Below are 72,089 nucleotides of genomic sequence, written 5' to 3'. Positions count from 1 at the left end.
AGGCATTTGGAGTCCGATTTGCGAGGCAAGGGCATAGCAAAGTAAAGAATTTCACGTTTTGAGGTAAGTAACATTTGTAAATCTGGTCCTGAGGGTATGAAATCCCAGATTTTTGTATCATGTGATTACTTTGGAGGTGACGCACATGCTAGGTGACAGGCGTGTGGGCGTGCACCGAGGGGATTGTGACTTGGTTCGTCCCGTGAAACTGTAAAGTTGAATAACTTATTGTTAGCTATATGCTCTTTATGTGTTGTGGAAATTTGACTGTAAAGCATGTTAGAAACTATGTTTAGGCTATATGTTGGCACTGCTGGGACCCACAGAGGTCGTGTACATGTTGAATTATATGCTAAATTGTTGTTTGGTACTCAGTCACAGTTTACTTGTTTTCGGACATAGCGAGTGTTGATTCTTTCGCACGGTTGACTTTTCGGAGATTCAGAGGTAGCTGCCGTATTTCGCAGACCTTGCCTCTCCTTCCCTATCTCCTTATTTACTGCATTTTGTCTTAGACTATTATGGACCGTATTTTCCAGACTTGTATTCATATTAGATGCTTATGTACTCAGTGACACCGGGTTTTAGGAGTGTTTATATATGTATTTGTGATTTTTCTTTCGCTAAATTTAGATATTATGTTTTCAAACTCAAAGGATATGGGAGTTTATTGAGAGTGTCGACTTGCCTAGTTCTAAGATGGGTGCCATCACGACGGGTGAGATTTTGGGTCGTGACAAGTTGGTATCAGAGCCTAGGTTACATAGGTCTCACGAGTCATGAGCAGGTCTAGTAGAGTCTTGCTGATCGGTATGGAGACGTCTATACTTAACTTCGAGAGGTTGTAGAACCCTTAGGAAAATTTCACTTTCTTGTATTCTGTTGTGCGAAATTGTTGATTCCGAAAACTAAATTTCTGTTATTCTATTCTCTCATAGATGGTGAGGACATGTACTACCGGATCGGACGGTCAGCCACCAGTTAGGGCCACGAGAGGTCGGGGCCGTGGTAGAGGTCGGGGCCAAGGTAAAGGTCGAGGTATAACTCGTACCACAGTTAGGCCAGCACCTGTAATACCACCAGTTGCTCCAGCTCAGGAGCTGATTCCAGATATAGCTAAGCCGACAGGACCAGCTCAGGCACCAGCTGTGCCTATTGAGATTCCAGGCCTTCAGGAAACTTTGGCCCAAATATTGGCATCTTGCACTGGTCTTGCTCAGGTGGTTTCGGCTCAGGCCGCACCTGCCACTTCTCAGGCCGGGGGAGGTACTCATACCCCTGTTGCCCGTACTCCAGATCAGGTAGTACTGTGACTTCATATACCGGGGGCACTACCAGCCCAGCCGACTGTAGCTGCTCAGGCCCCGGTAGTTCTTGTTATGGCAGATGATGAGCAGAGGAGACTTGAGAGATTTGAGAGGATTTGACCTCCACCATTTAGCGGTACTAAGTCAGAGGATGCTCAAGGTTTTCTAGATAGGTGTCAGCGGTTGCTTCAGACAACGGGTATTCTGGAGACCAGTGGGGTCTCGTTCACTACTTTTCAGTTTTCTGAGGCTGCCTTCAGATGGTGGGAGGGTTATGAGAGGCGCATGCCAGTTGGTGCAGTACCACTTACATGGCAGGAATTCTTCGTTCTCTTTTTGAGCAATTACGTCAGGATGGCATGTCTGTAACGCAGTATGAGATGAGATATTCTGAGTTGGCTCGTCACGCAATATGTTTGGTTCCCACTGATAGAGAGGGGATTGGGAGGTTCATTGATGGCCTCACATATCAGGTGAAATTACTTATGACTAGGGAGATGGTGTCTTGTGCTACTTTTGATGAAATAGTTGACATTGCTCGGCAGATAGAGATGGTTCGTAGCCAGGAACGTGGAGAGAGGGAGGCTAAGAGGCCTCGTGGTCCAGGTGATTACAACGATGTTCCTTCAGGGGGTCAGTTTTACCGCGGTAGGGGTCGTTTTTACAGGCACGCTCAGACGGGTCATCTAGCTCATCATGGTGCATCAGCTAGACACAATTCTTACAGTGCTCACTCAGGCCAGTCTTCATTCAGTGCACTACCAGCACAGAGTTCTCATCATGCCTCGTCCGCTCAGGCTTCTACAGGTAATTCCTCGGGTTATCAAGAGCAGCAATTCCGTCAGAGGAGGGTTGTTTCGAGTGCGAAGAATTTGGTCATTTCAAGAGAGAATGTCCTAGGCTGTTGAGTGGGGCTCCACAACAGAGTCCTCGACTGACTGTACCAGCACTAGCACCAGCAGTCACACCACCCGCCAAGCCAGCTCGGTGTGGGGGTCAGGCAGCTAGAGGTCGCCCAAGAGGGGGAGGCCGATCAGGTGGCGGTCATGCCCGATTCTATGCTTTTCCTGCTAGGCCAGATGCTGTTGCTTCAGATGCAGTGATCACATGTATTGTTTCAGTGTGCCACATGGAGGCTTCTATATTATTTGACCCTGGTTCCACTTATTCATATGTATCATCGTATTTTGCTCATTATCTGGATATGCCCTATAAGTCCTTAGTTTCACTTGAATGTGTATCTACATCGGTGGGCGATTTATTACTGTGGACCGTGTGTATCGGTCGTGTGTGGTATCTATTGGGGAACTAGAGACTAGGGTTGATCTTTTATTACTCGATATGGTTGATTTCGATGTAATCCTGGGTATGGATTGGTTGTCTCTATGTCATGCTATTCTGGACTGTCACGCAAAAACTGTGACGTTGACGATGCCGGGGTTGCCGAAGGTTGAATGGAGGGGTTCTCTAGAGTTTGTTCCTAGCAGGGTAATTTCATATTTGAAGGCCCAGCGTATGGCTGGAAAGGGATGTTTGTCATATTTGGCCTTTGTGAGAGATGTTGATGCAGATACTCCTATTATTGATTCAGTACCGGTCGTGCGAGACTATCCGGATGTATTTCCTGCAGACCTTCCGGGTATGCCACCCGGCTAGGATATTGATTTCGGTATTGACTTGGTGCAGTGCACTCATCCCATTTCTATTCCTCCGTATCGTATGGCACCAGCTGAGTTAAAAGAATTGAAATAGCAACTTCAGGAACTCCTTGAAAAGGGGTTTATTAGGCCTAGTGTGTCACCTTGGGGTGCACCGGTTCTGTTTGTGAAGAAGAAAGATGGTACTATGCGGATGTGCATTGATTATAGGCAGTTGAACAAGGTTACAATCAAGAATAAATATCCTTTGCCGCGTATTGATGACTTATTTGACCAGCTTCAGGGAGCGAGGGTGTTCTCCAAAATTGATTTGAGATCGGGGTATCACCAGTTGAAAATTCGGGATTCGGATATTCTAAGAACGATATTCAGAACTCGTTATGGACACTATGAATTTCTTGTGATGCCATTTGGGCTAACCAATGCCCGCATCAACGTTTATGCATTTGATGAATAGTGTATTCCAACCATATCTTTATTTATTTGTCGTAGTATTTATTGATGATATTCTGGTGTACTCATGTAGCCAGGAGGAGCATGCACAACACTTGGGTATTGTATTACAGAGGCTGAGATAGGAGAGACTTTATGCCAAATTCTCTAAGTGTGAGTTTTGGCTTAATTCAGTGGCATTCTTGGGACATATAGTGTCCAATAAAGGAATTAAGGTGGATCCGAAGAAAATAGAGGAAGTTCAGAGTTGGCCCAGATCATCTTCAGTTACTGAGATTCAGAGTTTTCTCGGCTTGGCCGGTTATTATCTTCGCTTCGTGGAGGGTTTCTCGTCTATTGCATCGCCTATGACTAAATTGACCCAGAAAGGTGCCTCGTTCAGGTGGTCAGATGAGTGTGAGGAGAGCTTTCAGAAGCTCAAGACAACTTTGACTACAACTCCAGTATTGGTGTTGCCTACAGGTTTAGAGTCTTATACTATGTATTGTGACGCATCGTGTATTGGTCTTGGCACAGTACTTATGCAAGACGGAAGGGTGATGTCCTATGCATCTAGACAATTAAAGGCACATGAGAAGAATTATCCGGTTTACGATCTTGAGTTAGCAGCTATTATTCATGCCTTGAAAATTTGGCGGCATTACTTGTACGGTGTCCAGTGTGAGGTATATACCGATCATCGGAGTCTACAACATTTGTTTAAACAAAATGATCTTAATTTGCGGCAACGTAGGTGGTTAGAGTTGCTTGAGGATTATGATATAACCATTCTTTATCATCCCGGAAAGCCCAATGTAATGGCCGATGCCTTGAGTTGTAAGGCGGAGAGTTTGGGTAGCTTAGCATACTTACTGGTAGTAGAGAGGCCTTTAGCATTGGATGTTCAGGCCTTCGCCAACCAGTTTGTTAGATTGGATGTTTCCGAGCCGAATCGAATTTTTGATTGTGTGGTTTATTAGTTTTCTTTATATGATCGCATTAGAGAGCGCCATTATGATGATCCACATCTGCTTGTTATTAAGGACACAGTTCAGCACAGTGATACCAAAGAAGTCACTATTGGAGATGATGGTGTATTACAGATGCATGGTAGGCTATGTGCGCCTAATGTAGATTGTTTGCGTGAGTTGATTCTCCAAGAAGCTCACAGTTTGCGGTACTCCATTCATCCAGGTGCCGCGAAGATGTATCAGGATTTGAGGCAGCACTATTGGTGGAGGCGAATGAAGAAAGATATAATTAGGTTTGTAGCTCGGTATCTAAATTGTCAACAAGTAAAGTACGAGCATCAGAGACCGGGAGAATTACTACAGAGACTTGAAATTCCGGAGTGGAAGTGGGAGCGTATTACCATGGACTTCGTAGTTGGGCTCCCACGGACTTTGAGAAAGTTTGATGATGTTTGGGTGATAGTAGATCGGTTGACCAAATTTGCGCATTTTATTCCAGTTGGTACTAATTATTCTTCGGAGCGGTTGGTTGGGATTTATATTCGCGAGATTGTTCGCCTACATGGTGTGATAGTGTCCATCATTTCAGATAGGGGCACGCAGTTTACACCGCAGTTTTGGAGAGCAGTGCAGCGAGAATTGGGCACACAGGTTCAGTTGAGTACAATATTTCACCCTCAGACGGACGGACAGTCCGAGCGCGCTATTCAGATATTAGAGGATATTCTACGCGATTGTTTCATTGATTTTTGGGGGGTTTGGGATCAATTTCTGCCACTCGTGGAGTTTGCTTACAATAACAGCTATCAGTCGAGTATTCAGATGGCTCCGTATGAGGCTTTGTATGGGAGACGGTGCCGGACTCCGGTGGGTTGGTTTGAGCCGGGTGAGACTAGGCTATTGGGTACTGACTTGGTTCAGGATGCTTTAGAGAAGGTCAAAGTGATTCAGGAAGCTTCGCACGACATAGTCTAGATAGAAGAGTAATGCCGATAGGAAGACTCGTAATGTTGTTCACATGGTTGGGGAGAAGGTTCTGCTCAAGATTTCACCTATGAAGGGTGTGTTGAGGTTTGGGAAGAAAGGCAAGTTGAGCCCTCGATATATTGGGCCTTTTCAAATACTTAATAAGATTGGAGTTATGAACTTGCTTTGCCACCTAGTCTATCAGGTGTTCATTCAGTGTTCCACGTATCCATGCTCCGAAAATATGTCGGTGATCCGTATCATATTATGGATTTCAGTACAGTGTAGCTGGAAGGTAATTTGACTTATGATGTGGAGTCGGTGACTATTTGAGACCGGCAGGTTCGAAAATTGAGGTCCAAGAACATAGCATCAACGAAAGTGCAGTGGAGAGGCCAGCAAGTCGGAGAAGCTACTTGGGAGATTGAACAGGAGATGCAGAGTAAATACCCACACTTATTTGAGACTCTAAGTATTATTCTAAACCCGTTCGAGGATGAACGTTTGTTTAAGAGGGGGAGAATGTAACGACCCGGCCGGTCGTTTTGAGTATTATAACCCCATTCCCCCATTTACTGCTCAATTTATGCTTTACAGTTATTTTATGACTTCCCGGGTTAGTTGGTTCGGGTCCGCAAGGAATTCGGAGTGAAATGAGACACTTAGTCTCATAATTGAAAATTTTAAGTTAGAAAAGTGACAGGATATGGACCTATGTGTAAACGACCTCGGATCTGAATTTTAATAATTCCAATAGCTTCGTATGGTGATTTTGGACTTAGGAGCGTGTCCGGAAATATTTTTGGAGGTCCGTAGAGGAATTAGGCTTGAAATGCCGAAAGTTGAATTTTTGGGAAGTTTGACCGGGGGGTTGACTTTTTGATATCGGGGTCGAAATCCGATTCTGAAAATTTTAATAGGTTTTTTATGTCATTTATGACTTGTATGCAAAATATGAGGTCAATCGGACATGATTTGATAGGTTTCAGCATTGTTTGTAGAAATGGAAAGTTTCAAAGTTCATTAGGCTTGAATCTATGTGTGATTCGTGTTTTTAGTGTTGTTGGATGTGATTTGAAGACTCGACTAAGTTCGTATGATGTTTGAGGACTTGTTGGTGTATTTGGTTGAAGTCCCGAGGGCCTTGGGTGAGTTTCGGATGGTTAACAGATGAAAAATTGAACTACAACAGCTGCTGCAATTTCCTTATGCTGGAAATTCCTTCGGCCAGAAATCGAGCCCAGATTCGAGCCGATAATCGAGCCCAGAATCAAGCCACGATCGAGCCCAGGTCAAGGTCCATGATCGAAGGCAGGGTCGAGGACCAGGATCAAGGGCCATGATCGAAGGCAGGGTCGAGGACCAGGATCGAAGCCATGATCGAAGGCCAGTGTCGAGGGCCATGATCGAGGGTCAGAATCGAGGCTCAGGATCGAGGACCAGGATCGATCGAGGACCACGATCGAAGGCCAAGATCGAGGCAGGATCGAGGCTATTTGGGCAGAATTATAAAGTAGGGTACTTAGTCTCATTCGCCATTTTTGGCAAATTGGAGCTTGAGGAGAGACGATTTTGATAGATTTTCCAGGAAAACTTGAGGTAAGTCCCTTGTGATCATTTCTACTCCATAATATTGAATTATCATTGAATAATCCAACTAGATTACATGATTTTGAGGTGTAAATAGGAGATTTGAAATTAGAAATTTGGAAATAAGATTTGTAGATTTGAGGATCAAGTTGAGGTTGGATTTTGGTAAAATTGATATGGGTAGACTCATGGTTGAATGGGCTTTCGAATTTTGTAATTTTTGTCGAGTTTTGAGATGTGGTCCCCACGGGCGATTTTTGAGCTAAATTTCGGATTTTATGAAAAATTAGTATTTTCTTATGGAAGTAATTCCAATAAATTCTATTGACTGAAATGAATTATTTGTGACTAGATTCGAGGCATCCAGAGGCCTATTTGCGAGGCAAAGGCATAGCAGAGTAAAGAATTTCACGTTTTGAGATAAGTAACAGTTATAAATCTGGTCCTGCGGGTATGAAACCCCGAATTTTTGTATCATGTGATTACTTTAGAGGTGACGCACATGCTAGGTGACAGGCGTGAAGGCGTGCACCGAGGGGATTGTGACTTGGTCCTCCCCGTGAAACTGTAAAGTTGAATAATTTATTTTTAGCTATATGCTCTCTATGTGTTGTGGACTCTAGGGGATTGTGACTTGGTCCGCACATGCTAATTATTCTCTCTAGGCGTAACAGTCTCTATTGTTCATTATTGATGCATCATATCGTTGTTGTTTGGGCTGATTTCATGATTATTGAGAGCCCGAGAGACTAGAGAGATTTATGACTGAGTGAGGCCGAGGGCCTGATTGTGAGATATTGATACTATAGCACGTGAGTTGTCCGTGCAGCACGTACGGATCCAAATATTGAGTGTCCCGGACCCGTATCTCCTTAACTTTTCTCGGCTATAACCTAAACACATCAGTCATCGTCTCGCCATGTTTGTTCCTCATTTTTTGGCATTTTAGCCAACACCATCCGCATGGGTCCGGGTGACTTGCAAAAATTGCCTAAAATTTTGCTGGCCCATCAAAAACGACTTAAGGAACATTAGTCATCACCTCGCTATGACCGTTCCTCAGTTTTTGGCATTTTAGGGCCATAAAACTAGAATTATGCCTCATTCCTAGATTTGTGTGTACTATAACCCACTCCATTTGCATGGGTCCGGGCGTTCAGACTTGAATTGCCTAAAATTTTGTTGGCCCATCAATAACGATCTAAAAAACATTAGTCATCGCCTCGCCACGATCGTTCCTCATTTTTTGGCATTTTAGGGCCATAAAACTGGAATTCCGACAGATTTTCAAATATTTGTGTGCTATAGCCCACGCCATCTCCATCTGTCTGGGCGAGCGAACGCGAATCACGTAAAACTTTGTTGGTCCTTCAAAAATGACCTAAGGAACATTAGTCATCGCCTCGCCATAACCTTTCCTCATTTTTTGATGTCTTGGGGTCATAAAACTAGAATTCCGCTAGGTTAACAGATTTTCGTGTGCTATAGCCCATGCCATCTACATGGGTCCAGGCGTTCGGATTGTCACGACCCAAACCGATGGGCCGCGATGGGCATCCGGTGCCTTACTCAACCGAGTACCAATATTACATATCATTCTTATCGTACTGTCATTGGTAAATGGGCCAAACGGGTCGTCATGGGCTAACTAGAATATACTCAATATAAGACAATCGAATCTGATATAAAAATTTATACATTTGACATACTGGCCTATAAGACCAAAACGATCACTCGTACACTGAACATAGGCCGACAAGGCCATACAATCTTGCATATATATGACATCTGTCTACAAGCCTCTAAGAATACATAATTATCATAAAGGTCGGGAAAGAGCCCCGCCATACCAAACAATGCACATCTAAATCATACAGACCAAACAAGCAACTCCGAAGCAAATGGAGTGCATCGACATCTTCCGTTGAGCTGATCGCCTACTTGGAGGACTCTCGACCTGTCTATCGAGACCTGCGGGCATGAAACGCAGCGTTCCCAGGCAAAAGGGACGTTAGTACAAATAATGTACCGAGTATGTAAGGAATGAAAACCAATAAATAATAGACATGAGAGAAACATGGAGCAAACGACTTGACATGTACGTCTGCATAGCTCTGTGAATTATTTCATTTTTATAATGTCATGCATATGCGTATAAATACCATACCATGCATAGGTATATGCATTCATAACATAATCAAGCCTCTGAGGGCATCCCATCATATCATTTCGGCCACTGTGGGCAAATCATCAACGTATACCAGCTGATCAGGTGGTGGTGCGTATATAATGCTGTAACCTTTTTCCATATCCCATATACATATAATATACGCGTGTATAATGCCATCTGGTCATAGGTCAATGTACATGTATAAATGCATGAAATGCATAAGAATTACGTTAATAAGATTTCTCGGAATATCATAAAATCAATATGCCTTTCGGATAAACTTTATCAAATACGTATTTTTCTGAGGCTCATGAACATATGATAGAATAATAAGACACATGGGGAATCAAGAATATAGACACCCCTAGTATTTCTATGAATAGAGTCATTTATGAAAGTTGCATATTTTGCTCGTTTCATTTGTATCATTTGGATCACGCCAAAAGGAAAGAAGGGATAGCCTTAACATACCTGAGCCGATTCTCTTGACAATCCCTCTAACACACGTCAATTGTGATAACACGTAACGGCGGATCAAAGTAGGAAAAAATCCGTATGATATTCTTGAAAAAGATTGTATCGGTATCCCTTAGATTTGCAAGTCACGTTGCTATAACATTGTAGGGGTTCATAAGAATTCTTGTTTGAGAATTTCCATCCGTTAGTTTGTTAAATATCTAACCCATCTCCCTTTAATGAATTAGGGAGATTGATTTTTATGTTATTGAGTGGGCCCCACTTTAGGGGATGACTTGGCCACAAAGTCTTCAAAATTTGCCACCTTATTATATGACCTTAAGAGTCACACTTACATAATGGCCTTTGCTGCCACGTTTAGGCTCCTTAAGCTTATCCATAGTCTTAGTTAATTATCCACAAAATTCCCTTAATTAATTAGGTAATATCCCATTACCTAACAATTAAGAATTATCTCAACTTACTTAAAATACTACTCACTTTTAACATACCTTGTACACCTTATTATAATGGCCACATGGTACCTTGTATGGTACCAGTCCATAAATACCGAGTATTATAGCTCGGGCCGTATTCGATCCCAAATTGTCAAATTTCGCCGAAACTAATTTTCTTCGATTCGCTTATTCTCTCACCGTCACTAATTTACTCGTCACTTGTTTGAAATAGCATAATGCTTATAATCTCAAAATAATCCCATTACCGAAATTACGCCGATTACTTTACGACGAAACTTTAATATACGAAAATGCGGGATGTAATATCTTATTTCCAAGATTTCATCAATTTACTTATGGCGTACTTTTATGTACGAAAACATGGGGTGTAATATCATTCCCCCCTTTGGAACATTCGTCCTCGAATGTTGACTGATGCACTTATCATTATCATAACCGATAGCTCTTGCGGATACTTTAATACCCTTCTTGCCATTTAGGCAACTGTTCTTTGAATAAATCCAAAGGTCAGGGCATTCCCCCCTTTAGGCCTCTTTCTCACACCACGGTTTGCGGTCGGAATTTTTCCAATCTCGTAACTCTTGCTACCTTCTGTCATGCAGCATGTACGACTTTTTCCTAGTATGTGCGCCTATGCGACTCTTCTCTTCTTTTTCCTCCAGTTTTTATCCAATCTCTAGGCCTCAATTTGTAAGCATATACAAAGCTTGATAAGATGTCTCTCGGGGCATCTATAGGTATACTGAAGTTCTTTGCTCCATACTTTGTTGAACTTACGAATATTGCTATATCTTATTTCATAGACCGGTTATCCATTCGTATGACTTTACTGCATCTAGGTAGGTCATACTATACCATAACTCTTACTTCGATTTATCGTTACTAAGGTATGCTACCGAACTCCAGGTTACTTTCGTTGCTTATCCCATATGTATAAATCTAAGTCCTTTAATGCTTCCTCATTACCGTTCATCTTAAGAATGACAACCTAATCTCATCTCATACTTTTTGACTTTTGTCCATCCATTGTTGATTCACCTCAATATTGATCTACAATATTCCACTGATAACTTGAAACTTCTTACGTAATACCTTGCCACTAGTGCTTACGTTGCATCGAGGAGTATTTGAAGTGATTTTCCTGATCCACTTAGCGGCGATACTGTGCTTTTATAACTGTATTTTATAGAATCCCAATAAGATTGACTTACGTGGGTATTTTAATCCCGTACAATTCATGAAATCCTCTTCAAATCATTACTCAATCGAAGGCCCAATCGTCATCCTTTATCTATCACAATTACACTCTCATTGTACTATCATAGCAGCATTCCATCTCTTCTAAATGCATTAGTCTTAGACTCATTTGAGTTCATTCAGGCTATACCGAGCTTTGTATAACTTAGAGAAACCATTAGCTCTCTTGTTTTCCTGGGTTTAATCTTGAGGACTTATTCATTCTCGTCACCTTCTCACTCGCCCTTTCTTATCCTTACTCCTATCTTCCTAAAACCTTGTCGCTTTACCATACTTTAGCTTGCGACCTACACATATCTATTGCAATCTTTCCTCAACTTGCTTGCTCATAAATTTCCTTATGTTATTCTGGAACATCAAGCGAGACATCACATCATCTCTAACTCTTTTTTACTCTCTTGACTAGGCCTCTCGATTCCACTGGCGACGCTGCTACCATTCCTGGATACTGAATCCCAGCGCTTCTAGCGTTCTATCTGCAGTATGCACTATTCACAATCTTCGGCACTTGAGTATATCGTACGTTGTTCACCTTTACCTTACTTACCTTAAAATCTCGCATCACGTCTTCTGTCTCTTTCATAACTTCCCTTCTGCATATGTATGATTTACATCCACAACTTGAAGCTCTATTATAACACTTGCACTTCTGGTGCATACACAATCCAGTGGGAGCATCATACTGACTTCTTATGAGGCTGGTGCTCTTCTAATTGACTTTATTGTAGAGGCGTTACAGAATATGGTTAATGTACTATCTCTTGTACCTCTGATATTAATAGTGATTCTGCAATGTTCTCAATCATGATGTCTAAAATTTTCTGGGTCCAATAATCAGACTCCTGATTTGCTTTGTTGATGTAACTCTTTTAGCTCCTCTTCCTTCTGATAGGCCTTTATGTAAGCTTAAGCTATCTTCCGATCTGCGGCTCATGGTATTAGTTATTACTTTAGCCTTTTATGGACGCTATGGAATATCCATGATGCAATCTTCTAACAATTCAATCCTTTGTCTATGACCTGGACTCAATTCTTTCTTTTAACTTATATCGGAGTCTTCTACGTTGTATGATTGTTAACATATATGTTGCATGGATAATACTCTAAAATCTTAAGTGCATTCATAACGTAACTAACTCTGGATCATTGATCGAATAATTCCTTTCGTTCCTTCTCAACTTTCTTTAAATATAAGCACTTACTTTTTGTGGTCGTTCTGCCACTTGTTGCATGAATACTTGGCTTATCTTAGTTCCCATGCACATCGGAATTTTGTGCAATTCATATGGTCTCAAATATTACTTTTGGTTTCATTTCCCGCTCATTAGCCATGCCAGGTGCCACTTCCTTATGGAGTGCATACAATGTTGTTGTGAGACTGTTGTTACAAGACCATTTCCTCTTTTGGTCACTGTGCTTAGGTTGAAGCCTTCTTCCTTATTTTCTCAGCTAGTCCTTCGTTGTAGTATTTAGGGAGAACCTTCTGACTCTTGTAAAGCCGCGAGCTTATTACATCGCATTCCCGATAGAATTTTTGATGTCCTTCCTTGCCTATAATTATCCGTAGTTAATTACCTTCACGCCCTTGTGCTTGTAGGGTTGCTTGATATTTTGACAGTCTTCCCGCTGGAATTCTCTTTTATTTCCATAACATTCATACGGTACCTTTAACTACCCCAACTTTTATCTGAATATTTCTCAAGGGTCGCAATATCATTATCTGTGAGACTGAATTCCCCATGTTGGGGTTCACTATGTTCATCTTGCACAATCTGTTGATTTGTCTGTATCCTCTTGTCTAGCTATAACTAGGCTCTTCCTGGATCAACTACTAACTACTCGTTGGACCATTCTCATATCAATATTCCGCGTAATCTTTCTTGGGTTATTTCCTTTGTCTTAACTTACGTCTCGCACAGGCTCCTTCTCTATGAATAACATCTCGGGTAGGAACCCTTACTTTCTCTCCTTGACATCGTGTTTGCATAATATTCTGGAATCGTAGCATATCTGTAGGCTTTGAATAGGTGCAATATTATACCCTTCTCATTTTTATCGCATTCTTCTTTACCATTCCATAGTTACTAGAACTATTTAATTATGACTTAATGCTACATCACTCCATATTCCCCCCTTTAGGGGAGTGCTAATATTTAGTGCTACGGTGATCTACGTATAGATGTTTTACCTCTTCATCTTTGGCATATTTTCACATCATCGATGGCCCTTACTCGCCTTGCGGTAATCCTTCTGTATCAAAGATAACAAAAATTCCTTACTCGCGAGGGTGACACTTAGTATAACTGGCATATACAATCCCTTAAGCTTAACTTTGCTCACATTGCTTGCTTTAGGGAAGCGTCTTTCGGAATGACCATTCTCTAAATTTCTCATGAATCTTCTTCTGTTGTCCATTCTATTATCGTCGAAACGCAAATCTGAAATTCTCATGATGCCGACCATGATCAAATCACTCAGTCCATAGTTCATGTTTAGTTTATCTTGTGCACCAATTTATACTGATTTCTATTACTCCGGGGTCTAACTTTTCCTTTTGGTAATCACGTTAGAGTCACGAACTTATTTCTCGAAATGAGGATATGACTTTATGGCCTATACTCTTTTGTTGTCTCAAGGCATGTTACCTCTCGTATTTTCCTTTCCTTGTCTATAGACTCTGTAATACTGTCATCTTTTGATCTACAGTTGTCATCCATGTATCACAGCTTACTCCTAATACTTCATTAACTCTCTTCTTATTTCCCGCTAACATTTATGTCTATCACTTTATTCTGAAAACTCGAACAAGACATTCTTTTGCTTTTAGCTCCCCTTGCTCCATCTACTGGCTCTTCGGGTTGCCTAACATTCTTTCTCTACTAGGGACGGGAGTCACACTAAGATAATATTCATCCCTTCCAGGCTTTCAATGCTTATCTTTGTAGTACTTATATCTAGTTGTACTATTTTAGAGTGCACCATCTGGGCGTCGCACAAGGAGATCTATTAGCACATTGGCAATATCCTTTGGAAATGTCAGCTAACGCTAACAACCCATCCACCATTTTGGGTTAACTTAACCCCAGCTAGATCCTCATATCCCGCCTTCTCTTATACTACTTCTGTTAGCCACCATAGGGCATAAATGAGATGGGTTTGGCCAATTGTACATACCTCTATTATTGTTGAAGGTAACTCAAAAGGCTTATATTCATTCCTCTGCGATAATCTTCATTAGTTGGGTAGCTCGTACCCTTTTTCATCTTGCTTCTTTTACTTGCTGAAACTTGTATCTACCTTCCGATCCTCTTATTCCTTTTTACCATAAGAGTGGATAAATATTCTTTCCTTAAAGCTCCTTATCAAGAACCTTACACATTTTAGTACACGCATGATCTACTGAAGACCTCACATTTACTCATCACAAGAATCATGCAAAATCGAGTTTCTCTGACTCAACTCTTCCACAACTATATCTCTTATCAACTGTCTTTCTGAATGTAGGCATCGTCGTATTATCAATAAGATAGACTTTAGAAAATTGAGTTCTTACAACTGAGCTCTACCACACGATCTAGAGTAAGAAGAAAGAGTGACAATCCTAAATGCCCTGTAGCCTCATACTTATAAGTGTGGTGCACAACACACCCATATAAACAAGACTCTACTAGACACAGCTTGTAGACTCCCTAGGACAGAACTGTTGTGATACCACTTTTGTCACGACCCAAACCGATGGGCCGCGACGGGCACCCGGTGCCTTACTCAACCGAGTACCAACATTACATATCATTCTTATCGTACTGTCATTGGTAAATGGGCCAAACGAGCTGTCATGGGCTAACCAGAATAAACATAAGGGAATACTCAATATAATACGACCCAATCTGATATAAAAATTTATACATTTGACATACTGGCCTATAAGACCAAAACAATCACTCGTACACTGAACATAGGCCGACAAGGCCATACAATCTTTCACATATATGACATTTGTCTACAAGACTCTAAGAATACATAATTGTCATAAAGGTCGGGACAGAGCCCCGCCATACCAAAAAATGCACATCTAAATCATATTGACCAAACAAGCAACTTCGGAGCAAATAGAGTGCATCGACATCTTCCGCTGAGCTGATCGCCTACTTGGAGGACTCTCGACCTGTCTATCGAGACCTGCGGGCATGAAACACGGCGTCCCCAGGCAAAAGGGACGTCAGTAAAAATAATGTACTGAGTATGTAAGGAATGAAAATCAGTATATAATAGACATGAGAGAAACATGGAGTAAAAGACTCGACATGTACGTCTGCATTGCTCTGTGAATCATTTCATTTTTATAATGTCATGCATATGCGTATAAATGCCATACCATGCATAGGTATATGCGTTCATAACATAATCAAGCCTCTGAGGGCATCCCATCATATCATTTCGGCCACTGTGGGCAAATCATCAACGTATACCAGCTGATCAGGTGGTGGTACGTATATAACGCCGTAACCTTTTCCCATATCCCATATACATATAATATACGCGTATATAATGCCATCTGGTCATGGGTCAATGTACATGTATAAATGCATGAAATGCATAAGAATTACGTTAATAAGATTTCTCGGAATATCATAAAATCAATATGCCTTTCGGATAAACTTTATCAAATACGTATTTTTCTGAGGCTCATGAATATATGATAGAATAATAAGACACATGGGGAATCAAGAATATAGACACCCCTAGTATTTCTATGAATAGAGTCATTTATGAAAGTTACGTATTTTGCTCGTTTCATTTGTATCATTTGGATCACGCCAAAAGGAAAGAAGGGATAGCCTTAACATACCTGAGCCGATTCTCTTGACAATCCCTCTAACACACGTCAATTGTGACAACACGTAACGGCGGATCAAAGTAGGAAAAAATCCGTATGATATTCTTGAAAAAGATTGTACCGGTATCCCTTAGATTTGCAAGTCACGTTGCTATAACATTGTAGGGATTCATAAGAATTCTTGTTTGAGAATTTCCATCCGTTACTTTGTTAAATCTCTAACCCATCTCCCTTTAATGAATTAGGGGGATTGATTTTTATGTTATTGAGTGGGCCCCACTTTAGGGGATGACTTGGCCACAAAGTCTTCAAAATTTGCCACCTTATTATATGACCTTACGAGTCACACTTACATAATGGCCTTTGCTGCCACGTATAGGCTCCTTAAGCTTATCCATAGTCTTAGTTAATTATCCACAAAATTCCCTTAATTAATTAGGTAATATCCCATTACCCAACAATTAAGAATTATCTCAACTTACTTAAAATACTACTCACTTTTAACATACCTTGTACAACTTATTATAATGGCCACATGGTACCTTGTATGGTACCAGTCCATAAATGCCGGGTATTATAGCTCGGGCCGTATTCGATCCCAAATTGTCAAATTTCGCCGAAACTAATTTTCTTCGATTCGCTTATTCTCTCACCGTCACTAATTTACTCGTCACTTGTTTGAAATAGCATAATGCTTATAATCTCAAAATAATCCCATTACCGAAATTACGCCGATTACTTTACGACGAAACTTTAACATACGAAAATGCGGGATGTAATATCTTATTTCCAAGATTTCATCAATTTACTTATGGCGTGCTTTTATGTACGAAAATATGGGGTGTAATATCATTCCCCCCTTTGGAACATTCGTCCTCAAATGTTGACTGATGCACTTATCATTATCATAACCTATAGCTCTTGCGGATACTTTAATACCCTTCTTGCCATTTAGGCAACTGTTCTTTGAATAAATCCAAAGGTCAGGGCATTCCCCCCTTTAGGCCTCTTTCTCACACCACGGTTTGCGGTCGGAATTCTTCCAATCTCGTAACTCTTGCTACCTTCTGTCATGCAGCATGTACGACTTTTTCCTAGTATGTGCGCCTATGCGACTCTTCTCTTCTTTTTCCTCCAGTTTTTAGCCAATCTCTAGGCCTCAATTTGTAAGCATATACAAAGCTTGATAAGATGTCTCTCGGGGCATCTATAGGTATACTGAAGTTCTTTGCTCCATACTTTGTTGAACTTACGAATATTACTATATCTTATTTCATAGACCGGTTATCCATTCGTATGACTTTACTGCATCTAGGTAGGTCATACTATACCATAACTCTTACTTCGATTTATCGTTACTAAGGTATGCTACCGAACTCCAGGTTACTTTCGTTGCTTATCCCATATGTATAAATCTAAGTCCTTTAATGCTTCCTCATTACCGTTCATCTTAAGAATGACAACCTAATCTCATCTCATACTTTTTGACTTTTGTCCATCCATTGTTGATTCACCTCAATATTGATCTACAATATTCCACTGATAACTTGAAACTTCTTACGTAATACCTTGCCACTAGTGCTTACGTTGCATCGAGGAGTATTTGAAGTGATTTTCCTGATCCACTTAGCGGCGATACTGTGCTTTTATAACTGTATTTTATAGAATCCCAATAAGATTGACTTACGTGAGTATTTTAATCCCGTACAATTCATGAATCCTCTTCAAATCATTACTCAATCGAAGGCCCAATCGTCATCCTTTATCTATCACAATTACACTCTCATTGTACTATCATGGCAGCATTCTATCTCTTCTAAATGCATTAGTCTTAGACTCATTTGAGTTCATTCAGGTTATACCAAGCTTTGTATAACTTAGAGAAACCATTAGCTCTCTTGTTTTCCTGGGCTTAATCTTGAGGACTTATTCATTCTAGTCACCTTCTCACTCGCCCTTTCTTATCCTTACTCCTATCTTCCTAAAACCTTGTACCTTGTATGGTACCAGTCCATAAATATCGGGTATTATAGCTCGTGCCGTATTTTATCCCAAATTGTCAAATTTCGCCGAAACTAATTTTCTTCGATTCGCTTATCCTCTCACCGTCACTAATTTACTCGTCACTTGTTTGAAATAGCATAATGCTTATAATCTCAAAATAATCCCATTACCGAAATTACGTCGATTACCTTACGACGAAACTTTAACATGCGAAAATGCGGGATGTAATATCTTATTTCCGAGATTTCATCAATTTACGTATGGCGTACTTTTACGTACGAAAACATGTGGTGTAACACGGATCCGAATCGCCTAAAATTTTGTCGACCCATCAAAAATGACCTAAGAAGGATTAGTCATCATCGCCATGATCGTTCCTCGTTTTTTGGCTTCCTAGGGTCATAAAACTAGAATTCCGCCCCATTCCCAAATTTTCGAGTGTTATAGCCCACACCATTTGCATGGGTCTGGGCGTCCGGACCCGAATTGCCTAAAATTTTGCCAACCATCAAAAACAACCTAAGGAACATTAGTCATCGCCCCAGCATGACCGTTCCTCATTTTTTGGTGTATTAGAGCCAGAAAATTGAAATTCCACCCGATTTTTAGATTATTGTATGTTATAACCCACGCCATCTGCATAGGTTCGGGCGACCGGACCCGATTCGTCTAAAAACGTTTCGGACCATAAAAAATAACCTAAGGAATATTAGCCATTGCCTCGCCATGACCGTTCCTTATTTTTTTGGCATTTTAGGGCCATAAAGCTAGAATTTCGCCCAATTCCAACATTTCGTGTGCACCCACGCCATCTGCATGGGTCCGAGCGTCCGGGCCCGAATCGCCTTAAATTTTGTAGACCCATCAAAGACGACATAAGGACCATTAGTCATCATCTCGCCATATGTGTTCCTCATTTTTTGGCTTTTTATGGCCATAAAACTAGAATTCCGTTCGATTCCAAGATTTTCGTGCACTATACCCCACGCCACATGCATGGGTCCGGTCATCTGAAATTTTGTCGGCCCATCAAAAATGACCTAAGAAAAATAAGTCATCACCTCGCCATGACCGTTCCTCGTTTTTTGGCGTTTTGGGCCATAAAACTGGAATTTCACCCGATTCCCAGATTTTTGTGTCATATAGCCCACGACATCTGCATGGGTTCGGATGAAATGCCTAAAAAAATTTCGGCCCAAAAATACAACCTAAGGAATATTATTCATCGTCTCACCATGATTGTTCCTCATTTTTTGGCGTTTTAAGGCCATAAAACTTGAATTCCGCCCGGTTCCCAGATTTTCATGTGCTATATCCCATGCCATCTACATGGGTCCAGGCGACCGGACCCGAATCGCCTAAAAAATTTTAGCCCATCAAATATGACCTAAGGAACATTAGTCATCGACTTGCCATGATCCTTCCTCGTTTTTTGGAGTTTTAGGGCCATAAAACTAGAATTTCGCCCTATATACATATTTTTGTATGCTATAGCCCACATCATCTGCATGAGTCTGAGCGTTCGGACCCGAATTTTGCCGGCTCATCAAAAACAACCTAAGGAACATTAGTTATCGCCTCTCCATGACCTTTCCTCATTTTTTTAGCATTTTAGGGCCAAAACACTGAAATTCTACCCGATTCCCTGATTTTCGTGAGCTATACGCCCTCTGCATGGGTCCGAGCGACCAGATCCGAATCGCCTTGAATAGCCTAAATTTTTGTTGGCCCATAAAAAATGACCTAAGGAACATTAGTCATCGTCTCGCCATAACCGTTCCTCATTTTTTGGCATTTTAGGGCCACAAAACTGGAATTTTTCCCGATTCTCAAATTTCTGTATCCTATAGCCCACGCCATTTGTATGGGTCCGGGTATCCGGACTCGAATCGCCTAAAATTTTGTCGACCTATAAAAAATGACCTAAGGAACATTAGTGATCGTCGTGCCATGACTATTCCTTTTTTTTTTTGGCGTTTTAAGACTATAAAACTCGAATTCTGCCCTATTCCCAAATTTTCGTATGTTATAGCCCACGCCATCTGCATGGGTCCGGGCGTCCGGACCCGAATCGCCTAAAATTTTTTCGACCCGTTAAAAATAACCTAAGGAATATTAGTCATTGTCTAGCCATGACCGTTCCTCGTTTTTAGCGTTTTAGGGCCAAAAAACTGGAATTCCGCCCGATTATTAGATTTTCATGTGTTATAACCCACACCATTTGCATGGGTCTAGGCGACTAGACCCGCATCGCCTAAAAATTTTGTCGGCCCATCAAAAATGACCTAAGGAACATTAGTAATCTCCTCGCCATGACCTTTACTTGTTTTTTGGCGTTTTAGGGCTATAAAACTGGAATTTCGCGCGATTCCCATATTTTTGTGTGTTATAGCCCACGTCATCTACATGGTCCGGGAGACTGGACCCGAATCGCCTAAAATTTTACCGCTTGATAAAAAATAACCTAAGGAACATTAGTCATCGCCTTACCATAACCGTTCCTCGTTTTGTAGCATTTTAGGGCCATAAAACTGAAATTTTGCTAGATTCTCAAATTTTCGTGTGCTATAGCCCACACCATCTGCATGGGTTCGGACGTCCGGACCCGAATCGCTTAAAATTTTGAGGGCCCATAAAAAATGAACTAAGGAACATTAGTCATCGCCTCGCCATGTCCGTTCCTCATTTTTTTTTTTGCGTTTTATGGCTATAAAATTAGAATTCCACTCGATTTTTAGATTTTCGTGTGCTATATAGCCCACACCATCTGCATGGGTCGACGACTGGACCCGAATCGCCTAAAATTTTGTCGGCCCATAAAAAATGACCTAAGGAACATTAGGCATCGCCTCGCCACGATCATTCCTCATTTTTTGGTGTTTTAGGGTCATGAAACTTGAATTTCCTCGATTCCCAGATTTTCGTATGCTATAATCCACGTCATCTACATGAACACGAGCGACTGGCTCTGAATCACTTGCAGATCCAAGTATTGCTGATAGCGGTGGTTGCTAGAGCTATATCTAGATTTTCTTGGATGTTTCGAGGTAGCACTATTGTTCCGTTCGCACGACTTGAAGTCCTCTTTTATCTTATGTTCTTACTGTTCAGTCTTACAGACAATTTTGTATTTTGGTCAGACTTTGTATTTGGTACTCTATAGAGCTCATGCACTCGGTGATACCAGATTTTGGGATAGTTGTCCGTTGTTTTGCTATTTTGACTTCAGCTATTTATATTATTTCCCATTTGAGACTACTTAGTACTGTTATTAGATTTTATTTATGCATATTGGTTGTTGCCTTGCCTAGCAAGCAATGTTAGGCGTCATCACGGCTTCGGTGGGAATCTGAGTCGTGACAGGTGTATTAGTACCTACTGATTTTATATAAAAAATTTGACGGACTGTTATTGGCATGAAATTTCATAGGTTCACAGGAAACAACCTAGTGACCAATACTCATTGCTTCAGCATGACTTACAAGTTTATTTTATGGCATTTCGAGGTCATACAACACAAATTTATGATTATATCCACTTTTTCGAGTATACTAATACATGTTGATTTTATAATTAAAAAAATTAATGGCCTCTGATTGGCCTGAATTTACACATGTCCATAGAAAGCGGCATAGTGACCAATACTCATTACATCACCATGATTTTCGAGTTCATTTTATGGCATTTCGTGATCATGCAATACAAATTTGTGACTATACAATACAAATTTGTGACTATATCGGACATCGGATCGGAAACCAAAAAAAAAAATTGGTCTCATATAAAGTCGACTTGTGGACTTTATATGAGACAAAGTCAGAACTCCACTATCCGTTGTGGAGCAGAAGTGGTACTGTAAATATATCTACCTAATTAAACAAAACAATACACTACAACAACATACCCAGTATTACCCAAACAAAACAGTACACTATTATTTACAAACTTTGAGTAAATCGTCATTGCTTAGTAAGTTGGTAAAATATCGTACCATCACTATTTTCTTGCTTCTCTAACTTGGCTTCAGCCAGTCTTGAACGAATTGTGTCAGGATTTGATATCTTGTTAACACTGCATAATAAGAATAACGGCAATAAAACTTCAAACATTTTTTTTAGATTTTGGCTGCAAAATATAACAAGCATCAAAAGTTGAGTGAAGGAAAATGATCAAGAAAACGTGAAGGATGAATCATTGTAATAGAAAAAGCAAACAGATATCAAGAATGGAAGCTTACCATATGAGGAGAATTCCACTAAATGTTGGTTTCTCATAAATCCATTCAGGAGCTAGTTTTTGCAGTAATATGAGCTGCTCTTCAACTTCTCCTGCATTAATGAAACATCAAGATTAAAATGAAGCTTGTATAAATCTAAAAGGACTAAATGGTTATTATAAGTTATCAACTAGACTTACTTTTATCAGTAAGCTCCGTCTGTTTGGAAATTAGTCTGTGCATGAGCTCTTCTTTCGTCATGACAGAACATTTAATAGATTGAAAAAAGAAATAAACCATGTCAAAGAGGCGAGGCAAGCAAGCAATCATCTGTTTGCGCCTTTTTGCCTGAGATATGGCTGGATCTTGCTGCTCTAGTGCATTACTCTCTTTTTCTCCCATCTGTGGAGTCATACAAGTCAACTTCTCGTTGGTGGAATCAGAAGTTGGGAAAAATCCCCCAATAATCTCATGATTCATGAATGACAAACATAAAGCTATGGGATACACTCATGGAAGTATAAAAGTCTAAAGATGCAGAGGGACAAATTTTTGTAGCTTAACTACTACAAGAGATGAGAATTTCAATGAATCATATGGAGCTAGTTTAAACAAATTCTATCAAGGAAGATTGACGTGCAAGTTGATCTTGTCTTACCGATTTCAGAAGATTCTCAGGAAGAATGTCAAAAATATCATCGGTTGGAAACCTTTCACTCTCACAGACTTGATCAGCAGAATTTGCATTCTGCACAGGAGTGTCGAAGAATAATGACCTTCTAGTCGATGAATGCCTAGCTAGTTTTATTGGTGTTTCAGCTGGATCATCGTCTGGACTCATGTAACATCTCTTAGGAGGTTCAAGCATAGGGGTAGCTGGAGCAGACATAGAACCATTTTCTCCCTTTTTGGCTTCAATCATCGGAGGTGCAGGTGGATGACATGATGGTGAACTAGCCGAAACAATCCCTCCTGAAGAGTATTTCATATTAGTTTGTTTTGAACATAACTTAGGAGCATCAGCACATGCTACTGGTTTCTTCTTAGTGGAACTTTCGACTTTGAGGGGTAATGAAACTGGAGAAACTGGCACAAGCCCAGCTCTATCTTCTTCGGCATTTCCTCCGGTAATAGATGCCTGTTTAGAAAAGTATCTTCTAAAAGAGCCAGACAGGTGTGATGCAGATACTGACTGCAGCAAAAATGCACCATCAGGTGTCTCATTGGTTAAGGATGAGACTGACGATCTAGACGAGTTGGCACTGCTTGCTTAGACTGTGAGAATGGCCCAGGCAACGTTTCCTCAGGAATGTCATCACCCTGAAATGCAAAAATAGTAATTATTGCCAACAATGCATGCATAGAGAAAGTGCTGTCATGGAAATAATATCATACATCTAATCATCTTCCTTTCACTTTTCTTTAGAGGGATACAGGGGGCAATATGATTCAGGTAAAACATGCAAATCTACTTTAACGAGATCTTAGCAGACAACATGGTGGTCATATATGTAAAAGTGTTTGTGCTGGTTATTTCAATGCTGAGACGAGTAAAATACAGGTCGCTGAGCAGTTGTGATCTAACATGATATGGTATAAAGCACCTATAATGTTCCAGAGGCACTATACAATATGATTGAACTTGAGATCTTCTCCAAAATGTAAATGTTAGAAACATATGTACCATTTGTCAGAGAACGTGCCATACTGAAAAAGACCCATAACTCAAAATCTCGGCTTCTCCATATGAAACTTCTGCTATACTGTTAACGGGTCTATATTTCTCTCAATAAGTCAAGACCAATTGTTTGCAAATGAAGCATCAGAGCAGAGGGAAAAGAGTTGGAGGATGTCTTACAGAAAATGCACATCTTCGCATAACAACAAAGATAAATATCAACTAAGAACTAAGTAGGACAGGCACACCTGACACCCTGCCAGTCTTTCCTAGTAAATTTAACCAATAAGAATCAATAGTGAATCGAGTTATATTTGGGCAGAATCATTCTTTAAATAAATGAAAACGTTAGAAGAATTGCTTACCCCAGGGTGGGACTTGAAGAAATCCAAGAGCCGAGAGCGGAAAATTTTCCTTAACAGAACACTGCTAGTGTTAGATCTCCACTTCTCACTACCATCAATTGCATTGGCATTTAAAGTTATATAAAATCTGGCTTCATACAGCAAGTGAGCTCATCATGCTTGAGAATCTTCTGTATCTCAATTGCTTCAGGTAAAATAAACTTCAGCTGAGCTAAATGGCTGTAAGAAAACCTTCTAGAAGTCAAAAGATAAAGAATTAGTATTCCTTTCGATATAGATAACACCGTGATTATTAATGATTGAACATTTGTGATCTTCATACTTATCAGTCAAATTCTCCACTTTGGCACTAATATTAGTGAAAGTTGTTGCAGAACCCTTCAAATGCAGCAGCCGAATTGAACTATCCATGCTGTTGAAGAACTTTTCCAACATTACGTACCTACACTAACACAAACATATATGTTAAGAATCACCTGGATATTCATACATATGCCACATCATTCAATAGCCAAGATTGAAGAGACCGTAGTAATCCAGAAGCACAAGTAGTTTTTCCATAAAAGTCCTAGCTGACTTTTCTGTTTTCTTTCAGCTTATTTGTTCAAACTCTCAAGCTACATGCAACTTTCAGAAGCTAATGATTTTGAAGAAGAAAAAAAAGCTTTATTCAGAAGCTAATATATTGAAACAGCTATAGACAACGATCTTGAATTGGAGAAGCTAACTGTAGTACTCACTTTGTCCCCTGATTTTCTGTTACTTTTGGCTTTTCAAAAGCCATATGTTCTATAATTTGACCAAAATTTACTCCTTTGTTAAAAAATAGTGAAACTATTACCATTTGAAAAATCAAACAATCTAACTTTTACTAGTATATTTTCTAAAACATTTATAAAATTATGTTTAACTTTAAACTTCTAATTTATAGTGCTTATACATAATTTTTAAATATGGTGCTTATACATAATTTTTAAATATACAATTTTTATTTGAAAATACATTAATAACTCCATATCTGAACACACACTGAAATTAGATGCGTTGATCACAACAAATTTTCCAGATCGATGAAGTATTATTAATTTTGAGAGTAATAAAAATTATTCAAATCAATATCTTCTTTTGTTCAGCCACTGGCGATTCAGATACCGACGAGCATTTCTGCTCATCGGAGCTTAATAACGGGTCATAAAGCAGCTCGCGCCGGATTGGCACGGGTTTTAGTAGCTTCTGAGCTGCTTCTCTGACGTCTTTCAACGAGACTAGGGAGCGGGCGCTGCGTTTTTGGACATTGAAAGGAAGATTTATCGGTTTCTCTGGTGTTTTGGTGCTCCATTGGTCCAGCACCGGAGCTAGTACACCGGCGTATTTTTTACCGGAAACTGAATTCGCCGGAGATGATTTGCGATCCGACGGTGGAGATGATTTGAGATTCCATGAACTCCATTGATGATGGGAGGCGGAAAGAGAAACAGAGAAGGATGAAAGAAATTTATAGGTAGATGATTTTGGCGGGAATGGTGAGGTGGATGATGACGTGTCTCGTATGCCATGTCAGATTTTGCGCCAAGTTATTCTTGAGCTGGGCATAGCGATAGTGTTAGCAGAAGTATATTTGGAATAAAGAGTATCTTTACACAAATAGCCGGTCACATTCATTATTTATTTTTTCTAGTCATATACATAGATTATACATTGATTATACACAACTATACATATATAATACACAAATTATGCATATATTTTACTTTCAACGTCTATTATTAGTTTAAGTTGTTAGGTGGACGGCTATTTGGGTTAATTCTTCTTTGGAATATGAGGCCCAATAGTTACATGGTCAATGATAACGTAGAAATGATACCAAATAGCCACTTTAAAGGGCTGCTATTTATCAATTATTCCATGTGTCCTGAATTTCAGTTTTTCAGTTCAAATTTTCATGATAAAAATATCCTGAATTGTCCGGAAGTTAAGATTTTTAGTTTAAAATTTCAGAACAAAATAAGTACTGGCTAATCTCTAAATAGTATCCCTGAGAATGACTATTTGTGCAATTACTTCATGAATAACATAGAAATTATTTTTTGGGATGGTCTTTTAACTTTTGACTCCTACTTGTTTTATGGGGAGAATTTTAAGGTCAAAAATTAAAGGTTTTGCGAGAGATAACACTTGTTAAACTTGAAATTTTTTCAATGAGATAAATAGGTATAAGATTTCATGAATATTTGTGTACTTTACCCCTTTTCGATTCTATCTTTGAAAAATAGCCAATATTATGGAGTTTCAGCTTCTAGAAGTAAAACTCCACAACAGTAGCATGAAGTTTCATTTATAGAAGTTAAAACTCTAGAAAAATTTATCTTTTAAGGAACTATTTCTAGTTCTAGATATTAGTATATAAAATTAGTGCAAGTTTCAGTTCTTCGTAAACTGCCACATATCTACAAATGGCGAACAAAGGCAATAGACACCTAGCAATGATGGCCAGGAGTTCCATTCAATTGCCCCGCTTTTCAAACCACTATTGAAATAATTATTTTCCTGTTTTTTCTCTATATATTTGACATTAATCATTTTTTGGTTCTTTTTTGCAATCATTTGATTTATTTTTTCATTCAGTTGTCAAGATGACTACTAATAGCAAAAAACACAAAGGGAATCCTCCAAAATCAGCATCAACAGATAAAGAAGGTCAGCTGAAATTGTACTCACCAGACTATGCTGTTAAAGTGAATACTAGTTACCAACAAAAGTCAGATGATCAAAACAAGAACATGGTAAGCTTACTCAAAATTTGAAGAAAGTTCTTATTTATATATAGTCTTGGGAAGTTTTAGATCAACGATATAGTTATCTTTGTATATACGTCACGAGTTCAAGTCATGAAATTAGTCACTAGCCCTTGCATCAGGTAGGTAGCAGCTTACATCACACCCTTGTGGTCCGACATTTTTTCAGATCCTGCGTGAACACGAGATACTTTTCTTGCATCAGAGTAGGTAGGCAGCTTACATCACATCCCTTAAGTCCGACATTTCTTCAGATCCCTTAAGTCCGACATTTCTTCAGATGCTGCGTGAACACATCCCTACTTCGTACTGCCTTTTTTTTAATCTTTGAAGTCCAGAAATTTTCAAACTTATTAACAATATCTAAATATACTTTTTCCTAGTGGGATATTCTAAAATGATGTATTCGACTTTCTTTCCTTTTTTCATTTAATATCAAAAAGATCCAGAAAAGCTAATGTAGAAAGGATACCTAGCAATGAGATGTTATTCTTCAATCTTTAAATTCAAAATCTACTACCTTCTTCTCATGTTATATGCGTGTGTGAAAGTTTTTGCATCTCTAATGAAGAATATTTAGTAGTCTTAATCATAAGAATTATGTGTAAAAGATCCTCTTTGTTTAAACGTATCATTTAATTAACACTTACTGAAACATAACTACGTGAAAAAGAGATATATAGAGTTATTATTCAAATGTTCTGCTTTTCCTAATTGCTTCAATTTTGATGCCAAGGAAGATGACTAGCAAAATGGACAAAGGTCAGTTAGAGCTTTATTCACCAGAATATGCACTAAAAGTGAATAGTCCAGAGGTAAGGGTACGACATAACGACAAAGTTAATTTAATTTATTTTCTATTTATAATTATATATCATGTTTGACAAACTCTTCTTTTATTCACATTAATAATTCTCTCTTTAATTTTGGTAAAAAGTAGAATAGATTTTGGATAATATATATTCTAATCTACGACCTTGCAATTGTAAATCTTCAAGAAAGTTTTTTCAAACGGATTATTGGATGATTATCGAGAATAAAAGGTTTAGCTTGAGATGTGTCCAGGACACTGTCCTTAAGGATATTTCGCCCACACCGTGATAACAAAGATTAACAAAGAGAAACTATAGCACAATAGTAGAAAGCTTTTACTTTGTTCACTTCCGAATTGGACATCTGATTTTCAAGAATGTAACGTAGCATATTAAAGTAATGTTAACAAAGTTAATAAACATTTCCAATAAGAGACGTTACATAACTTTAAAGCAATAAAGCCAAAAACGTTTCAAATAGCAAATTCATTATCATACAAAATCACTATCTATATACATAGATTATACATTGATTATACATAATTATACACATATAATACATAAATTATGTATATATTATACCTTCACCGGTTATTTTTAGTTTAAGTGTTTGGATGAGCGGCTAGTTGGGTTACATTTATTTAAATATATTTACATGGTTACTTACCTTAATTTTCAAGTCACTGCCCATTACTTGGAGCAAGTCACTACGGCGTTAGTTATAAGTTCATACTTTGGCCCGGGCCTTGTGTATATATTAAAATAATTTATTAAATAAGTACAAATGATAGATTTGAAACTGGGTCAATCAAATGAAATGAAAAGGCGATAGAATTCACATTTACATTTATACCTATATAGTTTAAATCCTGAATTCATCTTTGCTGGCCGTTACGTATCCTGGATTTGTGTTACTTGTCTTTCGACACTTGTTGTTAATGCTTGCAACCTGACTAAAGCTAAATTTTTTAACTTTTTATTATTCCTTTGTCCTTGAGCAGGTTAAGGAAGAAGGGGTGAAGAAGATGAAACAGAAAAAAGAAAGTGAAGAAAAAGAAAAGGTAACAGCAGCTGTTGAGGGTAAGAAAGAAGATGATGGTGGTCCTCTGGTGACACCTTCAGCAATCAGACTTACTTCTAGGATTTAGCATTTACGTTTGGATAACAAAGAAAATTTTATTTGGAATAAATTAGAAATGTAGAATTAATGCAAGTTTCTTGATTTTTCTTATCTTGCTTCATGGTTTGTATTCAACAAGGATGAATGGGAATAAAGAACGGGAAAAGAAGGTTTATATAGATTTACATACAATATAATCCTCCGCCTAAATGAGTTCGAATTAATTCTCTTCTGTCCCTCTAGCTCCGCCCTTGATCTCTAGTTCCGCCCTTGATCTCATGTTATATATGATAAATTCCCTCGGGAAAAAGAAGGTATATCAGCAACGACCAAATTGGAAATACAAGAAAAGTGTTAATTACATGGGGATTTTACCTGAGAATTTTATTTGCAGATAATACATGCGGATTTTCATGAGAAAAATTAAAATTCTTAAATTTAGAATATTTTACTTGCGAAAAATATTTTCCCAAGAAAATATGTACGTAACTTTGGCGCCATAAAGAGCCAAAGTATTTTCTAGGAAATTACCGGGGAAACTAATCCGCAAGTACATTTTCGCAGGTAATTAAACAAAAAAATAGAAAAAAATTTCTATGATACTCCGTAGGAAAATTCCCAGGTAGCGATACATGCGAATTTACTTGGGGATGTTTTCTTGGGAATTTACCTGGGGATCTGCTTATTTGGGGAATTACCTGGGGATATTGTTATTGTGAATTTAGCTTGAGATTCTTTTAGGGGATTGTCTTAGCTGAGAAATTACCTAGGGATGTTGTTGATGCGGATGTAGCTGAAAAAATTTTCTTGAAGATTTACTTGGGAATTTTCTTACTTGAAAAATTACCTAGAAATTTTGTTGTTGTATATTTAGTTTTAAAAATAATTCTTGGGGATTTGCTTATTTGGAGAATTACATGCAAATTTTATTATTATTTGCTAAAAACTTGTTCTTGGTGATATAGCTGGGAATTTTCTTACCTAAAAATTTATCTGAAATTTTGATTGAGGATTTGTTCTTAGGATTTAGATAGAAATGTTATTGTTGCTGCTTTAGTTGAATATATAATACTTGAAAATTTACCTGAGGATTTTATAGTTAAGATATTTAAATTTGATTTTCTATAAATACTTAAAAATATTATTTAAAGTTTTAAGAAAATATTATCATTTTTATTTAAAAATATTTTTTTACTTCTAAAAACTACAAAAACTTGATATGGAAAACACATCCTTAGGTGTTAATTTTATCTATTATATTTTCTCGACTGTATAGGTAAAAATAGTTAAATTACTGACTCTATATAAAACTTAATGATATATATATATGTTCGGATTGAATATTACAAGTCATTAATCATAATATAGTCGGTCATCACTTTTTCAACAACTTCAATAACAATATCATTAGCATAAATCTAGTTATATCAAGAACTAAAATCTTAAGATGGTTGATATAAAAGGATATAACAAAACTAAGATACGGCCATGTCTCACATATTTTAGTTAATATCATCAGAAAATATACTAAATTATGCATAAGTGCATAATTTAAGTTTAATTTTTAAGCAGAGAAAAATTATATTATACTTATAAAAAATGTAACTAACTTTTATTAACTTTTTATCTTATGTATGTTATTTTTTCACATGTATTTAAAATGATAAAATTTAATTGTAGTGTGTTAAAATGATATTAGTTTGTAAATGTTAGGATTGAAACTTAATTTCAAGTGACCATATGATTATACTTTCTAACATCATCTCTTGATTAACTTCTATCATATTAAAATAACTTGATCTTGTATAAATTGTTAGGATTAACGAAATAATTCTTACCAATTATGATATACAAGAATTCTTGTTAATTAATATAATATTTATATAAAAAGAAATTAGTGGTATTCAAGGAATATAAATGAAACTTTTGAAAAATAGCTAAGAATATTATTAAACTAAAAGTATATAATTATAATTTAATTCACTTGCTTTTACTTCTAAAAATAATTTTTTGCTTGATTTATCAAATCCTTAATTAATGCATCCGGTTTATAACTTCAGCATGTTGGCAAGGCGTCCGACTGTATTTGCTTCAAAGCCTCTTGGTGTATTAATGTAATAAACTAGTCTTATGTTAAGAAAGTTACAAAACATGAAAATTTGGAGGGAGATGTTTGGATATATATTTAGTAATAGTAATATAGTAATAGTAATAGTAATTAATAACTAATATAAGAAAAACAATGTTGTGGTATTGTATATGTGTGAGAAGCGTATATCCAAATACAAAAATAATATATGTAGAGAGTAATCTTTATAAAAATAATTTTAATAATAAAAATACTATAGCAGTAATTTTAATTTTTTGTCTAAAAGTTTTATAGATTTATTTGGAAATTTTGATGGGGATTTACTTGCAGATATTTTCGTATGAAAATCCGCAAGGAAACTCCTAACTTTCATACCAAAACTTTCATGTGAATTTTTAGAATTTCCTACGAAAAAATTCGCAAGTAATTTACATACGGATTAAAACCCCAGGTAATTTATATACGGATTTTTTTTTTTACTTGCAGGTAATAATCCCCAGAAAAATCCCCATGTATATAGCCGCAGTAAAAATAATAGCAGAAAAAAATATATAAAATTTTGTATATTTTTTGTATGTATGTATATATATATATATATATATATATACATATATATATATATTCTGTATGTTATACACAAAAATTATACAAATTCTATATACTTTTTCTTCTGGCGCGGGCTAAAAGTGATAATTCCCCGACCAAATTCTCAGCAACATCCCATTTCGGTTAATCTTAGAAATGCCCTGTTTGAAAATCTTAAAATGCTTTATATTTCAAATTTGTATTAGCTGGGAATACAATGGCAAACATAGTTCATACAAGTGCCAGTACACTGAGAGATCTTAAGCTCAGGACCTTTAATCTTGACATATAATTTAATGCCACATTTCTACTTTGGAAATGATAAAAACTCTAAATACTATTACAAAAGGATCTCCAAGATTTCCAAAAGGGGTGAACCTGCAACCTTATAAAAATGACACAAGTACTTTTCACACTGAAATTAAAATCAAGTTCACTATATCTCTTTCAAGAATCCACTGTGCTGAATCATATGAATATACACTTAAGACCACCAGTTAAATGTTTGTGTCTACAGTAACTGAAGCGGAAACGAATGTAATTGCAACTCTCCTCTGTATATCCACATCTCTCTGTACATAACTGTAAATGCTAAGGTTCAGTGTTTGGTAGCCTGCTGAGGACAGAATGCTCTGGTTTGTGTTCGCATTCAAAATCGAGATGAACGAATGCTCGTTCAACGTCAGGGAGTTTCTCGAGCTTTATTTGTAGAGTTTCTCCAATAGTATGTGCTTCTTTCAAAGGCAAATCTTCTGGAAGTTCAATATCAACCTGTGTTGAGAGAAGCAGACTACTTTTAAAATGATTGACAGAAAAACCATTATGCTATTAGAGATTTTCAAGATACCGACCTCTACAAAGTACAAAACACCAAATGTGTATGCCCGAACTGTATCAATGCGCTTCACTTGGGGGTGTCTTATAACAAGATATGTTAACTTTTGCAAATACTCGGGAGGCGCTGACTGTCCCACCAATGATGCTACATGAGAAAACCTTGTTCAGGTTAGCATCGGATATTCTTCGGTCCATAACACCATTTTAAAAGTAGAACGAACTTCTTTAGTAAATTCGAGCTCCAATATCTCAATTGGGCTATCAAACAATTGGATTTTGTAGCCCCAGCACAAAATTTTGCAGCACTCACTATCATTTGGTGATATTTCCTTTTTTATTGAAAGTAATAGTTTATGGATTTGATTTAGAGAAACCACTTATACAAGATATATACAGAAAGAAAAGAATTTTTCATGACTCTGATTCACTATGATGAAGTGATGTTCCTTCAGGTGAGAAGGGCAGCAGAAACCAGCCCTCATCACCAATTTTTTTTTCTTTTTTCACTCTCGCCATTAAATAACTAATATCCGTGTCCCGAATAACCAGAAAACCACCGCGTTGAAAGAAACAAGAATTACCTGCATTCTCTAAAACAGTTCCTGACCAATTGGAGATTGTATAAATTGCAAGGATAAGGGCACCAACGGGATCGATCCACCAGTAGAACTTATCACCAAGGACAGCTGCTACCAATCCGACTACATTAGTTACCACGTCAAAATAGTGATCCTGACAAAGATATCTTCAATTTAGACAAGTAGAGAATCACCATAAGGATGTCAAAGCCAGAAAGCAAAGATACTAAACACACCTTTGCATAGGCACGGACAATGTTGTTTCCTGAGCTTCTGCAGTAGAGCCAAAGGGTAAGTTTTACCACTGTGGCTGTTATCATGATAGCATACAACCAGACAAGCTCATCCGAGGTCAACTTTTCGGGAGATTTATTTTCAACTAGTTGTTCTACAGCCTGAATCAACACCTGAAAGCCTAAAATGGACAGAACTTGAGCACAATATCAATAGAGTTTTTTTTTTTTTTTTTGATAACCAGCTTGCGCGCACCTCGACTAATTCCACGGGATACCTGCCACCTCCCACCAGCAACAGGTACCAGGTAACTCTATCCACCAAGGCTTGGATAGATGGGAAGAAATCACCTAGTATTTGCCTCCGCTGGGATTTGAACCTGAGACCTCATGGTTCTCACCCACTTCATTGACCACTAGGCCACACCCTTGGGTGCTCAATAGAGTTCTCACGGATACTTTTCTTGACATAGCTCCCCCAACAAATGTAACGCTCAATAGATTCTAAATGAAATGGTTAGTATGTCAAAGGAGATCACATACCAAGTGTAGCCATAACAGCAGCAAATATAATAATTCCTACTGGCTGCACTCGCAACTTCCCTATAGGATATTTGTAGATGTTGATATTTTTCATTGATAGGTGAGTCAGCCATAGTATGCCACCAGCCATGAGATCTAGTAAGGAATCCAATGTAGATGCAGCAATAGCCAGGGAACCACTCTTCACTGTGGCATAGATCTGCAAGGTGCAAGATAGTTACTACTGCCATTACAGAAAAAATGCATAAAACATCACACTACTACTGGCATTGATATCCAAGGTGCAAAATGTGTTACCAGAGTCATTATATGAAATTGCATAATCACCATCTTTGCCAAACTAATTTCCTCTGGAGTGCAAGTACTGGCGAACCTAAGTTCAATTGAATCCCCTTCTTCAAGAAATTGCTCTGTACATATTGGATAAAAACTTTTTGTATATATATACAAGTGCTCGAATCTGTTTGACATAAGTAAAGTTTTAAATTTAATGGTAAAGGGGGTTCAAAACTTGCCACCTAGGATTCGTACTTGTGACCTATTGCAATTTTTGAGCCCCCTTTACCATTAAATTTAAAACTTCCCATATGTCAAGAATCAAAAACTAATATATATACAAAAAATTGTTTTATCATATTTTTACAGAGCAATTGTATTACGAAGGGGATTTAATTGAACCCCCTTCATTGTACTTAGGTCCGCCACTATAAGTATGTAATTGTTATTACCTTAAGAGCTAGCAATAAAACATTTGCGTAATTGGAGATCTTCATCGCCCTCTCATGTTGAGCTTGTTCTTCAAGATCCTCAGCATCAATGCACTTAGATGCGACAATGGAATCAACTTCTTCAAATGACTTCAATGTCTCAAATTGTTTTTCATAGTAGTCCTTTTCTCCTATGGTAAAAAAAAAAAAAAATGGAAGAGGGAATGAACAATTCAACAAAGAAAGGGAAACTAGCTAGCTTCATTGTAGGCGGGGTGCAATTTGATATCCTTTCAAACCCTTCAGAGTCTTAATGAAGTTAATGTGCAAGGAATAACAAAAAGAATTGTATCAAGCAGTTGTTCTTGATATACCTACATATCATCAAGACTTATAATCTCTATTTCCAACCACGCACTCAAGTTTGATACTAAAGGAGGAAAGGGAATGGGACGAGAGGTGTAGCCAAACACCAATACAGGTTTTGAGAGTCCTTAAGATCTAATGGAACATGGTCAAAACACCAAATTTAGCCTAGGATCAGCATCTTCCACTAAATTTCATCATCGCATTATCTCTACCACATAACATAATGTTTCCCCACCCTTCAATAACAACTTGTAAACAAAATTGCAGGTTTCAGCCACACTGAAGACTAGTCGACTAGTGTCCTTAATCGTGCTAAAACATTGTCATGTGGACTATGAAAATGCATGCTCAACCATTACCACAAACAATTAAGACAAAAAGCCTATTCCACAAAAAATTGCAACCCAAAAAAACAAAATAAATGAAACAAAACAGAAAATGACCCGATCAATTTCACAAGGTCTTCTCTACTTCCTTCACCTATAGAACACATGTATACTTTATGCTAGTCCATATACTTGAAATGTGCTAGGAAGTAGTAGCTTAGACAGCAATTTCAACACAACATATATTCCCAATCTCCTCATACCTTCTCCAATAAACACAACAGATAGACAAAAAAATATACATGTTAGCTGCTTGATATACACAAAATATCAAAGAAAGAAAAAAGAAAGGAAAAAAAAAACAGAAAACCAGTCCCTCTCTGTAACAGAAGTTTGGCACTTTTCTTTCTAAAGACTCAAACTAAGAAACTTTTACTAACATTGTGTTCTTTCACTTTGATATTAAAGATGATATAATCTAGTTCAATTTAATTCCAAAAGTTAGCAAAAATGACTCGTTTTTTTTCTCTTTAAAATTGACTCTTGACAAGCAAAAGGATAAAGGTAGCTTGGCGGACACATCCTGGTCACGGGTTTAGGCCGAGGAAACAATTCTTGCAGAAATACATGTAAGACTGAGTACAATAAAACTTGTGATCCGGCCCTTTCCTGACCCGCGCATAGCGGCAACTTAGTGCATTGGCTGCCCTTTCTTTTATAAGCAAAAGTGTAATTGAGGGAGGAGAAAGAGAGAACCTTTAGTTAAGCAAGAGGATTTGGAAAGGTCAATATTGGAGCAAGATTCAACATCACCATTATCATTAACACAAGACTTGACCTTTTCAGGTAATCTTGCCAAGAAATCACCCCTCAGAGATGTTACAGAATTCCGGCGACTTATCCGGTGGCTGCTCCGCCGTCCACTTCCACTAAGCTTCCACCCTTCTAACAATGGCGTCTTGTTTTCATTCTTTACTTCTTCTCCCTCCATTTTTTCACCACACCCCACAATTCAAAGCTTAAACTTTCAATTCTGTTACCACCCCATTGACATATATATAGCTGCTCTCTATGTAGAGGTTTTGGTTTTTTGTCTTTATTAGTTTGATTTTAATATGTGATGAGAATTTGCCTGGTGACGAAAAATAGTTGGACTTTTCTAGAAAATGTTTTTATATTTGGATAAAAGTTTTTTTAAAAAAATAAAATAAAAGTAGTAAAGCTTTTTGACAAGATTGTCATTTCGACCTTTCCTAGTAGTTTCGTACTCTCTAAATTTAGCTGGTACAGGCTTGTTTCTTTTCAGCTTTTTCTCTTCTTTTCTTTATTCCCTATTAATACATTATTGTTATAAATAGGATTATGAATGTTTATATTTTAGTTAGATTTTAGGGTTTGTTATTTGGTGGCTAAATCACTTTTTCCTTATAAATAGAGGAGTTCTATTCTATTGTAATTCACCCATAAGAAATATCCTTGTACTTCTCTCTGCAATGTTGTTGTTTCATAACACAACACAAGACTCTAACCAATTGAGTAGAGGCATCTGCTTTGATCGCCAGGCTTTGGGATACATGCATGATGCTCAACTTCTACATAATATTGAGCACAATGATTGTCAATTGATCCATGAACTTCCTTCATGAATAAATTCTGGATTTAAGGTAAGTATTTTACCTTATTTTTCTCTTCTAAATTTTTGAAATTCTATAATTTGATTTTAAATACAAGCAAAAATAATAAATTTTGATTATAACTTTAATAGAGTTTGTGAAAAATTATAACTACCCGAAATGATAAAATTTCTATGTCTTGCCATGATCAAATCCATGTATGATTATGAGCACAGGAAGTGAAAACTCCTCCCATTGAATTTGCTTCATTCTCGTTCTCTTAAGAGAATGTGGTTTGCAATATGTAATAAGTCTGAAAGAAGATAAAATTATTATCGTGAAGGTATCAATGGATGTGGACATGGCAATAGACGAAATTATAATCGTCATCATTGTGGTAATGAGAACAATAAGGATTCTCAAAATAATCCTTCACACTGTGAAAGTAATATTTGTCATCGATTTGACATGAGATTTTCTAAAGCGCATATAGATAATTATGGTCCATTCATGGCGTGAATGTGACAACATGTGATTTATGAATACATATTTATTCTTGAAAGAATATAAACGTGCTAGTGGTAGTGAATATATCACACTCACCTCTAGAAGGAGGTTTGAGATGAAATAAGAAAATAATTTCATTATTATAGCATGAATGGTCATTGGTCACATATTGTGATTATGCCAAAATATTTTAGCAATATGATTATTAAAGTACAACAGTAATGCAAGAAACAGATCTTGCATATAATTTGACCATGACCATAATGGTATAACTTTCTCTTTAAGAGAGATATTCACCATATGGATGTTGATGAATATATGGTAGTACAAAATTAATTGAGAGCTCTGGAAGAGCCAATTATACTATGTTGGAGAAATAAAATTGATTATCAATAAGGTATTGTGTTTTAGTAAGTCCCAAAGAAACTTATTGAGTTTCTAATGTATTCGCGAAAGCGGATGGTTATATTGAGACTATAAATAAAGGAAAAATTTAATATCTTCTATTACTGCAACTTATAGCGGGGTAATATATATTTGAAAAGTTACCCGCTTTATTCTCTAGTTTGTACTACATAAAAAAAGTATGTAACAATAAAATAGAATTTTATTGATATAAAAACCTATATCATAATAAACTTGGAGTTTATTGATAATTGCACACGTCATGATGTAAACCTGAAGTTTATCAATATTTGATAATTTACCCCGTTGGCATAATTAATTTAGCCATGTTAATTTAAGTATGATGTGCAAAATAAAACTGAATTCACGTGGGTAAATATTAAAGAACTAGAAAGTTCTTTATGAATTCTCTTACATTGTTTGTTCTCACTAATTAATAGACCAACTAAAATTGGGATTGAATTCCATAAATATTGGAAATATCAAAGGTGAATATGGGTTCATTCATCTGTCATATATACCACATAAGATGCATTTATGATATGGTTACATGTGTGATTATTATTAATCCGCAACCTGGTATTTGCGAGGTAACTTGCTCAAAAAAAATTATTTTCGAGTATAATTTTCAGATTTTCTATTAAGACAATTCATCTTGGTAAATTGGTTTACATTACAATTGGTTTAGTGATGGTAGGCTAGAAACTCGTGTTTTAGCTATAGTATTGCACTCAAATTACTGTATTTTACTTGTGTTAAACTTTTAATTGGTAGAGTTTTTGCACTTATTGGGTATTTTATGCCTTATAGGGGTGGTTCCGAGTTATGTAGTACCTATGATGGAGCCAATCCGAGCTATTTAGAGCTTTAAAATCTGAGTAAAGCCCAAGTAATTAAGTCGGGATCACATTCAGGGGTCGAAGACCAAGTCCGGATGTCAAAGACTAGAGAAACAAATTCACTTTAAGAAAAATGCATTACCGTGCCGCATGGGGCACAAAATATGCCTATAATAGTATTTTCAATGTGTTCTGGAAATCGCCACAGGCGCGCCGCATGTTGCGGCGCGGCATGCGACGTTGTAGTCCAAATTCCTTAGAGTATCTTTTATTTTCACTAATTAAGGATAGTTTCGTCCGGGGGTTGTTTTGGAAAAAAATACCCTTTTTCCGGATCTTTTGACCGAGGGAAGATTGGAAAGCCACCAAGGGAGAAGACTCAAAAAATCATCAAGATTTCAATCTACAATCGGTACAATACGAGAGTTTGTATCAAATCTTTAGAATTGATGTTTTCTTTGTTCTTAAACTTGTTTGAGATATCCTATTCCATTGTTATGGAGTAATTTCCATTTGGGTGTTGATAGATATGGTGTTTCAATAGCTTGACTAGAGATTCGATTCTTGATACTTGCTATAATTAATTGATTGAGCTTGATTTGTATTGTGGAGTTATTTAGTATTTTGCGTAATCGAAAGATAAGTTTGATATTAAATTCATGCACATCTTATGCTCTAGTTTAAATTCATGATTCAATTAGGTAATAGAAGGAGCCTCTTGAATTGTTGATTGAACGAGAAATAGGGAATATTCGTGAGAAATTACCCTTTTGATCATACACATCATTTTTATTATTGCAACTGTTTACCATGCTTCAATTGGGTTAATTACTGAAACTAGTATTTAATCGAAAGAGAAATATTAGCTTCAAGTGTAATATGATAATCGGTTGAATTCGTAAGAATCGATCGTATTGTAGAGTGAATTAACTCAAGAATTGGATCCCGAGTCAGTTTCCGTGCACCTATCTAGTCAATTACCCTTATTTTCCTCATAAATATTTCTTCGTGCTCACTTGCTCTTTTTAGTGATCAATTATTATTTGCTTAAACTTTAATAGTTAATCGTAGTAATAGTTATCCAACCAAGTGTTAATTTTTCTGGATAGTAATCAACTGGAGATTATTCAAACACTGTTTAATTTCAATCCCTGTGGAGACGATAATTAATGTATATTATCTTTGACTAGCGAGCACAATTTAAGGATGTGTTTTGCGCTCGTCAAATTTTGGTGTCATTGCCGGGGATTGGCAATCGATAGTGTTAAAATAATTTGTATTACTAATTCAGGAACCAATTTTTACTTTAGTGTATTCACATTTTTTCTCACCTGCGTGCATGGTTCAAATTTTGATTTCTTTGGTGTATGACTCGATCCTCTTCAAGGGAAGTAATTCCATACGAACTAGAATTGGAAACACGCGTGCGACATCTGAGAAGGGAAAGATAATTAACAGAAAAATCATTGGGACAAACTTCAACTCAAGGAACCATGAAAAATGAGGACAATGAATGAGTAGACTTAGCTGCAAGGGAAGCAGCACAACAAGAAGTTGCACGGAGGATTGCTGATGAAATAGTCAAACTAAATGGGGGTCGAAGGTTCAATCTAAACCGACCTTTGGTCGAACACTAGTTCAAGAATGCAGTACCCCAACTGGGAAGATCATTAGGTGACTATGTTAGGCCTGTATATAATCAAGGAATGTCAAGTGTAAGACCTACACATATATATCAGAAAACAACTTCGAATTGAAGCAAGGCTTGCTTCAAACTATCCAAAATAATTGCACTTTCAGAGGGAAGATGAACGAAGATCCTAATACTCACTTGATGCACTTCAACGATATCATGAACACTTTCCAATACAGTGGAGCATCAAATGATGTTATCTACTTAAGGGCATTTCCTTTGTCACTGAAAGATGATGTGAAGCAATGGCTTCGCAACTTACTCGCAGGTTCTATAAGGACATGGGAAGATATGACCAAGAAGTTTCTTGACAAATATTTTTCGGCTGCAAAAACATGAATGTTCAGAAGGGAAATTCATAATTTCTGCCAGAAGGAGACAAACGGTTTTTGAATCTTGGGAACGATTTAAGGAGATAGTCAGGACGAGTAATAGTTTAAGTGTGAGGTGTTGATGGTAGACTAGAAACTCGTGTTTTAGTGTAGTATTGCACTCAAATTACTGTATTTTACTTGTGTTGAACTTTAATTGGTAGTGTTTTTATACTTATTGGTATTTTATACCTTATAGGAGTGATTCCGAGATATGTAGTTATGATGGAGCTAATTCGAGCTATTTGGAGCTTTAAAGTCTGAGTAGAAGCCCAAACAATTAAGTCGGGATCACATTTGGGGGTCGAAGACCAAGTACGGATGTCAAAAACTAGAGAAACAAATTTACTCTAAGAAAAATGCACTGTCGTGTCGCATGGGACGTCGCGAGGCGCGGCATGGCAGTACAAAATATGCCTAGAATAATGTAATGACCTGACCGGTCGTTTTGAGAATTTGCATTTCGCTCGGTAGTTTGAGGGCATGAGTAGCTCCGTATGATGTATTATGACTTGTATGAATTGTCGGTTTTGGTTTTCAGGTTATTCGAAATTAATTTGGAAGAACGATTCTCAACTATGAAGCTTTAAGTTAGAAGAGTTGACCAAGTTTGACTTTTGTGAATTTGACCTAGGAACAGAGTTTTGATGATTCCAATAGCTCCGTATGGTGATTTTGGACTTAGGAGTGTGTTCGAAAAATTATTTGAAAGTTCGTAGTTAAATTAGGCTTGAAATGGCTAAAATAGAAATTTAAGTTTGGAAGTTTGACCGGGGAGTTGACATTTGATATCGGGGTCGGAATCCAGTTCTAAAAATTTTCATAGGTTTTTTTATGTCATTTATGACTTTTGTGCAAAATTTGAGGTCAATCGGACTTCATATGATATATTTCGGCATCGAATGTAGAAGTTGGAATTTCTTAGTTTCGTTAAGCTTGAATTGGGGTATGATTCGTGGTTTTAGCGTTGCTTGATATGATTTGAGGTTTCGACTAAGTTCGTATCGTATTTTAAGACTTGTTGGTATGATTGAATGGGGTCCCGAAGGGCTCGGGTGTGTTTTGGATCATTAGTTGAGAAACTAGTTAAGTTAAGGATTTGGAGTTTGACCATGGTCAATATCGGGTCAAGATGACCTCTTTTCGGTGTTTTGAGTGTGCGAGCAGGTTTGTAGCGTGTGTTATGATTAAAACGCATGTATGGTTTGTGTCTGGAAAGTTCCGAATGAGTTTTGGGTGCTAAAACGAAAATTCTTTCGTTGCTAATTTTCTGGTGCAAAATAATTACGAAAATGTCATTTTTTATCCCTTAAATTTCAAGACTTCATTTAAATCTTCAAAATGTCATATCTCCCTCATTTTAAGGCCAAATTAGGTGATTCAAAAGCCTAGCTTGACTGAAATTTCACAAGAAATCCATTGGAGGCATCAAAAGAGAGTTTCAGGGTTATTTGGCACACGAAATGAGGTAGAACATCTGGGCAATAAATATTTAATATCGAGGGTTTGTTCATTTTCTATTTTTGACAAATTGGAGCTCGGGAAGAGGCGATTTTCGTGGATATTTTCAAGGAAAATAATGGGTTAAGTGTTCTTAACTCAATATTGGTCAAATTATCCGAATCCATGGTTGTTTTTAACATTTAATTGGCGAATTAAGTTAGAAAATTTAAAAAACCCTCTTGGTTTAATTTGAGAATTTGAGGGTCGAGTTGATGTCGGAATTTGGTAAAATTGCTACTCAAGGTTGAATGGGCATTCATATTTTGTAACTTTTATCGGGTTCCGAGACGTCACATGCGATTTTTGAGTGTAATTTCGGATTTTTTAAAAAAATTAGTATTTTGATATAGAATTAATTCCTATAATATGTGTTTACTGAATCGAATTAATTGTGACTAGATTCGAGCCGTTCAGAAGTTGATACACGCATAATGAAATTTTTGGAGCATTGTTTAATTTGCTCGACATTGGATTCGGCTTGTTCGAGGTAAGTAACATCTCTAATCTTGGAGCTGAAGGTATGAATCCTGATTATACGTGTTATGTGAATTGTTTGGAAGTGACGCACATGCTAGGTGGCGGGCGTGTGGGCGTGCACCGTAGAAATTGAGACTTGGTTGATTCCGTAGAGCTTTATAGTCAATTGACTTGTATTTTTCATGTATTTTTATGTGTTAGAGAAAGTGAGCTATGACTCATGTTAGAAATCATGTTTAGGCAAATGTTGGTATTATTGGGACCCACTGAGGTCATTTCTGTTGTCGAATTATTTGTTTAAATTGTAACTTCATACTCAGTCATGTTCATTCATTTCATATCATCTCTCAGTCTCTGTTGCTATTTATTGATTAATCATATCATCATTTTTGGGCTGATTTTCATGACATTATGAGCCCGAGAGGCTGGAGAGATTGATGACTGAGTGAGGCCGAGGGCCTGATGGTGAGGATATTTATGGGATCGGGTTGCAGCATAAAACATGTTTTATTGATTGATTCCATGATTGACTTGATATAGCGCTTGAGCTGAAGGGCCCCCTCCAGAGTCTGTACACACCCTCAGTGAGCGCATGTACCTACTGAGTGCGAGGGTCGAGTGCCGAGCGATTGGTATGATTGAGTGACTGTGAGGACTGAGTAACTCGGAGAACTGAGTGACTGGTAGGGCTGAGTGAATTGATACTCCGAGAGTATGCATATGGTTTATCACTGAATTGCATCGCATTTGACATGCACGCTTGACTTACAGGCATAAAGATGCATTTTTCCTCATGTTGTACGGTATCATGTTATTCATGACTTCTCATATACATCGACATGTAGGCATAGAGATATATTTTCCTCATGCCATCTAAAAATGAAACATTTACCTATTGAAAGTTTTTGAAAAAAATCACAGTTTTCAAACTTACTCATAAATTGGTGATTTCGGTAAAGGATTTGGCTTTTCACTAATATATTTAAAAAGAAGGTCTATTTTTCTGGAATTGTGAACTAGTTGAGTAGTTTATCTCTGAGATACTTCTTTTATTACTTCCATTATGTTGTTATGAATTGTTGTTGGCTATTGGTGTTGGACCCCGACTTGTGTTCAAGCTCGTCACTACTTTCAACCTAAGTTAGGATTGCTATTTATTTGAGTATATAGGGTCGGTTGTACTCATACTACACTTCAGCACATTGCGTGCAGATATTGGATATTGATGTTGTTGTGATCGACGGAAGATGGATTTGAAGATGTACCTGTGTTTCGGTCGTAACTGCCTCTTGTTCATGGTAGCCTTAGATTTATAAAAATCTGTTTATGTTCATTTCGAACATATGATGTATTTATTTTATACCAGCTTTGTAAATTCTAATCTTAGAAGCTCATGATTTGTACTACCAGTCCTTGGGGAGTGTATTAGAGTCAGTTAAATATTAATTGAATCGGATATTTGTAAATTGGCTTACTTAACGGGTTGGGTTAGGTGCCATCACGGCTAGTTGGATTTTTGGGTCGTGACAAATAGTATTTTCAATATGTTCTGGAAATCGCCACAGGCGCGCCTTATGTTGCGGCGCGGTAGTCCAAATTCCTTAGAGTATCTTTCATTTTCGCTAATTAATGGTAGTTTCGTCCTGGGGTTGTTTTGGACTTCGGTTTAAAGGCACCAAAAATGCCCTTTTTCGGGATCTTTTGACCGAGGGAAGATTGGAGAGCCACCAAGGGAGAAGACTCAAAAATTCATCAAGATTTCAATCTACAATCGGTGCAATATGAGAGTTTGTATCAAATCTTTAGAATTGGTACTTTCTTTGTTCTTAAACTTATTTGAGATATCCTACTCCATTGTTATGGAGTAATTTTCATTTGGGTATTGATAGATATGGTGTTTCAATAGCTTGACTAGGGATTCGATTCTTGATACTTGCTAGAATTAATTGATTGAGCTTGATTTGTATTGTGGAGTTATTTAGTATTTTGCTTAATCGAAAGAGAAGTTTGATATTAAATTTCTGTACATCTTATGCTCTAGTTTAAATTCATGATTCAATTAGGTAATCAAAAGAGCCTCTTGAATTGTTGATTGAATGAGAAATAGGAAATATTCGCGAGAAATTACCCTTTTGATCATACACATCATTGTTATTATTGCAACTGTTTACCATGCCTCAATTGGGTTAATTACTGAAACTAGTGTTTAATCTAAAGAGTAATATTAGCTTCAAGTGTAATTTGATAATCGGTTGAATTCGTAGGAATCGATCGTATTATAGAGTGAATTAACTCAAGAATTGGATCCCGAGTTAGTTATCGTGCACCTATCTGGTCAATTACCCTTATTTTCTTCATAAATATTTCTTCGCGCTCACTTGCTCTTTTTAATGATCAATTGTTATTTGCTTAAACTTCAATAGTTAATCGTAGTAATAGATATCCAACCAAGTATTAATTTTTCTGGATAGTAATTAACTGGAGATTATTCAAACATTGTTTAATTCCAATCCCTTTGAAGACGATAATTAATCTATACTATCTTTGACTAGCGAGCACAATTTAAGGGTGTGTTTTGCATTCGTCATTTAGCAAAATAATTTATTGAGTGCCTCTATTTAATAGTTAAATTATTGCTTATGAGGAAAAAATTATCTTTATCAGTTTGATATAGGTTATCTAAGAAAGCATATTACATTCTCCCCTTACAAGTGGTTCATGGTCAGGAACCAAATAATTTTATTTTATTATTATTATTATTATTATTATTATTATTATTATTATTATTATTATTATTATTATTATTATTATTATTATTATTGATGATGTACGGTGTATATTTTGATTAATACCATAACGCACAAAGATGGATTTTCAAAGTTGAGGAAACAAGTTAGTTTTCTAACATGAGTGGGAGACAGGATAAACAATTGAGAAAAAGTTACGTGAAATGAATTATCATTTGTACATCTAGATCCTCGAATAAGATAATATGAACTTGAAGTTCATCAAAAGATAATTCATCTGTAGTATATTGCAAAGCATGCCAGACGCATTTGCTGACCCAAAGAAAGTAACTATATTCTCATTACAAATGCTCCTATTAGAATAAGACCTAGAAGGACAAAGCCTATGGTACGCTTAAAGCATATAGACATATCAGTTTCAAATAAAATTCTTGATAAAGAAGATGAACAAATGATCAAAATGATCATAATAAGGAGGCAAGTTATCTAGAAGATCACATGACATAATACCTAAAAAAATCTTAGGAGAGGTTCAGGTACCTGAAAATATGAATGAAAAGATCTCAATGTCATGTCTTTATGAAAAATAATGATTGGAACCGTTACAAAATTGTTCGTCGATTACATCTATGATAACGCTAAATATATATATAAGGATCTTAAGTCTGGAGAAACAATTCAAATAGAATTAATTTCATATGAAAGACATATAGTTTCGGACATGCAGTTCAAACACTTGAAAGTATAAAATAAATGGCGTGTGCAATCACCTTTATCAATCTTATATGTCTAGCATGACATGAAAACTTGATGTAAATCTAAAGTCCATTTATATGGCTTATATGACTTAACTTAAGACAATCCTTGAAGGGTTTAAATCGCTTAAAGCATATACAATTCTTGGTCCTGAAGTACCACATTCTAAGTGCAATTTATGTACACATGTATCTTGCTATAACTTTAAGTATGATAATATGATAGTGAGAATCTCTATGGAGATATTGATAAAGATCATTCCACGGCATTTTATGAAGACATGACATATCTCTCAAGAATAATGATTTCAAGGTGCAACATATTCATTCAAGTTAATATGACTGATTTGTTTATCAAATCTTTACCAACGATCTTTTGAAGATGGTGCACAAGATCGGGATGTGAAACCTTAAAGATGCGAATTGATACTCTCACCAAGGGGAGTTAATACGCGGTGTACTCTTTTTCCCTTACAAGGTTTTTTCCCACTCAATTTTTCTTGCAAGGTTTTTAACAAGGCAACAAAAAGGCGTATTGTTAGATATGTGTGCTCTTTTTCCTCCACTAGAATTTTTTTCTCACTGGATTTTATTTTAGTTAAGATTTTAACGAGGCATATTATCTATTGAATAGACATTCAAGGGGGAGTATTATAAATATAATTGTATTTAAGGTGAATGTCTATATTTTAGAGAGATTTTAGGGTTTGTAACTTAGTGGCTAAGTCAAATTTTCCCTATAAATAAAGGGGTTTTATTTCATTGTAATTCATCCTTGATCAATAAGAATTCTTTCTACTTTTCTCTGCAATACTTTTCTTCTTCTTTTATTGTTTCATAACAATTATTTCTTTTTGATACTTTTTCTTTTGCCCTTTTTTTCTTTCCCCTTTTGTATTAAGAAACAACAAAATTTCCCAAGTAATAGTACATTTCTCTTCCAATACTTTACGGTTTTATTTAAATACTCATACTTGTTGCAATATAGCAGAATTCAGTCAAAAATGGAATATGCGGAAGTGCCTATCACTCTCGTTTGGTCATAAATTTTGGCTTTATTTTTTCAAAATATTTTTAAAAATATTGTTTGTTTATGAAATATGATCATGTTTTGGGAAAAGAGATTTAAAAAATATTTAAGTTCCCAAAAATTAGCTAAAAACTTTTTCTTCCACTGACAAAACTTCAACTTTTATTCAAATAAAATGTATGTCCAAACACAACTTCAACTTTTCAAAAATTATTTTTCAACAAAATTTCAATTCAATCAAATGTACGTCCAAACGTTAGCTTAGTTTAGTACTGTCTCTTTATTCTTGAACTAGTTACGATTAGCCGGGGTTGTGCCAGGGCCCAACAACTATAGTCAAAGGTAAAATTTTTATGTGGCATCCAGTTTTATGTCACCCATTGAATCTATACCACTTTTAAAAAAATTAACTTATACCCAATTTTTAGATAATTTCAGATACATACACTTTTCTCTTCTTCTCTACTGGTATTTTCTTCTTCTTTATACTTAGAGTTTCTTCTTCTTCTTCCTAGATGCGAAATGGGTATGTTAAATTTGTTGTTATTTCGATAATTTGATGATTGAGATTTGTTGTTTATGATATTTGAAAGTTATTTTTCAAATTTGAGCTCATTTGGAGTAGATTTGGGCATTGAGTATATTTGGTCTTTCCTTTTTTCTTAAACTCTATATCCAGTCAAATAGACACATAAATTGAAACGGATGGAGTAATTTTTATTCCCTCTGTCTCGTTTTATGTAACACATTTCTTTATTTAGTATGTTTTAAAAAGAATGATATCTTTTTATATTTAAAAATAATTTAAATTTAAAGTTTTTATTTTACTCTTAATAAAATAATTTCAAGCCATAGAAATATCTATAACATATTTTAAACCACAATTTTTTTTTTTATTTCTTTCTTAAATAATATGTAAGTCAAACATCATCATATAAATTGGAGCAAAAGGATTACCATATTTATAAGGTGATCTAAAAAAAGTTAAATTTTTTGTTATTTGTGTATACGAAGAATAAATTTGCCTCGTTTGTACTTGCACATGCTATGTTACTATTTATAATATCGTGTTGTATTTGTTAAGGATTTATTAATATAAAATTAATATTTTGTATATTTATTCACAATATATAAGTAAGGTAAAGAGTAGTATGTACCTAAGAAATTATTGGGAAGTGACTTAAATGAAAGTAACTCATGTGTCTGGTCCATTTGCGGGAACAATGATTTTGGTCAATCCTCCTTGCAAAATTAGGATGATAACATCACTTGTGGTTTAAATTGCAAAGACAAATATTTTTCTTTTTCCTCTTTATTATATAATTTTCTATTGCAAAGTTTAATATTTTTTAATTAATATGTAATGGCGTTGAATAATGACTTTTTTTTATGATTAAAGTTGGCTGAAAAACGGTTCAGCTATTATATTCTTCAACATCATTTCTCATGGAAAATCACGTACCGTAGTTACTACTTTTTAAAATTAAAGTACGGCAAAATGAAGATATGATAGATTTTTCTTTAAATAAATGATTATTCTTCTTCTTTTTATTGTATTTCAAGTTTTTGATTGATTTTTGCAATTGCTTAAAATTTCTCCCTTGGAATATTAGTTACCAGTTGCTGAAGTTGTATTAATTTTTTATAATTAGAAAATAATCTATTTGTCTATTTTGCATAAATTTGCACATAATTCATATAGCGTCATATTTTGGGTGATTGTATTTATTACTCGAATGATTTTTTTCACTCTAAGTACCAGTGATAAAAAGAATAATATGTTGTATAACATTACAAAATAAGATTTTATAAACTCAATTTTGAATTACTTATTATCATCAAACATAAATATTAAATATACAGAATATGATGCCAGTAAAAGTGAGATACCTATTTCGAGTTTTTTTTTTAACCGTCCATCTTTCTATAACTCTTCTCAATTTTGAGTATTGACGGGCAGTAAATGTGATGGTTTCAACATGTTACTAAGTTAGCAATAATTAATTTTTTTTTAAAGAAAGTGTTCTAAAAAGTTTTTGGGTTACTTTTCTCCTTTTTTTAACCACAAAATAAAGATGATCGCTATATATTTTAAAATTGTTGCACTTGGTATGTTTATTATAATATCAAGCAAAATACTTTTATATTTTGTTCTACATTAGATTCGGTAAATAATTTCTACATTTTTGTTTATTTACATTAGTATGTAAAGTTGGTTAGCTCTAGTTTATTAATTCATCCGGTCCATAATAAGCTAGCGTTTGGTCATAGATTCCCAAATTTGTTCTGAAAAATGTGATTTGGGTGAAGTTTGGTTTGAAGATGAAAATGCGTTTGGACATCAGTTTTCAAAACATATTTTTCAAATTTATTTTGAAAAAACATGAAACATGACTTATACCCACAAGTTCTAAAAATTATCACAAATACCCAACAATACCATTATCAATAACATTCATTATATTATCGCAAACCATAGTCTTGAACATAAATAAATTTGATACAAAATTATCGTTTTTATAATGAACTACATGATACACTATCAGATGACCGAGAAGACGAAGCAACATTATTACAACATAATAAATTATGGGCTCTTTTATAAAATATAAAAGTTTGAGATAATTTTTAAAAAATATAATAGTAATATTTTGGCCCAAAATAAGCTATTGAGCTGATTTTGGGATTTGAGATTTGAGATTTTGCCAAAATGTAAGCAAAATCTATGGCCAAACATGTGTTTGCCAAACAAAACCCAAATTTATTTTGGCAAAATCTGTGGCCAAACGGATCCTAAGTGATTATTTTATTTTTGGCACACTCATTAAGAAAATACGAATTTCAAGAAAAAAAAAATATTTATTAAATTAACCTTAATTAATTATTACCTTGACACATTGAAATATATAAATAAGGGCAAATTTTGGAAAAATAAAATTAATCGTGAATACTTATTTTGGACCAAAATAAAAAAGATAAAATGATCATTTATTGTGCACTGGAAAGTACATTTTTTATTTACTTTTTCTGATGTATTATTCTATTAACAATTAAAACTTGTTAGCAAACATTGCATATTGTTTTTGTACTTCTAAACAAAATTTTCGAAAGTTGTCACAAACTTGAATTCCTAGGGTATCATTACTATGATGTGCTGTAATAGGTAGTCCAGTGTACGTGGCTATTATAATAGAAACCCCTGCAAATTCCCATTTGGGAAATAGAGTGAGAAAACGGGCCCCACCTATTAGAAAAGCTATATATGCACTTATTTGTACATTACTTCCTTTACAATTTTGAATTTAAGAAAATAATATTTTTAAATTTATTATGAGTAAAAAGATAGATATCTTACGTATAAAAAAAAATTAGAGTTATAAAACTAAAAATTAATTTGTAAAGCGGGTAAAAATCAATTGAATGGCCACTCGCGTTGGTATGCTATAAATAGAGCTAGAATGAGAAGAAAATTCAAACGGCCCCACCTATTAGAAAAGCTATACAAATGCATGACACTATAGCCCGTTTGGTCCACCTTCTAATGAGTTTATTTTGAGAAAAGTACTTTTCAAAAAAAATTATTTTGGTGAGAAATAATTTATGTTTGATTAATTAATTTAAAAAATATTTTTGAACATTAATTAATGTTTGACCAAAATTTTAAAATCTGCTTCTAATGGTATTTTTCTCAAAAGTGTTTCTCAGAAAAGTATTTTTGGAGATAAGCTACTTTTTTCTGTTTCTAAAAAATTATTTTTTTCCTTCAGCTTGGCCACTCAAATTTTTGAAAAAAATACTTTTGGCCAAGAACACATTTTTGGCAAAAAAGAAAGCTCGGCCAAACAGACCGAAGGAGCTCAACTGTGGCTTCTATAATAAGAGAAAATGTTGACTTTTGACTTGTTATTTGTTCAGTAATTTAATCATTTAAATATTGAAAGTAGAAAATTTTTAAGCTTGCTTATTAGTTTAATGTTGATAAACTTAGCTTATGTGTTTTCTCCCGAAATACCAAGTTCATGCCACTTAGAGAATATTGATTGGTTGGAGAAAAAAAATTAACATAAATCCATGATTCATAATGACTCTTTTCTCATGAGTAGTTTGTTGTTTATATGTAAGAGTTTTTCGACATTTTCATGCCTAATTTAATCTAGACAAACATTGATAATGCCACTATCATTGAAAATGAACAACCAAATGAATATAAACTTGGATTGGTTGGTTTACGACATATTGTTTAGTTCATTTTACAATTTTTAACTCTTTATCACATTGAAATGCATGCTTATGCATTACCTTGACTTGCCACTTCTATCGTGCTAATTTCTTTCCACTTTGAGACTTTGGCTCTTCTGTTTTATCAAAATAACTACCAAGTATTATAATAGGAGTTCGAAATCCAAAACCTCAAGGGTAAAAAATTCATCAAATGTAGGTGTCTATTCCCACGAATACTAATATGGCTATAGCATGAATCTGTTCTTATCTTCAGCTGCTAGAGCAGAGGATAAGCAAAGGACACAAGTAAAACATATGTAACCTGTTCTCAGGATATATAGAGAGATATTTAGATCAGGAAGATGTATACAGATATGTTATAATGTCCGATAGCAAAAGTTGACAACTGGGAATCGGCAATAAAACTGAAATTCCGCCAATTTTTTGGTTAGATTTAGTTAGGGATGGCAATGGGGCGGTGCAGGGAAAGTTATGGGAAATGCGGGTGCGGGCGGGGCAAGGTTCAGATATCTTTTAACAAAATGTATGCGGGGGCGAGGCGGGTTGCGGTTGTGGAGATCCTGTCGATTCGTCACTTAGATGGTTGAATGGTTCTTTCCGAAAGGTGTTTAGCCTGACACTTATCAGAATATTTTTTTTCCTGGGGCAAAATTTTTAAAACGATAAATATCCAAAAACTTATCAAAAGCTTATTTCTAAAAGGTTATTTGGAAATATTATTCAAGCAACACTTGTAGGTGAAAATCGTTAGTCCTGTGACTAGCAGCCAAAGAAATTATAAGATTTTGTGGTAACACAAAGTAGGAAAAGTTAACCAAGGTGGAATGTTCCAGTATATAATTATTAGAGTGCAACTTAATTTCAATGCTAATTACTACAATTACAGTATATATCGCAAAGATTGCAAATCATAGTCCATCAAGTTTTCTACAATTTGTTGTCAAAAACCATTTTAAAATGTAAGATCTCTTGTCATGGGATAAAAAAAAACTAAATGCAAAAAGACAAAAGTTGAAGAAAGTTTATGTGGGGCGGGTTTATGCGGGTCCGGCAGGGCAGGTGAAAACAAAAAAACAATTGCTTGGCAGGGCGGGGTAGGTTGAGTTTTTGCAGGTTAAGACTGAACTCGCCCTCGCAACCACCCCATTGCCATCCCTAGTTTAGATCTATATCAGATCCTTACATCCTGTATCAACAGCTACATCAGGAAACACAACCCGCTTGGAAGTAGAGATATGCATTGGCTAGAGCACACACTAGAGATATCAATCCAAACATGTACAGTAAATAGTGCTGTTAAAATGCTGAGCAGCAGAAGATAGTAACAGAAAACTTCAGCTTCTCCCATGAGTTCCCGAGTCATAAATGAACTTATTCTCAACCACATATCCTACTATCCAGCTATACAATACAGGACCACACAAATAGAAGGATTGCTGTTCCTGTACTGTTTGGGAAAAGGGTAGGAATGGTTTTCTCCTCGCCAGTACTTACTATAAGAATACAGCTACAAATGCACATGGAAACTTCAAAGTGTCACAGCAATAAAGGGACATGATTGGAGTCGACAATAAGTAGCAATTACTGACATGACAGATGTTCATAAATCATAACCTCAAGATTACATTTAATTGTGACAAACAGATCAAAAATCTCCTTATAAAGGGTGCTATTACCAAGTTTCATCAATTCTCTAAAAAGGAACCAAATATCATACTGAAAGGAGCTCCTAGTCAAACAGACTGAACCCCATGTCGTCATCACTTTCTTCCTTGGGCTCTTCCTGTTCCACATTTCGACAAAAGCAAAACAAAAAGGTTAGAGAAAGGCCATAAAAATAATCTACTTTTACTTTTAGAAAAGAAACGATAAAACTGATATAAGTTTAACTTCATGGTTGAGAGAATCCCACCAACCACTAAATATTCTTTTGCTTTCTCTTGAGAGAATTCATGATTAAGAAAATGTTACCATTTTTCTAAAACAATTATACATTAGTCAGAAAATCACCAAAGCATGTTAGAATTCCCAATCAAGGAGATTATACCAATTACACATGCACCAATACCAAATCAGCCTTTTCATAATAAGTTCAATATCCAAACATAACATAAGATGATATTCAACATTAAAAGTATTCCAATATCTTTTCTAAATCAATTATTTCATAGGCATCTCTGCCAAAATATACTTCTTTTCATTGTTTTATGTTTTCCATATTGTTTCCATCAACCAGTGTAGATAACATCCAAAAATATGTTTGAAAGAAGATTGCAAGATCTACTCAATCACCTTTTCAACCAAATTAGTTTTTCTTCATTTTTTTTTTTTGATTTTGCACCGGGTGTCCGAGTCTCTTTGAGAGACCGACTAATCCCGGGGGTGCACAGGCCCTCGGCAAGGAGTTTCCCGCAAGTGCACCACGGTTAATTCAGGTTTTACCCAGTCCGATGGCCCTCAGAAATTGTTTGCACCCAGTGGGTTTCGAACTTGAGACCTTGAAAGGGAGCAAACCCCAAGGCTCAAGTCAATTGCCACCAGGCCAACCCCTGAGGGTTTAGTTTTTCTTCATTTTTATTGTCGCAGAAGTAACTATAACACATTCCATTACCTTCTTTTCCTCTGCAGCAGGGGCAGCTGCTGCAGCACCAGCACCAGCACCAGCGGGAGCAGCAACAGCAACTGCAGCACCACCGCCACCAGCACCGACATTCATGATGAGATCCCCAAGGTTTCTCTTCTCAGCAAGCTTAGCAAACAGCAGAGGCCAGTAAGGCTCGACTGTCACATTAGCCGCTTTCACTAAAGCAGAAATTTTCTCTGCCTATTACCACATAAACATAACAAAAATATTAGAAAATGTTACACATCAAACAAAATACCATTATTTTAGACAAAATACACATCAAACCCCTGGGATTAGAAATCTTATGCACGCAAAGCACAATCAACATAAAACCAAACAATACATCGAAACAATAGAATTAGAAAAATATCACACATTAGTGTGTTTGCTACAAGGAAAAATGACTTCCAAGAAAATGTTTTCCATGACAGAGTCATTTTGTGATGTATTGTAAACAAAAGTATTTTCCACAGAAACATTTCCCATCGAACAGAGGAAAATAACTTTCCTCACCTATGGGTGGAAGTCATTTTCTATACAACTATCTTAACTTTCAACTTCATATTACTTGCTTCAGCTAATACTAGGGCATTATTATTAATCTCTAGCCGTCAAAATTTCATAAATACGCTCTCCAATTAGCTAATATTAATATTAACCTTTAATATACATTTCCCGAATCATATTTTCCACCGACTAACAAAACAACAGAACATATTCCATGAAATTTGATTTCGGCATACCAAGCGCACTTAAACACACAATCATGGTACAATAAATACAACATAAAAAACCGTTGGATTAAAAGTTTAGGGCAAGAGGCTCTTACAGTGATTGGAATGTCCTCGTCGTTGAGGATCAAACAAGCGTAAGTGCAAGCTACTTCTCCGAGCGACATTTTATTAACTTTACTGTAATTTCAAAGACTGCGAGTCAGAAAGTGATGAAAATTGTATGAAAATGCTCGATCGCTTTGAAAATGGCAGAAATAAATGAAAATGCTAAAAAATGGTTAAAATATATGGAAATGTTTAATCGCACTCAGAAAAATGGAGAAAATATATGAATATGCTTATTAAATTTGAAAATGGAAAAAATAAATGAACATGCTAATATACGGTGAAAATTACAAGTAAATGTTTAATCGCACTCAGAAATGAAGAAAAAATTGATTGAAATGCTCAGAAAATGGCGAAAATATATGAATATGCTTCTTAACTTTGAAAATGGAAAAAATAAATGAACATGCTAATACATGGTGAAAATTACAAGTAAATGTTTAATCGTACTCAGAAATGAAGAAATAAATTGATGAAAAAGCTCAGAAAATGGTGAAACTATATGAATATGCTTATATGCATTCAAAATTGGAGAACATTGATGAAAATATTCTCATACCTTCGAGAAGACGGCAAAGGAGTTTACGGGGGTTGGGGAGCGATTGCAAGTCTTCTCTACTAGGGTTAGGGTTTAGAAAATGGCGGTGGTTATAAGGGGGTAGACTTATGAGTGAGAAGAAGTTATGGACCCAATTTTGTTAATGAAGCCCAATAAAGATCAAAGCCCATCTTTACACAAATAGTCGATCATATTCATTATTTTATTTTTTCTAGCCATATACATAGATAATACATAATTATGCATATATAATACATATATTATACATCAATCGGTTATTTTTAGTTTAAGTGGTTGGATGAGCGTATATTTGGGTTAATTCTCCAAAGAAAGAGAATCATCTACCGTAATGGCTAGAAGATGGCAAAAACAGGACACAATAAGGGATAGTCTTTAACTTTTGGCCTTTCGGGCAAGTCATCTACCAATCCGCAAAACTTTAAGTTTGGCTACGCTTGTTAAACGTGAAGTTTTGTCCATTGGACAAATGACTCGTCCTAAGGGTCAAAAGTTCAAGATAATTCTTTTCGAGGTCATTTATGAACTTCACCCGTCAACTCTTCACCTTTTCTTGAACCGAGGGTCTACCGAATATAACCTCTCTACCTTATCGAGTAGGGATAAGGTTTGCGTACACACTACCCTCCATAGACTCCACTTGTGGATTGGACTGAATCTGTTGTTAAGTTGGATTGTGACTTGTTCAACTAATTTTGATTCAAACAAACTTTCAACACGAACTTGATAAATGGTTCTATTTATTAACTTAACCACTTTTATCCAACTCAAATTCGTTAAGTGGAGGATAAAACGTGGCATAGTGTGAGAGGAAAGTTGTAGGAACAGCATTTTTCACATCAAAATGCGTCCAACTTAAGTTTGGCGCAAATTACAGGCTATCATGATTCATGACTATGAAATTTCATTCCCTTCAGTCTATGTTACTTCATCCATTGAGTAGATATATAACGATTAACTATGTCCCAATTCCAAATTAATTAAGATCGACTGTATGAAACTTATATATGTTAATAAGTTTAAATAACATTTGAAATGTTCCTGTTTTGTAGTTACACAATATTTGAACAAAATGATTGCAATAATACCTATTTATACAACTCATTATCAGCCAGAAAGAGCAAACATGACATCTATAGCAGTACAAAATTGATCATATGGTAGAGCAGAAGTCATATATATGGTTTGTGTTACATGCATATATCAGTTAGCATTTAACTTCATTCGCGTAACGAGACATTTTGGCATCAAAGAACACCCGGATTTTAGGCTGCAACCATCGTCAGAAAACGGGTTCCCAATGCAATTGTCAACCCTGAATGCCTCTGGTTAATGCATTTCTCTGGTTTCTTCTTTGAGAGGTAACACGGGCTATTCTTCCCACGTTCGATCTGCCTTCAAGCGATGGGACAAGATTCCGACAGATAGTAAATGCTTCCAGTATTAGCAAGTAGTTGAAGCCACGTCGATAGTTGATGGTTCTGCAATTTTTTCAGCAGAGTCGTTCAACTTCCTCTTTTTCTCATTGTGGCGCTGCTTATTTGAAGAACGGTCAGCTTTGGAAACAATTTCTGAAACAGTAAAGCCAGCAACTTCAAAATTATATGATCTGTTTGGAAGTAATCCATTACGAACTATGACATCAACGCCATCATATGTCCAGACACCTAGTTTAGCCTCTCCCTTAAGTCCAATGGCAAACCAACCAAGACCTGAAGCAGCAATATCAACAGAACTTGAATCCCACGAATTCCCACTCACATGAAATTCCCTCTTCAACCATTTCCCTAGCTCCTCAACTCGTCCCTCTCCAATCGGCGGCTGACACAATGAAGGAAAAAAAATACAGCATTTAATGATATCATATCAATCAGCCAAATGGTCAAAGCATGAAACTAGTACATGAGTTTTCTATATCCAGGGGCTGGGCAGGGCAGTCCGATGCACAAAGCACCCCGCGTTCACGCTGGGTCCGGAAAAGGGATGCACCACAAGGGGTGTGATGTAGACAGTCGACCCTAATGCAAACATTATTGACTGCTTCCATGGCTCAAACCCATGACCTATAGGTCACACAGAAAAAAATTTACCGTTTCTATATCTGCTGGGAATTTTGAATTAGTACATGAAAGTAGTACATGAGGTTTCAAAATAGAGGGTCCTTTTATTACCCTAAAACCATCTTTTATTACCAAAAAGCATTTTTTTTATTGGGTTAGTTATACAATTGGCCGCTCGGTCAAAAATATTTACAGCCCCGAGCCAATATACATATATTATACACTAATTTTGTATAATATATACATATGCCGGCTATCTTTTTGGGCGGGCGGCGACTAAAGTTAACTTCTCTTTATTTATTCTATTATGTATTTAATCCTATCACTCAAGAGTCCAACGCAGTTCTAAACATAGCATCAGACTCTTGCACTATAATGCCTTCTACGTCAAACTCAAGAGCTTGATTCCCTACAGCAAAGGGCAACCTGATGCACTAAGCTCCCGCTATGCGCAGGTCCGGGGAAGGGCCGGACCAGAAGGGTCTATAGTACGCAGTCTTACCCTGCGCTTCTGCAAGAAGCTGTTTCCACTGTTTGATTCCCTACATCACTCCCCCGCAATACTACTATTGGGTGGCCAAGATTTTCAGCAAAACTTTCAAACTCTTTCACTCCATCACTCAACGTCATGGACAGCGTCCAAGTCAGCTTCAAGCTTTAGGTGCTCCCACATACTCTCAAAATCAGAGATAACAAATTACCACCATCAGTATTTTTCTTTTTCTTTTCTGCAGTTAAACTAGATTTATAACACTAGTATCGAACTGCATGCAAAGAGTAAGAAAAAGAAAAAACAAAAAAACATGCAATATCATAAGCTTCGGACAAAAGGACTATGTTAAAAATAAAGATTTAAAATTAGAAAGAGAGAAAGGAGAATATTCGAATCCTAAAGCAAATGATACCTGCAGCTGACGCCCAAAATGTTCTTCCAGCATTGTGCTGACGTTCTCTGTCCTCCCCATATGAAGTGGAATCAACGGAGATGCCCAAACTGTAACATACACAGAATCAACAGATAATTCTTCCACGTCCAACCTCATGAGCCCACCTATATGAACTGAATGTCCTACCTGTCCACAGCAAGTAATGAAATCATGAGATTTTCAAGTGGATGCCGCAACTAAACTAGAGAAAGCAGGTTATTCAAGTGAAGTTCTGGGTATAGGCATAAGCAGACACATCTAATGGAGGTAGGTGATATGAAATGACAAAATTTATGCCGTATTTTCATTTTTAGATCCTGTATCAGAGATGACACAGGCAACCATTACATATCCACGAGCATTTTACAGGTTATTAATCTAATCTCAGTTATATCTTTTCTGAGCATACCTTGCCATTAGATTCTTTTTTTAATGCTCTGAAGCTTCACACAAAGCATTTTTCGCTTGAACAAAAATCTTTTTACAATGCGGAAAAAAGTAACAAACATTTTGTTAGGTGAGTAAGTTTAGAAGAAACGATCATAAGGCAATCATATATAGTTGATTGCAACATATTACAAGCACTGAAATGCATGATGCAGGGGAGAACTTAAGCCAGTATACCTGCTCAAAAATGAGAGAGAAATGATGAATTTTAGCAAAAGCTGATTCCTTTTTTAACTTCGCATTATCTATTAACAATTTGTGCAAAGATTGGATAAGACTAAGACGAGCATAACGAGATGGATTCAGTAAATCTTCATTATTTGCATTCACCTTGTAAGAAACTACCAAAGGAAAACTAAAAGAGCTTAATTGATTGAAGATAATTTCTCCGAAAGAAGGATCCAAACAAACTCAATAAATTACAGAGTTATTATTTGCAATCTGACACTCAAAATTGAAGATGAAGTGCGGAAGAAAGCTTTTGAAGTAAAATAACACATTTTTAAGGAGCCAGAAGGAAAAGTATGAACCTTGATCCTATATGTCCTTGGCCTCAACTCTTTACTTATATGAACTAGCTTCTGCTCATCCCTGTTCAACCTCGTCGAAATCTGATGAGGATGTAAAAGCCCCGGGGTATCGAACAACTTGGCATTCCCAGGAAGCACCCCTTCCACTCTCAAAATCCCTAATGTAGTTCCTGGCACCGGAGCCTCCGTTAAATGAGTTACCTTCCCACCAAAACACTTTCCAATCGCATTGATCAATGTGCTTTTCCCAGCATTTTGTGCCCCTACTGCCCAAATATGGCCTCTCGGCCCAGCCAATCCCACTACGTCATCAACCAAATTCTTCACTCCCCAATCTCTCACTGCACTAACCATATGTACACTCGTCAACTTAACCGCCCCGCCCTCTCTTGCCCTTGTTCTAACCCAATGTTCAAGCCTAGTAGGTGACAATGAGCTAGGTAAAAGATCAATCTTTGTAACTACCAATACCATTCTAGGTACATTCCCCGATTTTCCCTCCTTCCACGCCCGGGAATTCTCTTCAATTATCCTAGAAACTAACCGAGCTACTTTCCTAGGAAACGATCCATCAAAATCAGATGCATCAACCACCATTAGAACAACAGCTCTCGCCCCGCTACTCGACATCAACCTCCTCCCAACAGTGTGATCAAAATCAAAATCAGGCAACAAATTCTCTACACTAGGGTCCTTAACTTTCCCATAATGCCTTAAACTATGACACCTAGCACAAACTACTGGCTTTTCAATTTTCTCAACTGTGTTTTCAAGATTTTCTTGATTTTCACATTCTACAACCTCATTAAGTAAACCCCTTTTGAGAGAAACTGATATTTCTGGCTCATCAGCAATTGGATTCTTGTTAATGCGTTCTCTATAATTTGGGCTTTTAATTGAAGGCTTAATGAAATGCCCTGGCTGTTTTGGGGCAGAATCTTGCATAGTGACACCACAACCAGGGCAAATGACATTCGAAGTAACTTCCTCAAAATTCCCATCTCTAGAAAGGGGTAAAGATTGGATTTTTGAGGGTGTACAGAAGTTTCTGAACAAGAAATGAGGGATTAGGGTTTTAGCAGGGTTTTGGGTATAAGGGATTCTGTCAAGAATTGGAGGTAAAGAGTTGGGTATAGGAGCTGTGTGTGTACATGGTGAGAGAGAAAGTGGTAGAAGTAGTTTCTTCAGCTTTGATGGAGAAAGAGATCGGATTAGCATTGTACTATGATTTTGTCCTTTCTGTTAATCTAAGGTTGTCGTGGGAGTTTCTGAGGCATTTCTCTACCTTTTGAGGTTTAAGGAATTTGTATCTTTGTTTGTGGCTGTCTTAGCTAGGGTTGAAAATCTTCTTTTTTTTCCTTAACATTTTGAAACTATTGGTCTCTCAATTTTTAGTTTTGGTGGAATTATGTTTTAGATGACTTTAAAAAGGGATAAGAACTAGAAATTTACACCTCTTTCATTTCATAATATGATCTTGACTTGAAGCTTAACCTACTGTTATAGAGTGTCTAAAAAATTAAAAGTTTGAATTCGATCGAAAGTCAATTTGTTTAATATCAGAATGTAACGACATGGCCGTTTGTTTTGAGTATTACAGCCTCGTTCCCCCATTTACTGCTCCATTGGTGCTTTATAGCTGTATTGTGACCTATCGGATTAGTTAATCCGGGTCCGGAGAGATTTCAGAATGAATTGAGACACTTAGTCTCTTAATGGAAAGCTTAAGTTGGAAAAGTCGATCGGATGTCGATTTATGTGTAAACGACCTCAGATTCGAATTCTAATGATTCCAATAGGTACGTATGTTGATTTTGGACTTAGAAGCGTGTCCGGAAAATTATTTGGAAGTTCGTAGTGGAATTTGGTTTGAAATGGCGAAAATTGATTTTTTCGGGAAGTTTGACCGAGGAGTTGACTTTTTGGTATCGGGGTCGGAATCCAGTTCTGAAAATTTTTATAGCTCCGTTATGTCATTTATGCCTTGTGTGCAAAATTTGAAGTCATTCCGGATTGATTTGATGTGTTTCGGCACAAGATATAGAATTTGAAAGTTCAAAGTTCATAGATTTTGATTTGAGGTGAGATTCGTCGTTTTGATATTGTTTGATGTGATTTGAGGCCTCGAGTAGGTACGTGTTATGTTATACAACTTGTTGGTATATTTGAACGGGATCCCGAGTGGTTCGGTGAGTTTCGGGGGTGAGTTTTGAGCGATGTCCGGGCATTTCGGCACTCTAATGTTGTTCTGGAATTTTTGGAAAAGTGCGGGCCGCACAATTTTGTGTGCGGCCGCATTTCAGAGGAAAAGTGTGGACCGCAGAGGACAAGTGCGAACTGCACAATTTTGTGTGCGGACTCACTCCAGAGAAAAAGTGCGGACTGTACAATTTTGTCTGCGGCCGCACTTCTGGTGATTTCCGCAGGTTAACTTGTCCGACTTCGGAAGCTTATATCTTTTGATCTACAAGGAATTTGGATATGATTCAAAAGTGAAAGTCGTTGCCCTTCGTGTCTAGTTTCTAGAAAGGTAAAGAAATCATCATTTGGACATTTGTAGAAAAAATTATGGCTAATTTACTGAAGTTTGATAGTCGAAAGGTTGTGAAGTGCGTCCGCACAATTTTTGTGCGACCGCAGAAGCTAGGATGTGCAACCGCACTTGGAATTGTGCGGACCGCACATTGTGAGGTCATATTGGGTACTATATAATCGAGGTTTAGGGTATTATTTTATTTTTGACTTTGGGAGCTCGGTTTGAGACGATTTTTCGTGGGATTTTCAAGAAATTCATCGGGGTAAGTGATTCTAACTCGAATTTAGTTAACATACATGAATATATCATTGTTTTCATCATTCAATTAATAGTTTGAGATGGAAATTTGGGAAAAATTGTAGAAATTTTATAAAATAAATTTTTGGGATTTGAATGTCGATTCGAAGTCGGATTTGAGTGAAACTAGTATGGTTGGACTCGTAATTGAACGGGTTATCGAATTTTATGAGTTTCGTCGGATTTCGAGACGTGGACCCCATGGACAATTTTAAGGTAAGTAACTCTTATAATCTTGGAGTTGAGGGTATGAACCCTGAATATATGTATTATGTGAATTATTGGGAGGTGACGCACATGCTAGGTGACGGGCGTGTGGGCGTGCACCATAGAAATTATGACATAATTACTTCCGTGGAATTTTGTAGTCAAATAATCTTGGCATTTTCTATGTAGTTTTATGTACTAAAGAAATTGAGCTGAGAATCGTATTAAAAATCATGTTGAGGTTATGTGCCAGTATTATTGAGACCCACCGAGGTCATATTGCTGTGAATTATTTGTTTTAAATTGAAAATTCATACTCAGTCATCTTCATGTCATTACATATCATATCTCAGTCTCTGTTGTTATTTATTGATACATCATATCATCATTTTCGGGCTATTTTCATGACATTATGAGCCCATGAGAGAGAGACTGGAGAGATTGATGACTGAGTGAGGCCGAGGGCCTGATTGTGAGGATAATTATGGGATCGGGCTGCATGCCGCAGCCTGCCATATTAGCTTTATATACTTTATTATTATGGGATCGGGTTGCACGCCGCAGCAGGTCAGATTGGCTTATTATAGCACGTGTTTTGTCCGTGCGGATACATATATTGATATTATAGCACGTGAGTTGTCAGTGCAAATTATAGCGCTTGGGCTGAAGGAGCCCCTCCGGAGTCTGTACACACCCCCAGTGAGCACAGGCACCTACTGAGTGTGAGTGCCGAGCGATTGGGAGGATTGAGTGACTGTGAGGATTGAGTGACTGTGAGGATTGAGTGACTGTGAGGACTGAATGACTGTGAGAACTGAGTGACTATGAGAACTGAGTGATCGGGAGGATTGAGTGGATTGATACTCTGAGAGTATGCATATGAGTTCATCTATGAGGTACATTGCATTGACATGCACACATGGCATACACGCATAGAGATGTATTTTTCCTCATGCTGTACGATATACATCATTCATGATTTCTCACACATGTTGGCAGATGGGCATAGTGATGCATTTGTTTTACACTGGTTATCTAGAAAGAAAAATGAAACATCTTATTATTATTGAAAGGATTTTGGAAAAATTATTGTTTTCAAACTTATTTATATTTTTGGCAACTCCGGTAAACGATTTGGGTTTTCATTGATGTACTTGAAAGGCAGAACTATTTTCAGAAATCATGTTTTTGATGAGCATTTGATTTTTGAGTTACTTCTGGTATTACTTGTTTAAGTTGTTATGAACTATTGTTGGTTATTGAAGTTGGGACTCGGCCTTGGTACAAGCTCGTCACTACTTTTAACCTAAGGTTGGGTTTGTTACTTATTGAGTACATGGGGTCGGTTGTACTCATACTATACTTCTGCACCTTGCGTGTAGATATTGGCTGCTGATGTTGCTGCGTTCGTTGGGAGCTGGATCTGAAGATGTACCTGCATTCCGGTTGTAGGTGCCTCTTGTTTATGGTAGCCTTAGATTCGTGAAACTCTATTTATGTACTTTTCAAATAGATGATGTATTATTTCATAACACCTTTGTAAACTCTATTCTTAGAAGCTCATGATTTATACTACCAGTTATTGGAAAAATGTATTGGTTTTAGATATTTTCTTTTAGTTAATTGACTTATTTATTTCATTGGAATTGGATAGTTGGTAACCGGCTTACCTAGCGGGTTAGGTTAGGTGCCCTCACGACTAGTTGGATTTTGGGTCGTGACAAGGTGATATCAGAGCTCTAGGTTCATAGGTTCTACAAGTCATGAGCAAGTGTCTAGTAGAGCCTTGCGGATCGGTATGATGACGTCCATACTTATCTTCTAGAGGCTACATGGCATTTAGGATAATTTCCCATCTTTCTTTTTTTATCGTGCGTAATTGATTAAGCTTTAAATATAACTCTTTGAATTCCTTCCACGCATTCGTGTGCGCATATGAGCGCTCGGTATCATTTGTGTATCGTTGGCTTGTGATTTCAGGGATGGCGTGCGGGATGTGTATTATGTGTTTTGGTGATGGGCCAGTCTGGAGGACTTGAGGCCAGGTTTGGACCGTGGCTTAGGCTTGGTAGCTTCGGTTGTAACTTGTACATTTGGAATCATATGTATGGTAGTATCCTTATGAGTGGAAAATTTGTGGCTTGATGAACGGTCGAATGGCTATATGATGAGGATGATGCGATTGTGGGATGTGTTAAGATGGATTGAGTGTGGCGAGAAGTGTTTCCTTGGAATGTAAAGAGGGCCATTGGGTGCTTGATTTTCATTTTGATGTGATGTACATTCTTGAGTATGAATGTTTTGAAGGACCTTTCACGTTGTTAAATTTAGGGACAGATTAAATTCTCATATCTGGTTAATGAGTTTGGACTCGGATAGACTAAGTGATTGCATAGTAATTATGACGGCGAAAGGGTACAACAAGATACCAATTTGAGGCTAAGCTTGTGGATTATTCCCTGGCGAGTAATCTACGTAGGTGTGTTCCTTATAATGTGAGTGGAGAGTTTCTTTTCTGCCAGCGGGGCGTATGTGTGGAGGTTTGAATTTGAAGCTGGTTGAGAAAGTTGACTTGACTGTCAAGAGAATAAATGCGAGTTTAGCAGATGATTGAGGTATTTTATGGTTGGCGTTGTATGAGCTTGAGAAGAATTTTCGTTGGACTGACTGTAGTATTATGGCAGTAATAAAGTATAGGTATTATGAGTTATGGAGTATTTTAATCTATGGCTTTAAGCCAAGTGGGGGAGCCTACTATTGACAATTCAATTGATGGTTATATGTTAAATTTTAGTTTTGGTTTGAGACATACTTGTGGATTAGTTATGACTTGCAGAGGTTGAGATCGAGGATGGCTCGAGCAAGGAAATTCTTGAATACAGGTTACGTTGCACTTTATGAAAATTTGAAAATCATGAAATGAGTGAGTTGTTATTTGTGAAGGGTGTAGTGCGCACAGAGTATACATTTTATTGGTGGTGTTAAGGCAGGGGTACTTCTTTGGGTGTTGTTGTGCTAATGGGGCATGTGTCTTTCGGTCCGTTTGGGCGGTGCAATTGATATTTGAGCAGAGTAGGTGACTCTCGAGAAAGTTCTAATGGATTCAAAATTAATATATAGAAATTGAGAATTTTTGGCGGATTTATTTATGGTTAAAATATGAGAATTTAGTTGGATGGTGTCGAGACTTGTGGCATTTTTGTATATCATTATGAATTTTATATTTCGGTATCAGGAAGGTGAATGAAATGGCCTTAGACTCAAATAAGGTATTTTCAGAGTGGGTGTTTCGGTTGTGGTATTTATAAGGGTAATTATGATGTGGTGAGACTCTACAAATATTTTGGTGGCAATATTCTTGGGTTTTGATGACCTACGTGATTTGGTCGAGTTAGAGGAATTTAGTTCTAATAGTTTGGTTACGTGCAGATGGATTTCAAAGTGTTCTTGATGGTTTCTACCATGGTTTGAACTGGATATTTTCTACATGGCTTGATTGTGAGGATAATTATGGGATCGGGCTGCACGCCGCAGTAAGCCATATTGGCTTTATATATTTATTATTATGGGATCGGACTGCACACTGCAGCATGCCAGATTGACTTATTATAGCACGTGAGTTATCCGTGCGGATACAGATATTGATACTATAACATGTGAGTTATCCGTGCAGCATGTGAGTTGTCCGTGCAGATTATAGTGCTTGGGCTGAAGGAGCCCCTCCGGAGTCTGTACACACACCCAGTGAGCGCATGTACCTAATGAGTGTGAGTGTCGAATGTGAGTGTCGTGTGATTGGGAAGATTGAGTGACTGTGAGGACTGAGTGATGGGGAGAATTAAGTGAATTGATACTCTGAGAGTATGCATATGAGTTCATCTCTGAGATACATTGCATTGACATGCACATATGACATACAGGCATTGAGATGTATTTTTCTCATGTTGTACGATATTACATCATTCATTATTTCTCACGCATGTTGGCAGATGGGCATAGTGATGCATTTGTTTTACACTGGTTATCTAGAAAGAAAAATGAAGCATCTTATTATTATTGAAAGGATTTTGGGAAAGTTATTGTTTTCAAACTTATTCATCTTTTTGGTAACTCCGGTAAATGATTTAGGTTTTCATTGATGTAGTTGAAAGGCAGAACTATTTTCAGAAATCATGTTTTTGCTGAGCATTTGATTGTTGAGTTACTTCTGGTATTACTTGTTTATGTTGATATGAACTATTGTTGGTTATTGAAGTTGGGACCCGACCTTGGTACAAGCTCGTCACTACTTTCAACCTAAGGTTAGGTTTGTTACTTATTGAGTATATGGGACCGGTTGTACTCATACTATACTTCTGCACCTTTGCGTGCAGATGTTGGCTGTTGATGCTGCTGTGTTCGTTGGGAGCTGGATCTGAAGATGTACCTGCGTTCCGGTTGTAGCTGCCTCTTATTCATGGTAGCCTTAGATTCATGAAACTCTGTTTATCTACTTTTCAAACAGATGATGTATTATTTCATAACACATTTGTAAACTCTATTCTTAGAAGCTCATGATTTGTACTACCAGCTCTTGGGGAAATGTATTGGTTTTAGATATTTTTGTTTAATTAATTGCCTTATTAATTTCATTGGAATTGGATAGTTGGTATCCGGCTTACCTAGCGGGTTGGGTTAGGTGCCCTCACGACTAGTTGGATTTTGGGTCGTGACAGAGAGTGTCTAATAGTATATCTTGTTAGCAAAGTGCAAAGTTTACGGCTTGTTTGGATGGTTGTTACTCATTGTATCATATTGTATTGTTATCCCAAAACAATGTTTGTTTTGATTGTTTAGTTAAAATTGGTTGTATTGTATTGTTAAATTCATTGTTCCGGAACAATGAAAAATCTCATTTTTTAAACAACCGATTTGATGTCGTGATGATCCAAAGTTTCATCTTTAAATTTACTAAATAATTCTGTGTTCTAAGACCTCGAAAATAACTATTTATCATTCATCTAATTGCATGCACAGTCCGTATAATTTTTCGAAAAGTTTTTATGTGAAAAATGGATTAAAATGTGAAATAGAGCTTTAAAACTCAACAGAGTTGACTTTGGTCAATATTTTGAGTAAACGGACACGGATCAGTATTTTGACGATTCCGGTAGGTCCGTAGCGTGATTTGGGACTTGGGCGTATGCCCAGAATCGAATTTTGAGGTCCCTAGCCCGAGATATGGAATTTTGATGAAAAATTAAAAGTTTGAAAGCTTAGTGATTTTTAAGAATTTACTGATATTGGATTTATTGACACCGGGTCCGTATTTTGGTTCCGGAGCCCGGTATAACTCCGCTATAATATATATGACTTGTCTGCCGAATTTGGTGAGAAACAAAGTTGATTTGACGCGATTCGGACGTCCGATTGTGAAAATATAAGTTTTAAAATTTTCTTAAAAATTTCATTCGATTTGGTGTTCAATTCGTAGTTCTAGGTGTTATTTTAGCGATTTGATCACGCTAGCAAGTTTGTATGATGTTTTAGAACTTGTGTGCATGTTTGGTTTGGAGCCTCGAAGGTTCGGGTGAGTTTCGGATAGGGCTACGAGTGTTTTGAAACTTTGGAAAAGTATGGTATTTCCAGTTCTGGTTTCCTTAATCGAGATCGCGTGGCTTCATCCGCGATCGCAAAGCTTTGTTGAGAACTGATGGAAATTTGTACTATGCGATCGCATAGTGAGGTCCGCGATCACATAGTGACAGCAGGCAAAGCACCGTGAACGCGATGGCCAAGCCGTGTTCGCGTAGAAGGAATGAGGCAGAAGTTGAAGCATAAAATTTGTACTACGCGATCGCACAAAGATGTCCGCGATCGCAGAAGGCTAAGAAATTGTGTTTCGCGTTCGCGAGAGCACTGCCGTATTTGCGTAGAACAAAAAGCCGGGCAGCCAAAAATATGCTTCGCGATCGCGAAGCCTTGTACGCGATCACATAAGGTAAAATTTGGGCAAACAGAACTTAAGTTCTGGAAAATTAGATTCGTCCCATTTTCAACCATTTTTCATTTTTGAGCTCGAGTAAGGCGATTCTTGGGCGATTTTCACGGGAAAACATTGGGGTAAGTGTTCCTTATCCTATATTGATTATATTTCATGATTCCATACTCAGTTATATCATGAATCCGTGAATTTTTGGGAGAAAAATAAGATTTTTATAAAATCTTCCAAAAACGAAAATTTAAGATTTGAAGGTTCATTTGACATCGGAACTTGATAATTTTTGTATGGTTAGACTCGTCTCGGAATGATTGTTCGGATTTCGTAAGTTTTTTCGAGATTCGAGATGTGGGCCCCACGTCAATTTTTAAAGTGAATTTCAGATTTTATCCGAAAAATTAGTAAATTCATATGGAATTAATTCTATGATTCGTATTGAGTATATCAAATTATTTGTGAATATATTTGAAGCTTTTGGAGATAAATTTAAAAGGAAAAGCTGTGGTCGAGTAATTGATTAAAATTACAAAGCGAGGTAAGTATCGTGGTTAACCTTGACTTGAGGGAATAGAACCCTTAAATTATTTGTTATATGAAATGCATGTGAACGACGTATAGGCGAAGTGACGAGTGTCTATACGTCGTCAAATTAATTGTTTGCATAATTATTTGAAAACCCTAAATTTATTTTAATACACGAATTAATTATTATGATAATTATTTCTCTCATATTCTTTGTCAAATAATAATTCTTGAATTCCTGCAATAATTGCTACATGCTGATTTGATTTATGTGCATTAATTTCTACTTGACATTTAGCATATTAAATAGTAAACTGCCTATTTTTTCTTGATTTTCATAATAAATTGCTATTTGTCATTGTTTGTTTCATAATTAAATCATAATTATTGTATGTTTGTTGTCTTAAATTTTTTTATATTAATTGTTGCATTTATTGGGGTAATTTCTTCTACAAGAATTGGTAAATGGATATATTGGGGGATCGGGTTGCATGCCGCAACAGACTTATTAAAAGTCCATATTGGGGGATCGGGTTGCACGCCACAACAGACTTATTTAATAGTCTATATATACTTGATTAAAATAAATATATGGGAGGATTGAAAATGAATATGTTGTGGGAGCGGGTTGCACGCTGCAACGGAAATTGATTGAAATAATAATTGGTTATGACTGCTGAGTTGGCTTCAACTATTAGAAATGAGTTACCTGATTTAATTCTATTATTGTGGTTATTACTATTATTGCATATAGGTTAATGTAAGTGACCTGCCTTAGCCTCGTCACTACTTTATTGAGGTTAGGCTCGGCACGTACCAGATTTCGGAGTTGGTCCCAGCGGCGTACCATAGACTTGCTCGGATTTCAGCTACCAGAGGTGTCACGACCCAAAATCCATTAAAGGTCGTGATGGGGCCGGACACCTCTGTCAGGCAAGCCAACACTAAATACTTAATTCAGGTCTTATTTTAATATTTTTGAAATAATAGTTTTCCTTCAATTAGATAGTAGAAGATGGAGTTTACAAAATACATAATAATATCTTTAAAAACAATTCCAATACAGTGCAACCCATAATCATCCCAAAATCCGGTGTCACAAATGCATGAGCATTTACTAAGAATGTAAAATAAAATATAACAGCTGTCCGGAATACAAATTGGACAGGAAAAAAAATATAAGTACTCTGAAGGAGACTCTGTTGGCTGCGGATCGTCTTATAGAATGCAGCTCACCTAAGTCCCCGACGTAATCGTGCCTCTGCGCCCACAAGGCCACTAAACATATGTGTACATGTACAAAATTATGCAGTAAGTGTAGCATGAGTACGTAAATCAACGCATACCCAGTAAGTATCCCGCCTAACCTCGAAGAAGTAGTGACGAGAGGTCGACTCGGACACTTACTATGAGCTATAATTAATATACCAATGATATGATTAAGCATGGATCACGTAGAACGACTGTAAGCCCGATATCATGAAATAAACTGTGCACTGCCGAGGGTCGAACAACGTGAACCATAGATGCATCTATAGATTTTACCGCTCGCGAATCATACATGCGACGCGGTCCCCGTTCACGAATCATACATGCGACGCAGTCAAATATAAATATAAGGAAATATCCTGCTCGCGAATCATAACTGCGACGCGGCCAAATATAAGTTTAACATTTAAATCATATCTCTTTCTTGATTCTTTTTAAAATAATGGAAATTCAACTTGAAACTTTTTAAGGAAATTACCTCGCTCGCGAAACATACGTGTGACGCGGTTACACATAGATTTCTTAAGCTTTTATAATATTCCTCATTTCGAAATTTCGAAGTTCAAATGAAATCTTTTAGATCTTAAATTGTTCCAATTTCAACTCTTTCAAGGAAATTATTACTCAACCTCAATCTTGTTTCTTCTCAGGCAACCCACAAATATAAATCGACAACGATATCAACAAAGCATAATGTAGACCTAGACTACCCGGGCATAGACATAGCTAGTAGCTACGTACGGACTCTCGTCACCTCGTGCGTACGTAGTCCCCCACAATTAAAAGCACTTATTAATTTATTTCACCTATGGGGTTAATTTCCTCTTACAAGAGTAGAAAGGAGACTTACCTCACTCCGAAATCCCGTAACCGGCTCCAAAGCCTTCCTAACACCTCAAACCGACGCCCGTCGCTCCAAAACTAATCAAATAAGTTGCAACCCAATCAAAATATGCTCTAATACTCATAATTTATCAATTTAAATAATTTTCAACTTCGCTTGAAAAGTCGGTAAAATTCACCCTTAGGCCCACGTGCCCGGATTCCAAAATTTTTCGAATATAAACATTACCCATAATACCACGAACTCGATTATATCATTTATTTCAAATTTCATGTCCAATTTCATGGTAAAAATCTAAAATTACCAATTTCTAGGTTTTTCTTCAAAACCCCAAATTTTTACTAATTTCCATGAATTTTGCAAGCCTAAATTTGTATATAAATCAAGTATTTAACTTGCAATAGGTAGGAATCACTTACCTTGACATAAATGATGAAAATAGAGCTCCAAAATCGCTCCTAGGTCGGCTCCCATGGAGGAAATGAGATGAAATGAGCCAAACCCATTTTTTCAAATTTATACACTACCCAGGCGACCCTTCATCGTGTTCGCGAGCCTCCCATCGCGTTCGCGATGAACAAAATTCTCAGAAGCCATTTTCAAACTCTTCTCAGATAGCCTCTAGTATAATGGTCATAACATTTTGTACAAAACTCCAAATCACAAATGGTTTGACTTTCTGGAAACTAGACATCAAGAGATATAATTAATATGTTGATCATCTCCCAACTCCTTATAGATTTTGAGATATAAGCTGCCAAAGTCATTCCTGTGCAACACAAATTTCTTCTTTATCTTCCTAGACAGCCTGTAGTGTACCGGCCATAACTTTTTGTACACAAATCCAAATGCTAAATGGTTTACCTT

The 72,089-nt window shown here is 36.6% G+C and overlaps 5 protein-coding genes across 7 annotated transcripts; 1 reads left to right on the top strand and 4 right to left on the bottom strand.

Moving 5' to 3' along the window:
• Positions 1-21,882: 21,882 nt before the first annotated feature.
• Positions 21,883-25,062, bottom strand: LOC104121091 (CDT1-like protein a, chloroplastic). Its single transcript, XM_070188166.1, has 6 exons — positions 24,709-25,062; positions 24,387-24,620; positions 23,002-23,663; positions 22,544-22,745; positions 22,365-22,455; positions 21,883-22,198 (listed from the first exon to the last, which is right to left on the bottom strand). The coding sequence occupies exons 3-6, from the start codon at positions 23,329-23,331 to the stop codon at positions 22,087-22,089; spliced, it is 735 nt and encodes a 244-aa protein (XP_070044267.1). The 5' UTR covers positions 23,332-23,663; positions 24,387-24,620; positions 24,709-25,062; the 3' UTR covers positions 21,883-22,086.
• Positions 25,063-26,857: 1,795 nt separating this feature from the next.
• LOC104121092 (uncharacterized) lies at positions 26,858-29,292 on the top strand. 2 transcript variants are annotated; one of them, XM_009632986.3, is made up of 3 exons: positions 26,896-27,169; positions 27,922-27,996; positions 28,995-29,292. In XM_009632986.3, the coding sequence occupies exons 1-3, from the start codon at positions 27,020-27,022 to the stop codon at positions 29,139-29,141; spliced, it is 372 nt and encodes a 123-aa protein (XP_009631281.1). In that variant the 5' UTR covers positions 26,896-27,019; the 3' UTR covers positions 29,142-29,292. The 2 variants fall into 2 exon arrangements, with proteins under 2 accessions (XP_070044290.1, XP_009631281.1); XM_070188189.1 differs by lacking the exon at positions 27,922-27,996 and having other exon boundaries at positions 26,858-27,169.
• Positions 29,293-32,155: 2,863 nt separating this feature from the next.
• Positions 32,156-36,493, bottom strand: LOC104121093 (metal tolerance protein 4-like). The gene is made up of 7 exons (XM_009632987.4): positions 36,137-36,493; positions 34,707-34,876; positions 33,979-34,177; positions 33,439-33,617; positions 33,206-33,356; positions 32,639-32,769; positions 32,156-32,558 (listed from the first exon to the last, which is right to left on the bottom strand). The coding sequence occupies exons 1-7, from the start codon at positions 36,369-36,371 to the stop codon at positions 32,379-32,381; spliced, it is 1,245 nt and encodes a 414-aa protein (XP_009631282.1). The 5' UTR covers positions 36,372-36,493; the 3' UTR covers positions 32,156-32,378.
• Positions 36,494-53,120: 16,627 nt separating this feature from the next.
• LOC104121094 (large ribosomal subunit protein P1-like) lies at positions 53,121-55,719 on the bottom strand. 2 transcript variants are annotated; one of them, XM_009632988.4, is made up of 4 exons: positions 55,587-55,719; positions 55,018-55,099; positions 54,174-54,386; positions 53,121-53,345 (listed from the first exon to the last, which is right to left on the bottom strand). In XM_009632988.4, the coding sequence occupies exons 2-4, from the start codon at positions 55,084-55,086 to the stop codon at positions 53,292-53,294; spliced, it is 336 nt and encodes a 111-aa protein (XP_009631283.1). In that variant the 5' UTR covers positions 55,087-55,099; positions 55,587-55,719; the 3' UTR covers positions 53,121-53,291. The 2 variants fall into 2 exon arrangements, with proteins under 2 accessions (XP_009631283.1, XP_070044807.1); XM_070188706.1 differs by having other exon boundaries at positions 55,018-55,114; positions 55,587-55,660.
• Positions 55,720-56,597: 878 nt separating this feature from the next.
• LOC104121095 (GTP-binding protein BRASSINAZOLE INSENSITIVE PALE GREEN 2, chloroplastic) lies at positions 56,598-60,909 on the bottom strand. The gene is made up of 3 exons (XM_009632989.4): positions 59,568-60,909; positions 58,570-58,737; positions 56,598-57,425 (listed from the first exon to the last, which is right to left on the bottom strand). Exons 1-3 carry the CDS (start codon positions 60,783-60,785, stop codon positions 57,048-57,050), a joined length of 1,764 nt encoding a protein of 587 aa, XP_009631284.1. The 5' UTR covers positions 60,786-60,909; the 3' UTR covers positions 56,598-57,047.
• Between the last annotated feature and the right edge of the window lie 11,180 nt (positions 60,910-72,089).

Source organism: Nicotiana tomentosiformis, chromosome 11, assembly GCF_000390325.3.
Source record: "Nicotiana tomentosiformis chromosome 11, ASM39032v3, whole genome shotgun sequence".
Classification (NCBI taxonomy): Eukaryota; Viridiplantae; Streptophyta; class Magnoliopsida; order Solanales; family Solanaceae; genus Nicotiana; species Nicotiana tomentosiformis.
This window is presented reverse-complemented; position numbering and strand designations above follow the sequence as displayed.

Bases quoted from the DNA above. Each gene is read 5' to 3' on its own strand.
- LOC104121095 (XM_009632989.4), bottom strand. From the start codon at position 60,785: ATGCTAATCCGATCTCTTTCTCCATCAAAGCTGAAGAAACTACTTCTA. The intron at 58,738-59,567 runs GTTCATACTTTT...TGCTGTGGACAG, and splicing joins CAAGGACATATAGGATCAAG to GTAGGACATTCAGTTCATAT. The intron at 57,426-58,569 runs GTATCATTTGCT...TCATTGTGTCAG, and splicing joins ATTTTGGGCGTCAGCTGCAG to CCGCCGATTGGAGAGGGACG.
- LOC104121092 (XM_009632986.3), top strand. From the start codon at position 27,020: ATGACTACTAATAGCAAAAAACACAAAGGGAATCCTCCAAAATCAGCA. The intron at 27,170-27,921 runs GTAAGCTTACTC...ATGCCAAGGAAG, and splicing joins ATGATCAAAACAAGAACATG to ATGACTAGCAAAATGGACAA. The intron at 27,997-28,994 runs GTAAGGGTACGA...GTCCTTGAGCAG, and splicing joins TAAAAGTGAATAGTCCAGAG to GTTAAGGAAGAAGGGGTGAA.
- LOC104121093 (XM_009632987.4), bottom strand. From the start codon at position 36,371: ATGGAGGGAGAAGAAGTAAAGAATGAAAACAAGACGCCATTGTTAGAA. The intron at 34,178-34,706 runs GTAATAACAATT...TGCACCTTGCAG, and splicing joins TTTTATTGCTAGCTCTTAAG to ATCTATGCCACAGTGAAGAG. The intron at 32,770-33,205 runs GTAATTCTTGTT...TTTCTCATGTAG, and splicing joins AACTGTTTTAGAGAATGCAG to CATCATTGGTGGGACAGTCA.
- LOC104121094 (XM_009632988.4), bottom strand. From the start codon at position 55,086: ATGTCGCTCGGAGAAGTAGCTTGCACTTACGCTTGTTTGATCCTCAAC. The intron at 54,387-55,017 runs GTAAGAGCCTCT...ATGTGGTAATAG, and splicing joins ACGAGGACATTCCAATCACT to GCAGAGAAAATTTCTGCTTT. The intron at 53,346-54,173 runs GTAATGGAATGT...AATGTGGAACAG, and splicing joins CTGCTGCAGAGGAAAAGAAG to GAAGAGCCCAAGGAAGAAAG.
- LOC104121091 (XM_070188166.1), bottom strand. From the start codon at position 23,331: ATGAAATACTCTTCAGGAGGGATTGTTTCGGCTAGTTCACCATCATGT. The intron at 22,746-23,001 runs GTAAGACAAGAT...ATGACTCCACAG, and splicing joins CTGAGAATCTTCTGAAATCG to ATGGGAGAAAAAGAGAGTAA. The intron at 22,456-22,543 runs GTAAGTCTAGTT...TCATTAATGCAG, and splicing joins GACGGAGCTTACTGATAAAA to GAGAAGTTGAAGAGCAGCTC.